The sequence below is a fragment of the Oncorhynchus mykiss genome, chromosome 22, assembly GCF_013265735.2.
Source record: "Oncorhynchus mykiss isolate Arlee chromosome 22, USDA_OmykA_1.1, whole genome shotgun sequence".
In the NCBI taxonomy this organism is placed as follows: domain Eukaryota; kingdom Metazoa; phylum Chordata; class Actinopteri; order Salmoniformes; family Salmonidae; genus Oncorhynchus; species Oncorhynchus mykiss.
In genome coordinates, this window is record NC_048586.1 from 48,824,510 (window position 1) to 48,896,598 (window position 72,089).

General features: G+C 46.2%; 1 protein-coding gene across 1 annotated transcript; it reads left to right on the plus strand.

Moving 5' to 3' along the window:
- The first annotated feature begins 12,272 nt into the window (after positions 1 to 12,272).
- LOC118943597 (aggrecan core protein-like) lies at positions 12,273 to 45,911 on the plus strand. Its single transcript, XM_036959087.1, has 6 exons — positions 12,273 to 12,602; positions 12,693 to 12,812; positions 13,110 to 13,804; positions 31,382 to 31,622; positions 31,764 to 31,857; positions 45,817 to 45,911. The coding sequence occupies exons 1-6, from the start codon at positions 12,273 to 12,275 to the stop codon at positions 45,909 to 45,911; spliced, it is 1,575 nt and encodes a 524-aa protein (XP_036814982.1).
- Positions 45,912 to 72,089: the final 26,178 nt, after the last annotated feature.

Below are 72,089 nucleotides of genomic sequence, written 5' to 3' on the forward strand. Positions count from 1 at the left end.
CCCCACAGTGAAGCATGGTGGTGGCAGCATCATACTGTGGGGATGTTTTTCATCAGCAGGGACTGGGAAACTGGTCAGAATTGAAGGAATGATGGATGGCTCTAAATTCAGGGACATTCTTGAGGGAAACCTGTTTCAGTCTTCTAGAGATTTGAGACTGGGACAGCGGTTCACCTTCAAGCAGGACAATGACTCTAAACATACTGCTAAAGCAACACTTGGGTGGTTTAAAGGGAAAACATTTAAATGTCTTGTCAATCCAATTGAGAATCTGTGGTATGACTTAAAGATCGCTGTACACCAGCGGAACCCATCCAACTTGAAGGAGCTGGAGCAGTTTTGCCTTGAAGAATGGGCACGCCTCCCAGTGGCTAGATGTGCCAAGCTTACAGAGACATAACCCAAGAGACTTGCAGCTGTAATTGTTGCAAAGGGTGGCTCTACAATGTATTGGTTTTGGGGGGGGGGGGGGGGGGGGGGGGGTAGTTATGCACGCTCAAGTTTTCTGTTTTTTGTCTTATTTCTTATTTCAAAGTGGTAGGCATGTTGTGTAAATCAAATGACACGACTCCACAAAAATCTATTTTAATTCCAGGTTGTAAGGCAACAATATTGGATTAATGTGAAAAGGGGGGGGGGGGGGGGGGGGTGAATACTCTCGCAAAGCCTTAGTGCTGGACTCTTTCTCTGTGTCCCATTGCATTTGGCTGTCCTGCTGTTTTTCCATGTGGGTATTTAAAGGGGCTGGTCCCTGTAGAGTGGTGTGGTGCGAAGCGTGCTGTTTCTGAAGCATGGTGGATTCATTACAAGGTGTCTGGAGTGGGATTAGGGCTATAGGGTACTCTCTCTGGTTAATGGGCCTTGGCAAAGGTCTGGTTTGAACCGTCTCTCCGTCTCCAAGGACCTTCTTGATTAAAAAAACACATGAATTAACCTCAGAAAATAGACCCCCCCCCCCCCCCCCCCCCCCCCCCCCCCCCCCCCCCCCTCTCTCTCTCAGGATTTAGTAGTTCCAACTCTAAGACAAAGGATCGGTTCCGAATGGCACTCTATTCACTACACAGTGCACTACTCTTGTTCTTTATATAGTGAATCGAGTGCCATTTTGGACACAGCCATTCAATGAACCAGAAACAGCCCCCTACCCCCCCTTCTCTCAGGAGTAGCCTAGTACCCCAACCCTGAGAGAAAAAACCCTCATCTTTCAGTCATTGAACAAATTTAAATCTCTTTCTAAGACGTGACAAAGTAGCTTTAGCAACTCGACGTTCTTCATCTTAAACCAACTTACACTTTTGATTAAAAACTCAAGTTAAGGTTTTATTATTATTATTTTTTTACCAGGCGATGTTCAGTTAAGACCAAACTCTTTATTTGACGTTGTGGAGATCAAGTCAAATCAAATGTTATTGGTCACATAGATGTGTTTTAACACATGTTATTGCGGCTATAGCTAAATGCTTGTGTTTCTAGCTCCAACAGTGCAGTAGTATCTAACTAAATGCTTGTGTTCCTAGCTCCAACAGTGCAGTAATATCTAACTAAATGCTTGTGTTCCCAGCTCTAACAGTGCAGTAGTATCTAACTAAATGCTTGTGTTCCTAGCTCCAACAGTGCAGTAATATCTAATTAAATGCTTGTGTTTCTAGGTCCAACAGTGCAGTAGTATCTAACTAAATGCTTGTGTTCCTAGCTCCAACAGTGCAGTAGTATCTAACTAAAAAATTGTGTTTCTAGCTCCAACAGTGCAGTAGTATCTAACTAAATGCTTGTGTTCCTAGCTCCAACAGTGCAGTAGTATCTAACTAAATGCTTGTGTTCCTAGCTCCAACAGTGCAGTAGTATCTAACTAAATGCTTGTGTTCCTAGCTCCAACAGTGCAGTAGTATCTAACTAAAAAATTGTGTTTCTAGCTCCAACAGTGCAGTAGTATCTAACTAAATGCTTGTGTTCCTAGCTCCAACAGTGCAGTAGTATCTAACTAAATGCTTGTGTTCCTAGCTCCAATAGTGCAGTAATATCTAACTAAATGCTTGTGTTCCTAGCTCCAACAGTGCAGTAGTATCTAACTAAATGCTTGTGTTCCTAGCTCCAACAGTGCAGTAGTATCTAACTAAAAAATTGTGTTTCTAGCTCCAACAGTGCAGCAGTATCTAACTAAATGCTTGTGTTCCTAGCTCCAACAGTGCATTAGTATCTAACTAAATGCTTGTGTTCCTAGCTCCAACAGTGCAGTAGTATCTAACTAAATGCTTGTGTTCCTAGCTCCAACAGTGCAGTAGTATCTAACTAAAAAATTGTGTTTCTAGCTCCAACAGTGCAGCAGTATCTAACTAAATGCTTGTGTTCCTAGCTCCAACAGTGCATTAGTATCTAACTAAATGCTTGTGTTCCTAGCTCCAACAGTGCAGTAGTATCTAACTAAATGCTTGTGTTCCTAGCTCCAACAGTGCAGTAGTATCTAACTAAATACTTGTGTTCCTAACTCCAACAGTGCAGTAATATCTAACTAAATGCTTGTGTTCCCAGCTCCAACAGTTCAGTAGTATCTAACTAAATGCTTGTGTTTCTAGCTCCAACAGTGCAGTAGTATCTAACTAAATGCTTATGTTCCTAGCTCCAACAGTAATATCTAACTAAATGCTTGTGTTTCTAGCTCCAACAGTGCAGTAATATCTAACTAAATGCTTGTGTTCCTAGCTCCAACAGTGCAGTAGTATCTAACTAAATGCTTTTGTTCCTAGCTCCAACAGTGCAGTAATATCTAACTAAATGCTTGTGTTCGTAGCTCCAACAGTGCAGTAGTATCTAACTAAATGCTTATGTTCCTAGCTCCAACAGTACAGTAATATCTAACTAAATGCTTGTGTTTCTAGCTCCAACAGTGCAGTAGTATCTAACTAAATGCTTGTGTTCCTAGCTCCAACAGTGTAGTAGTATCTAACTAAATGCTTGTGTTTCTAGCTCCAACAGTGCAGTAGTATCTAACTAAATGCTTGTGTTCCTAGCTCCAACAGTGCAGTAGTATCTAACTAAATGCTTGTGTTCCTAGCTCCAACAGTGCAGTAATATCTAACTAAATGCTTGTGTCCCTAGCTCCAACAGTGCAGTAGTATCTAACTAAATGATTGTGTTTCTAGCTCCAACAGTGCAGTAGTATCTAACTAAATGCTTGTGTTCCTAGCTCCAACAGTGCAGTAATATCTAACTAAATGCTTGTGTTCCTAGCTCCAACAGTGCAGTAATATCTAACTAAATGCTTGTGTTCCTAGCTCCAACAGTGCAGTAATATTTAACAATTCACAACAATACACACACACCCTAAATGTAAAAGAACGGAATGGAATTAAGAAATATATAAATATTAGGATGAGCATTGTCAGAGTGGCATAGACTAAAATACAGTAGAACAGAATACAGTATATACATATGAGATGAGCAAATACAGTAGAACAGAATACAGTATATACATATGAGATGAGTAAATACAGTAGAACAGAATACAGTATATACATATGAGATGAGTAAATACAGTAGAACAGAATACAGTATATACATATGAGATGAGTAAATACAGTAGAACAGAATACAGTATATACATATGAGATGAGTAAATACAGTAGAACAGAATACAGTATATACATATGAGATGAGTAAATACAGTAGAACAGAATACAGTATATACATATGAGATGAGTAAATACAGTAGAACAGAATACAGTATATACATATGAGATGAGTAAATACAGTAGAACAGAATACAGTATATACATATGAGATGAGTAAATACAGTAGAACAGAATACAGTATATACATATGAGATGAGTAAATACAGTAGAACAGAATACAGTATATACATATGAGATGGGTAAAGCAGTATGTAAACATTATTAAAGTGACCAGTGTTCCATTATTAAAGTGACCAGTGTTCCATTATTAAAGTGACCAGTGTTCCATTATTAAAGTGACCAGTGTTCCATTATTAAAGTGACCAGTGTTCCATTATTAAAGTGACCAGTGTTCCATTATTAAAGTGACCAGTGTTCCATTATTAAAGTGACCCGTGTTCCATTATTAAAGTGACCAGTGTTCCATTATTAAAGTGGCCAGTGTTCCATTATTAAAGTGACCAGTGTTCCATTATTAAAGTGGCCAGTGTTCCATTATTAAAGTGACCAGTGTTCCATTATTAAAGTGACCAGTTTTCCATTATTAAAGTGGCCAGTGTTCCATTATTAAAGTGACCAGTGTTCCATTATTAAAGTGACCAGTGTTCCATTATTAAAGTGACCAGTGTTCCATTATTAAAGTGACCAGTGTTCCATTATTAAAGTGACCCGTGTTCCATTATTAAAGTGACCAGTGATCCATTATTAAAGTGACCAGTGTTCCATTATTAAAGTGACCAGTGTTCCATTATTAAAGTGACCAGTGTTCCATTATTAAAGTGACCAGTGTTCCATTATTAAAGTGACCAGTGTTCCATTATTAAAGTGACCAGTGTTCCATTATTAAAGTGACCAGTGTTCCATTATTAAAGTGACCAGTGTTCCATTATTAAAGTGACCAGTGTTCCATTATTAAAGTGACCAGTGTTCCATTGTTAAAGTGACCAGTGTTCCATTATTAAAGTGACCAGTGTTCCATTATTAAAGTGACCAGTGGTTCCATTATTAAAGTGACCAGTGTTCCATTATTAAAGTGACCAGTGTTCCATTATTAAAGTGACCAGTGTTCCATTATTAAAGTGACCAGTGTTCCATTATTAAAGTGACCAGTGTTCCATTATTAAAGTGACCAGTGTTCCATTATTAAAGTGACCAGTGTTCCATTGTTAAAGTGACCAGTGTTCCATTATTAAAGTGACCAGTGTTCCATTATTAAAGTGACCAGTGGTTCCATTATTAAAGTGACCAGTGTTCCATTATTAAAGTGACCAGTGGTCCGTTATTAAAGTGACCAGTGTTCCATTATTAAAGTGACCAGTGTTCCATTATTAAAGTGACCAGTGTTCCATTATTAAAGTGACCAGTGTTCCATTATTAAAGTGACCCGTGTTCCATTATTAAAGTGACCAGTGTTCCATTATTAAAGTGACCAGTGTTCCATTATTAAAGTGATTCCATGTCTATGTACATGGGGCTGCAGCATCTAAGGTGCAGGGTTGAGTAACCGGGTGGTAGCTGGCTAGTGATGGCTATTTAACAGTCTGATGGCCTTGAGATTGGAAAAAGAAAACAGCTTCTGTCTCTCTGCCTTGATGATGTCAGTAGGTAATTCAAATGAGCACTTCTCTCTCTCTCTCTCTCTCTCTCGTAACGGCAGGATATGAAGATAGTTGCAGGCCAGGGCATGAATGTTTGGAGAATAACGACCGTATTTTAACGTTATAACACTGGCAGAGCTGGTGAATGGTTAGCTTGAAACGGGCAGAGAGAAGATCTCGTCATATTATTATTCTCCTGGTTCAAGGGATGTGTGTGTCTATCCATTATGTGGTAATCAATATGTGAGGGTTATTGATTAGGATAATTGGATAATTCCATCAATGAGGCTTGGCTCAGCACTGGATTGATTACAATTTCCTGTATCCTTCTTTACCAGCTGTCTCTTCTTCTACAGAACAAAGGTGTCCGCAAAACGGCACTACTATTCCCTAGTGCTCTACTTGTACACTAAAAGTAGTGCACTACTTAGTCAATATAGAGTGCCATTTTAGACATTGCCTAAGATAGAAAGTAGACATTAGTGTGTAAATACCCCTGTGGTTCCGGGAACAGAAGGAAGCAGCGAGTTTCTCGCACAATGTGTTTTATTCCTAACAGCCTTTCTGCTGTGAATACAAGCCCAATTTCACAGCCACATCTCGGGTTGGTGGAGAGAGACACAGAGTGTGGAAATCACAGTTCTCTGGGCCTGTCTGGTGTGACTGAATATGTTTTAATATGAGAGAAATGGGCCTTTTCTCATTTGGGCAAAAGTCCATTCCTCAAAACTCTCTCCTCTGTGACACGGAAAACTGATAAGTGGTCGAGGACATAACAATAAGTTTAGTAGGCTAACTGAAGAATGGTTTCCTCTCCTCGATAGCCACCTTTCATCAACGATAGTCATGTCTATCCTACCTGAGTCCTTCGTGGAAGAGTTTAGAAATCTGCCAAACTCTCTTGGAATCAGCTGTTGTTTTGTCAGAGGAGAGAAGCATGCTACAATATACGACAAAACTAAAAACTTCATTCGTTTTTTTTTTATCACTTTCACCCGTTATTTTTATGACGCACATCGTAAAACATAATTTGCGTCAGTGGAGAAGGAGAGTCTGACTACGTACAAGTGTATTTTCCTCCACGTTCACCCTCTCCTCAATTACCTTTTACCTTTTTCAAAAAAGGAGAGAAGACCCTAGAAGACCTGGCACCCTAGTCCCTATATAGTGCAGTACTTTTGACCAGAGCCCAAATGGAACCCTATTCCCTACATAGTGCACTACTTTTGACCAGAGCTCAATGGGACCCTATTCCCTACATAGTGCACTACTTTTGACCAGAGCCCAAATGGCACCCTATTCCCTACATACTATACTTTGATCAGAGTCTTTAGGGTTATATAATGTAGGGAACAGCCATTTGGGATGCATCTTACCTCTCTCTATACGTGGGTGATTCCTCACAAACTACAGCAAAAGAAGAGCACAACGTTTTAGGGATTTTCTCTAAATGTAAAAAATAAAAAAATATATATTTCCACAAAAGGAGGTCGAAATAACACTCTGAAAATGTGAAAATAATGATAATTCCATTTTTGTGTAAGTGCATTTTGGAGAAAAAAAATTGTTGCATTTTGGCTGTTCTTACATTAATTTCTGAATATTGAAAAAATATAAACAAAATGTTGGAATATACAATTGAAAACTATTTTAGAAATTTTTGCAAATGCATTAAAATCAACGACAGAAATACCTTATTTGCATAAGTATTCAGACCCTTTGCTATGAGACTTGAAATGGATCTCAGGTGCATCCTGTTTCCATTGATTATCCTTGAGATGTTTCTACAACTTGATTGGAGTCCACCTGTGGTAAATTCAATTGATTGGACATGATTTGGAAAGGCACACATCTATCTACATAAGGTCCCACAGTTGACAGTGCATGACAGAGCAAAAACCAAGCCATGAGGTCAAAGGAATTGTCCGTAGAGCTCAGAGACAGGACTGTGTTGAGGCACAGATCTGGGTAAGGGAACCAAAACATTTATGCAGCATTGAAGGTCCCCAAGAACACAGTGGCCTCCATCATTCTGGAAGAAGTTTGGAACCACCAAGACTCTTCCCAGAGCTGGCCGCCCTGCCAAACTGAACAATCAGGGGAGAAGGGCCTTGGTCAGGGAGGTGACCAAGAACCCGATGGTCACTCTGACAGAGTTCCTTTGTAGAGAAGGGAAAACCTTCCAAAAGGACAACCATCTCTGCAGCACTCCACCAATCAGGCCTTTATGGTAGAGTGGCCAGATGGAAGCCAGACCGCTTGGAGTTTGCCAATAGGCACCTAAAGGACTCTCAGACCGTGAGAAACAAGATTCTCTGGTCTGATGAAAAAAGGATTGAACACTTCTGCCTAAATGCCAAGCATCACGTTTTGAGGAAACCTGGCACCATCCCTATGGTGAAGCGTGGTGGTGGCAGCATCATGCTGTGGGGATGTTTTTCAGCGACAGGGACTGGGAGACTAGTCAGGATCGAGGGAAAGATGAACGGAGCAAAGTACAAAGAGATCCTTGCTGAAAACCTTCTCCAGAGCGCTCAGGACCTCAGACTGGGGTGAAGGTTCACCTTGCAACAGGGCAACGACCATAAGCACACAGCCAAGTCAACCAGAAAATACATTTAGACATATGGCTTTATCTATTTTGCGTGTAATTGCTCGTATTTTGCCTAAGGTTTTTCAGAACTTGATCCTTGAATTATCTACCGTTAATTACAGTTTTTCTATTGCTGGAGTTACAGAGACATAGTTGCCTAAAGATAATGTAGAGCTCTACCACGTTGAAAACTATAATCATGTGTACTGGTGTAGACAAGGCCGAAGCGGTGGAGGAATCTCTTTGTTCATCAATGAGAACATAGAATACTCTCAAAGAATTTATATTGAAGATTGTTTTTTTTGGAGAATCTGTGTTTGTGAAAACCAGTGATATCATTGGGTGAATTTACAGACCTCCTAACTACTATAACCGATAATTCAACCTCCGCTTGGCAGACTGCACTTGATATAGTAACCAGGGAGGGAAAGGACTGCTATATTATGGAAGACTTCAATATTAATAGAATCAGCCAATAAGGATCTTACTAAAATATATTTTGGGATATCATGTATTCTCGTTGTTTTTATCCTGCGATTTAAAAAAAAAAAAATCAACTAGAATTACAGAAAACGTAACAACTTTGATTGATAACATGTTTACAAATTATTTTCTGGTATCCTTTGCATGGATATTTCTGATCAACTTCCCATTTTCCTGATGTCATCGACGTCAGCCGGGAAACAGGTTAATGGCATCAAATCAACAAAGTTATAGGATCGTCAACCAGCGTACAATCAGTGATTTGTACATTTATTGGTTTTTTTCTTCACTGTATATAGATTTTTTTCTATTTTGTTATTGACTGTACACTTCTCTATTCCATGTGTAACTCTGTGTTGTTATTTTTTTGTCGAACTGCTTTGCTTTATCTTGGCCAGGTCGCAGTTGTAAATGAGCACTTCCTCTCAACTAGCCTACCTGGTTAAATACAAATACAATTGAAATGAATGTGTTTCTTGGAATGAATCTTTAGAAGAGGATTATACCCAGGTTTTGAATCTGACAATCTTGCTTTTCCAGAAGAAAAAAAAAGACTAAAATAAGACAATCCTGGCATCATTAAATCCCTTTATTTTAAGAACAAATTACACGAATCTTTCAAACCCTATTTCATACAACCACGCAAGATTAAAAACAGATAGAAACAAACTATTGACTTACTAAAACAACCAAAGAAGCATACTATGACTTGTCAAAGCAGAAGAGCAAGATGAGCTGGGGCACTATCAATTAACTCCTCAGTATGGATGAAACCCAAATCCCTCCCCAATTAATTCCTAATCGACGGATCACTTACTTCCTATCCAACAACAATAGCTCACAAGTTGAATCAGTTTTTTTATTCACAGAATCTGGGCCTACTTTAGCAGACAAAATTCCCGTGACTGATGAAAGTCCACTCCCAATTGATGAGTCTGTCTCAATCTAGAAAGTTCAAATTGACCCGTGTCCTATAATGAGGTAAGTGTAATTTTATTATCTCTGAACAACACTGCCTCTGGTCACGACAGATTGGATGCTACACAGGCTAAAATAAGTGGTTGAATTCATTATCATACCTCTTATAATTTGCAAAGTGCATTGTTCCTTATCAGCTGAAAATGGTCTAAATTCTTCCAAATCATAAAAGCTGATGATCCAGCAAACTTTACCAATTACAGACCGATCTCAATTCTAGACGGCTATCTCAACAATTTTAGAGAAGCTTGCATATAACAACAAATGAACAAAATGAAGTCTGTTATACAAACATCAGCTTCAGAAAATCTCACTCTACCTACATGACTGTTACTTATTTAATTGAAGAAATACATACGGCAAATTATCACAAAGATCATACATTGGTTATTTTTTGGGATCTCTCAAAAAGCATTTGATACTGTTGATCATAATATTTTATGACAAAAAAACTTGAAACTATTGGCGTGACTGAACAATCTCTACTTTGGTTCTCCAGCTGTCTAAAGGATAGAATGGAATATGTGACGTTCAAAGGAAAAGACACCCCCCTCCCTCTGGAGATGAAGTATGGTGTCCCGCAGGGATCAATTCTTGGACCACTATTACTACTGATATACATCAGCCCAATGCATCCAAAGTGCTCTCCCAGATATTATTTGCTGATGATACATGTTGATATATATTTTACTCTCACGCAGATTTCATTTACCTTATTAATGTTGTTAATATTGAACTATGTAATATTTCAAAATTGTTTAAAATTAACAAATTGTCACTTTTTTTCAGTTGTATTATTTGGTCCAAAGAAAATAAAATACAATATAGATTATATTGGAGCATTACACGGGCCAGCACACACCGAACAAAAAGCAATCTATCGCCTGCAGAAACACTATGGAATAATTATATCTGCCAGTTGTAGAGACCATTCAGCACCACTTGGAAACTAAGACAATTTATTATTTTCAAGTTGCTCAAATTTTTTATGGCACATTAAATCACTTATTAACCTATTTTTTCCTCAAACTGTTCTACACCCCCAGTAGTCCATCACTGTTCTACAACCCCAGTAGTCCATCACTGTTCTACACCCCCAGTAATCCATCACTGTTCTACACCCCCAGTAGTCCATCACGGTTCTACACCCCCAGTAGTCCATCACTGTTCTACAACCCCAGTAGTCCATCACTGTTCTACACCCCCAGTAGTCCATCACTGTTCTACAACCCCAGTAGTCCATCACTGTTCTACACCCCCAGTAGTCCATCACTGTTCTACACCCCCAGTAGTCCATCACTGTTCTACACCCCCAGTAGTCCATCACTGTTCTACACCCCCAGTAGTCCATCACTGTTCTACAACCCCAGTAGTCCATCACTGTTCTACACCCCCAGTAGTCCATCACTGTTCTACACCTCCAGTATACTAACACTGCTCCAGTTCCTCCCCAGTATTCTATACTGACACTGCTCTAGTTCCTCCCCCAGTATTCTATACTGACACTGCTCTACTTCCTCCCCCAGTATTCTATACTGACACTTCTCCAGTTCCTCCCCAGTATTCTATACTGACACTGCTCTAGTTCCTCTCCCAGTATTCTATACTGACACTGCTCTAGGTCCTCCCCAGTATTCTATACTGACACTGCTCTACTTCCTCCCCCAGTATTCTATACTGACACTGCTATATTTCCTCCCCCAGTATTCTATACTAACACTGCTCTAGTTCCCCCTAGTATTCTATACTGACACTGCTCTAGTTCCACCCAGTATTCTATACTGACACTGCTCTAGTTCCCCCCCAGTATTCTATACTGACACTGCTCTAGTTCCACCCAGTATTCTATTCTGACACTGCTCTAGTTCCCCCCCCAGTATTCTATACTGACACTGCTCTAGTTCCCCCCCAGTATTCTATACTGACACTGCTCTAGTTCCACCCAGTATTCTATTCTGACACTGCTCTAGTTCCCCCCCCAGTATTCTATACTGACACTGCTCTAGTTCCTCCCCACCCAGTATTCTATTCTGATACTGCTCTAGTTCCCCCCCAGTATTCTATACTGACACTGCTCTAGTTCCACCCAGTATTCTATACTGACACTGCTCTAGTTCCACCCAGTATTCCACACCAAGCAGGGTGATTTTCACAGGAACTTAAAAATGAATGTTTAATTAATAGCAGCTGTTGTTTCAATGTGTGCCTAGTTGATTGACGATAACCATACTCATGGGTATGGGTTTGTGTGTGTGTGTGTGTATGTGTGTGTGTGTGTGTGTGTGTGTGTGTGTGTGTGTGTGTGTGTTTTTGAACTCCCTCCATTCCCCATCACATCTACAGGTTCCATGGCTACCATGCCAACTAACACTACCACTCTCAGATGTGCATTATGAATTATGTATGGCATTATGTGTGTGCGTGTGTGTGTGTTTGTGTGTGTGTGTGTGTGTGTGTGTGTGTGTGTGTGTGTGTGTTCATGTTTCTCTATGTGTTAATGTTATAGCTGCAAGGTATCCAACCAGACGAAATGCTCATTACCTGGTCCTCTTTACACCAATTACAAATTTTAGTTGTGAAATATATGTATTTTTTAAATGTATTGCCAATTCTATTCACTTCAGGAATTAATTAAGAATGACTCTATTATGCAAGTGGATCAAACTCGTCTCTGGCCAGGATGTAATGCTCATCAGTTGTTTAGTAACTAGCTCATCAACCCAGACTCTCCAGTCTCATCCAGGTAAATCAGTGTAGTACTACTGTATCCAACAGCCACCATATGGAGTAGTCTGAGGTTCAGGCCAAGCGTCTGTAACAAGTCTTTTGTGAACGTTGTACTGCCTCTGCCCAGAGGTTCGTCCTTTTGTGGCGCAGTCCGTAAGATGCTTGATGTCAGAGCCACTGTTCCCGTTGGAGCACTCCCTCTTTCCCACTACTCTACCATCCTAAATGACTGGTGTCCAGAGTGACAGGGAGCAGGTGACTGGGGAACAGAGTGACAGGGAGCAGGTGACTGGGGAACAGAGTGACAGGGAGCAGGTGACTGGGGAACAGAGTGACAGGGAGCAGGTGACTGGGGAACAGAGTGACAGGGAGCAGGTGACTGGGGAACAGAGTGACCGGGAGCAGGTGACTGGGGAACAGAGTGACAGGGAGCAGGTGACTGGTGTCCAGAGTGACAGGGAGCAGGTGACTGGGGAACAGAGTGGCAGGGAGCAGGTGACTGGGGAACAGAGTGACAGGGAGCAGGTGACTGGTGTCCAGAGTGACAGGGAGCAGGTGACTGGGGAACAGAGTGACCGGGAGCAGGTGACTCGTGTCCAGAGTGACAGAGAGCAGGTGACTGGGGAACAGAGTGGCAGGAAGCAGGTGACTGGTGTCCAGAGTGACAGGGAGCAGGTGACTGGTGTCCAGAGTGACAGGGAGCAGGTGACTGGTGTCCAGAGTGACATGGAGCAGGTGACTGGTGTCCAGAGTGACAGGGAGCATGTGACTGGGGAACAGAGTGACAGGGAGCAGGTGACTGGTGTCCAGAGTGACAGGGAGCAGGTGACTGGTGTCCAGAGTGACAGGAGCAGGTGACTGAGAACAGAGTGGCAGGGAGCAGGTGACTGGTGTCCAGAGTGGCAGGGAGCAGGTGACTGGGGAACAGAGTGGCAGGGAGCAGGTGACTGGTGTCCAGAGTGACTGGGAGCAGGTGACTGGTGTCCAGAGTGAAGAGGAGCAGGTGACTGGTGTCCAGAGTGACAGGGAGCAGGTGACTGAGAACAGAGTGGCAGGGAGCAGGTGACTGGGGAACAGAGTGGCAGGGAGCAGGTGACTGGGGAACAGAGTGACAGGGAGCAGGTGACTGGGGAACAGAGTGGCAGGGAGCAGGTGACTGGTGTCCAGAGTGACAGGGAGCAGGTGACTGGTGTCCAGAGTGACAGGGAGCATGTGACTGGGGAACAGAGTGGCAGGGAGCAGGTGACTGGGGAACAGAGTGACAGGGAGCAGGTGACTGGTGTCCAGAGTGACAGGGAGCAGGTGACTGGTGTCCAGAGTGACAGGGAGCAGGTGACTGGTGTCCAGAGTGACATGGAGCAGGTGACTGGTGTCCAGAGTGACAGGGAGCAGGTGACTGGGGAACAGAGTGGCAGGGAGCAGGTGACTGGGGAACAGAGTGGCAGGGAGCAGGTGACTGGGGAACAGAGTGACAGGGAGCAGGTGACTGGGGAACAGAGTGGCAGGGAGCAGATGACTGGGGAACAGAGTGACAGGGAGCAGGTGACTGGTGTCCAGAGTGACAGGGAGCAGGTGACTGGTGTCCAGAGTGACAGGGAGCAGGTGACTGGGGAACAGAGTGACAGGGAGCAGGTGACTGGTGTCCAGAGTGGCAGGGAGCAGGTGACTGGTGTCCAGAGTGGCAGGGAGCAGGTGACTGGTGTCCAGAGTGGCAGGGAGCAGGTGACTATTGTCCAGAGTGACAAGGTGATTTCTAGGTCAGTAATTCTGTGCAATCTGACTGCAATGTAGTCCAATCTCAAACAAAAACTGGCCAAGCTACTGTCAACAAGCGACTGTCACCAAGCGACTGTCACCAAGCGACTGTCACCTAGCGACTGTAACAAAGCGACTGTAACAAAGCTACTGTCACCAAGCGACTGTCACCAAGCTACTGTCACCAAGCGACTGTAACAAAGCTACTGTCACCAAGCTACTGTCTCCAAGCTACTGTCACCAGATTGATAGTAGGCTGTGATGTACATTGAGGTGATACAGTAAGGGGGGAGGGGATGCAGTGAAGGGAGAGGGGATGTAGTGAGGGGGGAGGGGATGTAGTGAGGGGGAGGGGATGTAGTGAGGGGAGAGGGGATGTAGTGAGGGGAGAGGGGATGTAGTGAGGGGAGAGGGGATGTAGTGAGGGGAGAGGGGGAGGGGAGGGGGAGTGGATGTGATGCAGTGAGGGGGAGGGGATGTAGTGAAGGGAGAGGGGATGTAGTGAAGGGAGAGGGGATGTAGTGAAGGGGGAGGGGATGTAGTGAAGGGAGAGGGGATGTAGTGAGGGGAGAGGGGATGTAGTGAAGGGAGAGGGGATGTAGTGAGGGGGGAGGGGATGTAGTGAGGGGAGAGGGGATGTAGTGAGGGAGGAGGGGATGTAGTGAGGGGGGAGGGAATGTAGTGAGGGGAGAGGGGATGTAGTGAAGGGAGAGGGGATGTAGTGAGGGGAGAGGGGATGTAGTGAAGGGAGAGGGGATGTAGTGAGGGGGGAGATGATGTAGTGAAGGGAGAGGGGATGTAGTGAAGGGAGAGGGGATGTAGTGAAGGGAGAGAGGATGTAGTGAGGGGGGAGGGGATGTAGTGAAGGGATAGGGGATGTAGTGAAGGGAGAGGGGATGTAGTGAGGGGGGAGGGGATGTAGTGAAGGGAGAGGGGATGTAGTGAGGGGAGAGGGGATGTAGTGAAGGGAGAGGGGATGTAGTTAGGGGAGAGGGGATGTAGTGAAGGGAGAGGGGATGTAGTGAGGGGGGGGTGTAGTGAGGGGGGAGGGGATGTAGTGAAGGAAGAGGGGATGTAGTGAGGGGAGAGGGGATGTAGTGAGGGGAGAGGGGATGTAGTGAGGGGGGAGATGTAGTGAGGGGGGAGGGGATGTAGTGAAGGGAGAGGGGATGTAGTGAGGGGGGAGGGGATGTAGTGAAGGGAGAGGGGATGTAGTGAGGGGAGAGGGGATGTAGTGAAGGGAGAGGGGATGTAGTGAGGGGGGAGGGGATGTAGTGAAGGGAGAGGGGATGTAGTGAGGGGAGAGGGGATGTAGTGAGGGGGGGGATGTAGTGAGGGGGGAGGGGATGTAGTGAAGGGAGAGGGGATGTAGTGAGGGGGGAGGGGATGTAGTGAAGGGAGAGGGAATGTAGTGAGGGGAGAGGGGATGTAGTGAGGGGGGAGGGGATGTAGTGAAGGGAGAGGGGATGTAGTGAGGGGAGAGGGGATGTAGTGAGGGGAGAGGGGATGTAGTGAGGGGGGGGGATGTAGTGAGGGGGGAGGGGATGTAGTGAAGGGAGAGGGGATGTAGTGAAGGGAGAGGGGATGTAGTGAGGGGGGAGGGGATGTAGTGAAGGGGGAGGGGATGTAGTGAGGGGAGAATGGGAGGGGAGGGGGATTGGATGTGATGCAGTGAGGGGGAGGGGATGCAGTGAGGGGAAGGGGAGGTGATGCAGTGAGGGGGAGGGGATGTAGTGAAGGGAGAGGGGATGTAGTGAGGGGAGAGGGGATGTAGTGAGGGGAGAGGGGATGTAGTGAGGGGAGAGGGGATGTAGTGAGGGGAGAGGGGATGTAGTGAGGGGGGAGGGGATGTAGTGAGGGGAGAGGGGATGTAGTGAGGGGAGAGGGGATGCAGTGAGGGGGGGGGGGGTGTAGTGAAGGGAGAGGGGATGTAGTGAGGGGAGAGGGGATGTAGTGAGGGGGGAGGGGATGTAGTGAGGGGGAGGGGATGTAGTGAGGGGAGAGGGGATGTAGTGAAGGGAGAGGGGATGTAGTGAGGGGAGAGGGGGAGGGGAGGGGGAGTGGATGTGATGCAGTGAGGGGGAGGGGAGGTGATGCAGTGAGGGGGAGGGGATGTAGTGAAAGGAGAGGGGATGTAGTGATGGGAGAGGGGATGTAGTGAGGGGAGAGGGGATGTAGTGAGGGGAGAAGGGGAGGGGAGGGGGAGTGGATGTGATGCAGTGAGGGGGAGGGGAGGTGATGGAGTGAGGGGGAGGGGATGCAGTGAGGGGGAGGGGAGGTGATGCAGTGAGGGGGAGGGGATGTAGTGAAGGGAGAGGGGATGTAGTGAGGGGAGAGGGGATGTAGTGAAGGGGGAGGGGATGTAGTGAGGGGAGAGGGGGAGGGGAGGGGGAGTGGATGTGATGCAGTGAGGGGGAGGGGATGCAGTGAAGGGAGAGGGGATGTAGTGAAGGGAGAGGGGATGTAGTGAGGGGGGAGGGGATGTAGTGAAGGGATAGGGGATGTAGTGAAGGAAGAGGGGATGTAGTGAGGGGGGAGGGGATGTAGTGAAGGGAGAGGGGATGTAGTGAGGGGAGAGGGGATGTAGTGAAGGGAGAGGGGATGTAGTGAGGGGAGAGGGGATGTAGTGAGGGGAGAGGGGATGTAGTGAGGGGGGGGGGTGTAGTGAGGGGGGAGGGGATGTAGTGAAGGGAGAGGGGATGTAGTGAGGGGAGAGGGGATGTAGTGAGGGGAGAGGGGATGTAGTGAGGGGGGGAGATGTAGTGAGGGGGGAGGGGATGTAGTGAAGGGAGAGGGGATGTAGTGAGGGGGGAGGGGATGTAGTGAAGGGAGAGGGGATGTAGTGAGGGGAGAGGGGATGTAGTGAAGGGAGAGGGGATGTAGTGAGGGGGGAGGGGATGTAGTGAAGGGAGAGGGGATGTAGTGAGGGGAGAGGGGATGTAGTGAGGGGGGGGATGTAGTGAGGGGGGAGGGGATGTAGTGAAGGGAGAGGGGATGTAGTGAGGGGGGAGGGGATGTAGTGAAGGGAGAGGGAATGTAGTGAGGGGAGAGGGGATGTAGTGAGGGGGGAGGGGATGTAGTGAAGGGAGAGGGGATGTAGTGAGGGGAGAGGGGATGTAGTGAGGGGGGGGGTGTAGTGAGGGGGGAGGGGATGTAGTGAAGGGAGAGGGGATGTAGTGAAGGGAGAGGGGATGTAGTGAGGGGGGAGGGGATGTAGTGAAGGGGGAGGGGATGTAGTGAGGGGAGAATGGGAGGGGAGGGGGATTGGATGTGATGCAGTGAGGGGGAGGGGATGCAGTGAGGGGGAGGGGAGGTCATGCAGTGAGGGGGAGGGGATGTAGTGAAGGGAGAGGGGATGTAGTGAGGGGAGAGGGGATGTAGTGAGGGGAGAGGGGATGTAGTGAGGGGAGAGGGGATGTAGTGAGGGGAGAGGGGATGTAGTGAGGGGGGAGGGAATGTAGTGAGGGGAGAGGGGATGTAGTGAGGGGAGAGGGGATGCAGTGAGGGGGGGGATGTAGTGAAGGGAGAGGGGATGTAGTGAGGGGAGAGGGGATGTAGTGAGGGGGGAGGGGATGTAGTGAGGGGGGAGGGGATGTAGTGAGGGGAGAGGGGATGTAGTGAAGGGAGAGGGGATGTAGTGAGGGGAGAGGGGGAGGGGAGGGGGAGTGGATGTGATGCAGTGAGGGGGAGGGGAGGTGATGCAGTGAGGGGGAGGGGATGTAGTGAATGGAGAGGGGATGTAGTGATGGGAGAGGGGATGTAGTGAGGGGAGAGGGGATGTAGTGAGGGGAGAAGGGGAGGGGAGGGGGAGTGGATGTGATGCAGTGAGGGGGAGGGGAGGTGATGGAGTGAGGGGGAGGGGATGCAGTGAGGGGGAGGGGAGGTGATGCAGTGAGGGGGGGGGGGATGTAGTGAAGGGAGAGGGGATGTAGTGAGGGGAGAGGGGATGTAGTGAAGGGGGAGGGGATGTAGTGAGGGGAGAGGGGGAGGGGAGGGGGAGTGGATGTGATGCAGTGAGGGGGAGGGGATGCAGTGGGGGGAGGGGAGGTGGTGCAGTGAGGGGGAGGGGATGCAGTGAAGGGAGAGGGGATGTAGTGAGGGGAGAGGGGGAGGGGAGGGGGAGTGGATGTGATGCAGTGAGGGGGAGGGGATGTAGTGATGGGAGAGGGGAGGTGATGCAGTGAGGGGGAGGGGATGTAGTGAAGGGAGAGGGGATGTAGTGAGGGGAGAGGGGATGTAGTGAAGGGGGAGGGGATGTAGTGAGGGGAGAGGGGGAGGGGAGGGGGAGTGGATGTGATGCAGTGAGGGGGAGGGGATGCAGTGAGGGGGAGGGGAGGTGATGCAGTGAGGGGGAGGGGATGTAGTGAAGGGAGAGGGGATGTAGTGAGGGGAGAGGGGGAGGGGAGGGGGAGTGGATGTGATGCAGTGAGGGGGAGGGGATGCAGTGAGGGGGAGGGGAGGTGATGCAGTGAGGGGGAGGGGAGGTGATGCAGTGAGGGGGAGGGGAGGTGATGGAGTGAGGGGGAGGGGATGCAGTGAGGGGGAGGGGATGTAGTGAAGGGAGAGGGGATGTAGTGAGGGGAGAGGGGATGTAGTGAGGGGAGAGGGGATGTAGTGAGGGGAGAGGGGATGTAGTGAGCGGGGAGGGGATGTAGTGAGGGGAGAGGGGATGTAGTGAGGGGAGAGGGGATGTAGTGAGGGGAGAGGGGGAGGGGAGGGGGAGTGGATGCGATGCAGTGATGGGGAGGGGATGCACTGAGGGGGAGGGGATGTAGTGAAGGGGGAGGGGATGTAGTGAGGGGAGAGGGGGAGTGGAGGGGGAGTGGATGTGATGCAGTGAGGGGGAGGGGATGCAGTGAGGGGGAGGGGAGGTGATGCAGTGAGGGGGAGGGGGAGGTGATGCAGTGAGGGGGAGGGGAGGTGATTTAGTGAAGGGGGAGGGGAGGTGATGCAGTGAGGGTGGGGGAGGTGATGCAGTGAGGGGGGCGTGATGCATTGAAGGGGAGGGGGAGGGGAGGTGATGCAGTGAGGGGGGTGATGCAGTGAAGGGGAGGGGGAGGGGAGGTGATGCAGTGAGGGGGAGGGGAGGTGATGCAGTGAAGGGGAGGAGGAGGGGAGGTGATGCAGTGAGGGGGGGTGATGCAGTGAAGGGGAGGGGGAGGGGAGATGATGCAGTGAGGGGGGGTGATGCAGTGACGGGGAGGAGGAGGGGAAGTGATGCAGTGAGGGGGAGGGGAGGTGATGTAGTGAAGGGGAGGCGGAGGGGAGGTGATGCAGTGAGGGGGAGGGGAGGTGATGCAGTGAGGGGGAGGGGAGGTGATGCAGTGAGGGGGAGGGGAGGGGAGGTGATGCAGTGAGGTCGCGGAGGGGGATGGGAGGTGATGCATTGATGGGGAGGGGGAGGGAGGTTATGCAGTGAGGGGGAGGGGGGAGGTGATGCAGTGAGGGGGAGGGAAGGTGATGCAGTGAGGGGGAGGAGGGGGAGGGGAGGTGATGCAGTGAAGGGGAGGGGGACGGGAGGTGATGCAGTGAAGGGGAGGGGGATGGGAATTGGTAGTTACAGTCTTGTCCCATCGTATGGACTCTGGAGAGGTGAAGGCGAGAGCCGTGCGCCCTCCGAAACACGACCCTGCCAAGCCGCACTGCCTCTTGAAACACCGCTCACTTAACCCGGGAAACCAGCCGCACTAATGTGTCGGAGGAAACACCGTACAACTGGCAACCGAAGTCAGCCTGCATCGGCCCGGCCCGCCACAAGGAGTCACTAGAGTGTGATGGGACAAGGACATCCCAGCCGACCAAAATCTCCCCTAACTCGGACGACGCCGGCTCTCCAGTCTTCTTCTCCACTATATAGGGAATAGGGTTCCTTTTCCGATTGGGCGAACTCGGGCGATGGCCGGCTGCGACACAGCCGGGGATCGAACCCAGGTCTGTAGTGATGGCTCTAGCACTGCGATGCAGTGCCTTACACCACTCGGGAGGCCGTCCACTCGGGAGGCCGTCCATGCAGCATCTTAATGCCAACCATTTGATCTCAATCAGTTTCATGGGAATATACATTTAGATTTGATATGCCACTTTACACAGGCAACCCAATTCTGATATTTTTCCACCTATTGGTCTTTTACACAAGCAAATCAGATCTTTTTCAGAGCTGATCTGATTGGTAAAAAGACAAAGTAAATATATTGGAATTGGGCTGCCTGTGTAAATGTACCCTTCGTTATGTACAGTGATGTTTTGAATGATGTGGTGACGCACGCTGTTCAGTTGTGACCGGATGAAAGAAAAATGTGGCCATTCGCAGAGGAGTGGAGAGGAGTGGAGAGGAGAGGAGTGGAGAGGAGAGGAGTGGAGAGGAGTAGAGAGGAGTGGAGAGGAGTAGAGAGGAGAGGGAGACTAGTAAAGAGGTAGAGGAGTGGATAGGAGAGGAAGAGGAGTGGAGAGGACTGGAGAGGAGAGGAAGAGGAGTGGAGAGGTAGAGGAGTGGAGAGCAAGAGGAGTGGAGAGGACTGGAGAGGAGAGGAGAGAAAGAGGAGTGGAGAGGTGGAGAGGAAGAGGAGTGGAGAGGATGAGGAGTAGAGAGGAAGAGGAGTAGAGAGGAGAGGAAGACTAGTGAAGAGGTAGAGGCGTGGATAGGAGTGGAAGAGGAGAGGACTGGAGAGGAGAGGAGAGGAAGAGGAGTGGAGAGGTAGAGGAGGGGATGAGAGGAGAATAGTAGTGCACTATATAGGGAATAGGGCTCTGGTCTAAAGTAGTGCACTATATAGGGAATAGGGCTCTGGTCTAAAGTAGTGCACTATATAGGGAATAGGGCTCTGGTCAACAGTAGTGCACTATATAGGGAATAGGGCCCTGGTCTAAAGTAGTGCACTATATAGGGAATAGGGCTCTGGTCTAAAGTAGTGCACTATATAGGGAATAGGGCTCTGGTCTAAAGTAGTGCACTATATAGGGAATAGGGCCCTGGTTTAAAGTAGTGCCCTATATAGGGAATAGGGCCCTGGTCTAAAGTAGTGCACTATATAGGGAATAGGGCCCTGATCTAAAGTAGTGAACTATATAGGGAATAGGGCTCTGGTCTAAAGTAGTGCACTATATAGGGAATAGGGCTCTGGTCTAAAGTAGTGCACTATATAGGGAATAGGGAGCCATTTGGGACACTGTCATGTGTCCTATCGTCTGTCCGTCTGTGTGTCTGTCCTGTCCTGTCCTATGAGTCCTGGTCTACAGTAGTGCACTATGTAGGGAATAGGGTGCCATTTGGGACGCAAGCCTGTCTCCCTGAAGAATAGATACCTGTCTCAGCCTGTAGCCAATTACCCATCCCACTCAGGGGCCCTTCACATCTCTGACCCAGGGACATGGGCTGATATCATCCCAAATGGCCCCCTATTCCTTATATAGCGGCCCATCGGATATCCCACGGTGCTCCGGTTGAAGTTGTGCACTATGTAGGGAATAGGGTCACATTCAGGACGTAGTTGTGGAACATGGAGAGGTCCTGTCTTCTGTTAACACTGTGGCAAGTTCAAGTGGACGTCATATAATCTCGATACCATGGAAACCGTATGTAGCCATGCAATTCCACCAAGATGAAAGATGCAGTCGAATACCACAGAATATTGCAGTATCAAATTGCTGTTCCGAGTTCTATTGCTGTTCTGAGTTCTATTGCTGTTCTGAGTTCTATTATTGTTCTGAGTTCTATTATTGTTCTGAGTTCTATTATTGTTCTGAGTTCTATTATTGTTCTGAGTTCTATTATTGTTCTGAGTTCTATTATTGTTCTGAGTTCTATTATTGTTCTGAGTTCTATTATTGTTCTGAGTTCTATTGCTGTTCTGAGTTCTATTATTGTTCTGAGTTCTATTATTGTTCTGAGTTCTATTATTGTTCTGAGTTCTATTATTGTTCTGAGTTCTATTGCTGTTCTGAGTTCTACTAAATAAACTAAAGTAAAATAATAATAATAATAATAATTATTACAATAAAAAAACAATAACAAAACAGCAGTGTTTAAATAAAAGTTTTATTTAAACACTGCTGTTTATTAACTATGCATAGTCAAATTACCCCTACCGACATGTAGAAATTACCTCAACTACCTCGACTAACCTGTACCCCCGCACATTGACTCGGTACCGGTACCCCCTGTATATAGCCTCCACATTGACTCTGTACCGTAACACCCTGTATATAGCCTCCACATTGACTCTGTACCGGTACCCCCTGTATATAGCCTCCACAATGACTCTGTACCGGTACCCCCTGTATATAGCCTCCACATTGACTCTGTACCGGTACCCCCTGTATATAGCCTCCACATTGACTCTGTACCGGTACCCCCTGTATATAGCCTCCACATTGACTCTGTACCGGCACCCCCTGTATATAGCCTCCACATTGACTCTGTACCGGTACCCCCTGTATATAGCCTCCACATTGACTCTGTACCGGTACCCCCTGTATATAGCCTCCACATTGACTCTGTACCGGTACCCCCTGTATATAGCCTCCACATTGACTCTGTACCGGTACCCCCTGTATATAGCCTCCACATTGACTCTGTACCGGCACCCCCTGTATATAGCCTCCACATTGACTCTGTACCGGTACCCCCTGTATATAGCCTCCACATTGACTCTGTACCGGTACCCCCTGTATATAGCCTCCACATTGACTCTGTACCGGTACCCCCTGTATATAGCCTTGTTATTGTTAGTTGATTTAGTAAATATTTTCTTAACTCTTATTTTTCTTAAATCTGCTTTGTTGGTTAAAAGCTTGTAAGTAAGCATTTCACTGTAAAGTCTACACCTGTTGTATTTGGTGCATGTGACAAATACATTGATTTGATTTGTCCACAGCCGCAGCATTGGAGAGGCCTGGATAGCCATTCACTTCCATTAAAATGAAACATCCAGTTGAGTTTCACAGAATATTGCAATATCAGATTATTCTAAATGAGAGACTATTCTTAATGAGAGATTATTCTAGATTAGAGATTATTCATAATGGGAGACTATTCTTAATGAGAGATTATTCTAGATTAGAGATTATTCTTAATGAGAGATTATTCTAGATTAGAGATTATTCTTTATGAGAGATTATTCTAGATTAGAGATGATTCTAAATGAGAGATGATTCTAGATTAGAGATTATTCTAAATGAGAGATTATTCTAGATTAGAGATGATTCTAAATGAGAGATTATTCTACATTAGAGATGATTCTAGATTAAAGATGATTCTAAATGAGAGATTATTCTAGATTAGAGATAATTCTAAATGAGAGATTATTCTAGATTAGAGATGATTCTAAATGAGAGATTATTCTAGATTAGAGATGATTCTAAATGAGAGATTATTCTAGATTAGAGATGATTCTAAATGAGAGATGATTCTAGATTAGAGATGATTCCAAATGAGAGATGATTCTAGATTAGAGATGATTCTAAATGAGAGATGATTCTAGATTAGAGATGATTCTAAATGAGAGATTATTCTAGATTAGAGATGATTCTAAATGAGAGATGATTCTAGATTAGAGATGATTCTAAATGAGAGATGATTCTAGATTAGAGATGATTCTAAATGAGAGATTATTCTAGATTAGAGATGATTCTAAATGAGAGATGATTCTAGATTAGAGATGATTCTAAATGAGAGATTATTCTAGATTAGAGATGATTCTAAATGAGAGATTATTCTAGATTAGAGATGATTCTAAATGAGAGATTATTCTAGTAAAAGATAGAGTAGAACATGTTATTTAAATATGATCAGAATATTATTATATTATTTTTCCTTAGCCTCTGTATTCGGGAGCTCGGAGTCTGGTTCGCGAGACTCATACAATATCAAATGGTAATGCCAGGCTAAAGCGACAGGTAGCCTAGTGGTTAGAGCGTTGGGCCAGTTACCGAAAGGTTAGTGGTTCGAATACCTGAGCCGATAAAGTGAAAAATCTGCCAAAGTGCCCTTGAGCAAGGCACTTGACCCACATTTACTCCAGGAACGCTGTACTACTATGGCTGACCCTGTAAAACAACACCTATCATACTACTATGACTGACCCTGTAAAACAACACCTATCATACTACTATGACTGACCCTGTAAAACAACACCTATCATACTACTATGGCTGACCCTGTAAAACAACACCTATCATACTACTATGACTGACCCTGTAAAACAACACCTATCATACTACTATGACTGACCCTGTAAAACAACACCTATCATACTACTATGACTGACCCTGTAAAACAACACCTATCATACTACTATGACTGACCCTGTAAAACAACACCTATCATACTACTATGACTGACCCTGTAAAACAACACCTATCATACTACTATGACTGACCCTGTACAACAACACCTATCATACTAGTATGACTGACCCTGTAAAATAACACCTATCTGTATGTGACAATAAAAACACACCTGTTTTGTTTCCGTGGTAGAAGTGTTTTGTTTGAAGGATGATAGTCAGAAGTGTTGTGTTACGTAATAATATCTATTTGTTCTGCTGTGCTATTGCAGGTATGTCTGTTTTTGCCACACCCATAGCATTTGGAAGAGCCCTTCAAACCAGAGCTGAGCTAAGCTGCAGAAGCTCTCCTCGCCTCTCCCATTAGATTAGATTAAAGCTCATCTGAAACGGCTGCAACTTTCCGCCCTCTAAAACTCACTCTAGTTTTAGCAGCTTAGCAACTCAGCTAATTTCCAACTTAACACTCTGTTACTCCCCTCTCCCTCATCCTCTTTCCTTCTCTGAACTCTGTTCCTCCTCTCCTCTCCTCTCCTCTTCACCTTGCCTCTCCCTCATCCTCTTTCCTTCCCTGAACTCTGTTCCTCCTCTCCTCTCCTCTCCTCTCCTCTCCTCTTCACCTTGCCCCTTCCTTTTCCTCTTTCCTTCCCTGAACTCTCCTCTCCTCTCCTCTCCTCTCCTCTCCTCTCCTCTCCTCTCCTCTCCTCTCCTCTCCTCTCCTCTCCTCTCCTCTCCTCTCCTCTCCTCTCCTCTCCTCTCCTCTCTTCACCTTGCCCCTTCCTCTTCCCTCCTCTCCTCTCCTCTCCTCTCCTCTCCTCTCCTCTCCTCTCCTCTCCTCTCCTCTCCTCTCCTCTTCACCTTGCCCCTTCCTCCTCTCCTTCCCTGAACTCTGTTCCTCCTTTCCTCTCCTCCTTGCCTTGTCTCCGCTTCCCTGCCTGAGCTCTGCTAGGACAGAGAGAGACAGAGAGAGACAGAGAGAAAGCGGAAGCGGGAGAGTGAGGGTGGCGGTTGGCAGTTGGCAAATAAAACACAAATTACTGCTAGAATTGCCAGGGGCTTGCATCCCAAATGACACCCTATTCTCTATGTAGTGGATTACTTTTGAACATGGGGATTCTAGTCCAAAGTTGTACACTATACTGTATAGGGAATAGGGTGCTATGTGGGACAAACACTGGGAGTGAGACGTCTCAATTCTTACCTCCCCAAGATGCTACAGGGAGAGAGGAGTGAGGGGGGGGAGAGAGGAGGGAGGGAAGAGGAGGGAGGGAAGAGGAGGGAGAGAGGAGGGAGAGGAGGGAGAGAGGAGGGAGGGGGGAGGGAGAGAGGAGGGAGGGAAGAGGAGGGAGGGAAGAGGAGGGAGAGAGGAGGGAGAGGAGGGAGAGAGGAGGGAGGGGGGAGAGGAGGGAGAGAGGAGGGAGGGAAGAGGAGGGAGAGGAGGGAGAGAGGAGGGGGGGAGGGAGAGAGGAGGGAGGGGCAGGGGGAGAGGAGGGAAAGAGGAGGGAGGGGGGGAGGGAGAGAGGAGGGAGGGGCAGGGGGAGAGGAGGGAGAGAGGAGGGAGGGAAGAGGAGGGAGAGAGGAGGGAGGGGGGGAAGAGGAGGGAGAGAGGAGGGAGAGAAGGGAGAGAGGAGGGAGGGGGGATATGAGGGGGGGAGAGGAGGGAGGGAAGAGGAGGGAGAGAGAGAGGAGGGAGGGGGGAGAGGAGGGAGAGAGGAGGGAGGGGGGGAAGAGGAGGGAGAGAGGAGGGAGAGGAGGGAGAGAGGAGGGAGGGGGGAAGATGAGGGAGAGAGGGGGAGGGGGCATGTGTGAGTAACTTTTTAAAAAGCAGATGGGAGAACAAATAAATGAGAAATGAAAGGTGGAGGGAGGGGGGGAGGGAGAGAGGAGGGAGGGAAGAGGAGGGAGGGAAGAGGAGGGAGAGAGGAGGGAGAGGAGGGAGAGAGGAGGGAGGGGGGAGAGGAGGGAGAGAGGAGGGAGGGAAGAGGAGGGAGGGAAGAGGAGGGAGAGAGGAGGGAGAGGAGGGAGAGAGGAGGGAGGGAAGAGGAGGGAGAGGAGGGAGAGAGGAGAGAGGGAGGAGGGAGAGAGGAGGGAGAGGAGGGAGAGAGGAGGGGGGAGGGAGAGAGGAGGGAGGGGGGAGAGGAGGGAGAGAGGAGGGAGGGAAGAGGAGGGAGAGGAGGGAGAGAGGGGGGGGGGAGAGGAGGGAGGGGCAGGGGGAGAGGAGGGAAAGAGGAGGGAGGGGGGAGGGAGAGAGGATGGAGGGGAGAGGAGGGAGGGAAGAGGAGGGAGAGAGGAGGGAGGGAAGAGGAGGGAGAGAGGAGGGAGAGGAGGGTGAGAGGAGGGGGGGAGAGGAGGGAGAGAGGAGGGAGAGGAGGGTGAGAGGAGGGGGGGAGAGGAGGGAGAGAGGAGGGAGGGAAGAGGAGGGAGGGAAGATGAGGGAGAGAGGAGGGAGAGGAGGGAGAGAGGAGGGAGGGGGGAGATGAGGGGGGGAGAGGAGGGAGGGAAGAGGAGGGAGAGAGGAGGGAGGGGGGGAGAGGAGGGAGAGAGGAGGGAGGGAAGAGGAGGGAGAGAGGAGGCAGGGGGGGAAGAGGAGGGAGAGAGGAGGGAGAGGAGGGAGAGAAGAGGGAGGGGGGGAAGAGGAGGGAGAGAGGAGTGGGGGGGGCATGTGTGAGTAACTTTTTAAAAAGCAGATGGGAGAACAAATAAATGAGAAATGAAAGGTCAGCTCTGGGCCACCCACTTCTCTCAAAAGAACGAAAGGGAAGAAATTCCTTCTTCAAAGGAAGCAACTAAAAATAAAAAAATAACTTCAATCAGATCTCTCTCTCGACCTGAGTGGAGATGAGATTATGTGAGGAAAAAAAAAATAAATAAACACTGAAGGAAGCCATGAGTCTTATCTTAGTGTCAGTTACTAACTTTTTTTTTTTTTTGTTTGCTTTGGATTCTGTCTCAAACGGTGTCCCATTTCCTATGTAGTGCACGATAGGGCTCTGCTCAAAACTAGAGCACTATATAGGGAATAGCGTGCCATTCGAGACTCACCCTCATGTATTTTAAAACACAGAGCATGGGCATCCTTAACTTCAAAAGGAGCTGGACTCTGACCAAGACAGAAGACTCTCCTCCTCAGCCCTAATCCCTGCTGACACCCCGAGCGTCACAAACGGAAACCTATTCCCTACATAGTGCACTACTTTTGACCAAGGCCTTTAACGCTCTGGCTAAAAGGTAGTGCACTATGTACGCAATAGTGTGCTATTTGTGACACAACCTCTATCTGCGTTTGATGTGATGTGAACAGGGGGTAGGAGTGGTGCTGTACGACCCTAAATCTCGATTAGTCACAGTGATCTCTATTAGAGAGACATCCTCAGATGTCCAACCTGAGACATGCTCAGATACTAGGGTCAGAACCAGGGATCAGACATGATTGACAGCATCCAATGAGTTTCCAAATTTGAATGCACAAGTACAAGTAAAATATATATTTTTCAAAGGTTCAGAGCGGAGGGAACAGAACAATAGAACTGAGGGGTTTGATATGTGAAGATAAAAAGCATGATTAAACACACGAAGCAAATGTATATATATATATATATATATATATATATATTTTATTTATTTGACCTTTATTTAACTAGGCAAGCCAGTTAAGAACAAATTCTTACCTCCAATGATGGCCAAACCCTCCCCAAACCCGGACAACGCTGTGCCAATTGTGCGCCGCCCTATGGGGACTCCCAATCACGGTCGGTTGTGATACAGCCTGGATTCAAACCAGGGTCTGTGATGCCTCCAGCACAACATACACCTGAACATACTGTAACATAAAGGACATAAGATCTCTGGTGAAACAATTATTTATTTTATTTTTATTTATTTATTTTTTTTATTTTTTATTATTTTATTTATTATTATAAAACATTTATTTCAAATAAAATATCATTGGTTACGAACTGTTGAAATCAGAAGTTTACATACACCTTAGCAAAATACATTTAAACTCAGTTTTTCACAATTCCTGACATTTAATCAGAGTAAAAATTCCCTGTCTTAGGTCAGTTAGGATCACCACTTTATTTTAAGAATGTGAAATGTCAGAATAATTGTAGAGAGAATGATTTATTTCAGCTTTTATTTCTTTCATCACATTCCCAGTGGGTCAGAAGTTTACATACACTCAATTAGTATTTGGTAGCAATGCCTTTGGGTCAAATGTTTCAGGTAGCCTTCCACAAGCTTCTTACAATAAGTTGGGTGAATTGAGGTTTGTGATGGCCACTCCAATACCTTGACTTTGTTGTGCAGAAGACATTTTGCCACAACTATGCTTGGGGTCATTGTTCATTTGGAAGACCAATTTATGACCAAACTTTAACTGATGTCTTGAGATGTTGCTTCAATATATCCATACAAATTTACTTACTCATGATGCCATCTATTTTGTGAAGTGCACCAGTCCCTCCTGCAGCAAAGCACCCCATAACATGATGCTGCCACCTCTGTGCTTCACGGTTGGGATGGTATTCTTCGGCTTGCAAGCCTCCCCCTTTTTCCTCCAAACGTAACAATGGTCATTATGGCCAAACAGTTATGTTTTTTTTATTTATACCTTTATTTAACTAGGCAAGTCAGTTAAGAACAAATTCTTATTTTCAATGACGGCCTAGGAACAGTGGGTTAACTGCCTGTTCAGGGGTAGAACGACAGATTTGTACCTTGTCAGCTCGGCGATTTGAACTTGCAACCTTCCGGTTACTAGTCCAACGCTCTAACCACTAGGCTACGCTGCCTCCCCAAACCAGAGGTCATTTCTCCAAAAAGTACGATCTTTGTCCCCATGTGTAGTTGCAAATTGTAGCCCGGCTTTTGTATGGCACTTTCGGAGCAGTGGCTTTGTCCTTGCTGTGCGGCCTTTCAGGTTATGTCGATATAGGACTTGTTTTACTGCGGATATAGATACTTTTGTACCTGTTTCCTCCAGCATCTTCACAAGGTCCTTTGCTGTTGTTCTGGGATTTATTTGTGCTTTTCGCACCAAAGTACGTTCATCTCTAGGAGGCAGAATGCGTCTCCTTCCTGAGCGGTATGACGGCTGTGTGGTCCCATGATGTTTATACTTGCGTACTATTGTTTGCTCAGATGAACGTGGTACCTTTAGGCGTTTGGAAATTGCTCCCAAGGATGAACCAGATTTGTGAAGGTCTACCATTTTTTTCTGAGGTCTTGGCTGATTTCTTTTGATTTTCCCATGATGTCAAGCGAAGAGGCACTGAGTTTGAAGGTAGGCCTTGAAATACATCCACAGGTACACCTCCAATTGACTCAAATGATGTCAATTAGCCTGTCAGAAGCTTCTAAAGCCACGACATAATTTTCTGGAATTTTTCAAGCTTTTTAGTCACAGTCAACTTAGTGTATGTAAACCTCTGATCCACTGTAATTGTGATACAGTGAATTATAAGGGAAATAATCTGTCTGTAAACAATTGTTGGAAAAATGACTTGTGTCATGCACAAAGTAGATGTCCTAACCGACTTGCCAAAACTATAGTTTGTTAACAATACATTTGTGGAGTGGTTGAAAAACGAGTTTTAATGACTCCAGCCTAAGTGTATGTAAACCTCCAACTTCAACTGTACACATAGCGAAATGCTAGATATTACTGCACTGTCGAAGCTAGAAACACAAGCATTTTGCTACAACCGCGGTAACATCTGTGGATGTACGCTGAGAGTCGGGAAGCAAGTGAGTGACATTTAATAAATAAACACAACAAGAAACACAAAACAGCGCACCAACATGACACAGAAAAAATGAGGAAGAAAACCCCAAAGGGAGGGACATAAAAAGGGCAGGTAATCAAGGAGCTGATGGAGTCCAGGTGAGTCTGACGACGCGCAGGTGCGCGTAACGACGGTAACGAGCAGCCTGGTGACCTAGAGGCCAGAGAGGTAGCCGATCTGATAAATATGTGTAAGCGATACGATTTGAATTAAATGTAATTTACAGTTGTTCAACATAGATCTTATGTCTTCTATCAGGATCGTGTTAATCAAACAATCATATGCTTTCTGCTATAAAAGACGATACGCTACTCTGACTCAAAGCAGTCTGGTCCTCTCTCTGGTGCTGTGAAGTATTCTACCTCTGTAGGCTATAGTGTTAAATGGGATGTATCCCAATGGCACCCTATTCCCTATATTGGGCCCTGGTGAAAAGTAGTGCACTACAGGATGAATAGAGTGTCAAATGGGACACAGCCGAAGTCTTTCCAGAATGGAAAGGTCAGAACGTGAGCAGTTGCTAAAGTTTCACCTAGTCAGAGAAAAAGAGAGTGACCTGAATGACAAGTCAAATTGATTATTTTTTTTCTACCCCCCAACTTAGAAAGTCCTGTGACCCTTTTGACCGGGGCCAGCTGAAAATCATATTTAAGAGCGCTGTTCTACGAGTTTCAATACCTTCCTTCATCCATTACAGGTTACCAAGTTATCTCAACCCTCTCAGAAAAGTTGGCAGTGTTTGGGCTTTGTGTGGCATTTTGTATATAAGTGTAAAAAAAAACATTTTTTTCTTCTACTGTTAGATGTGTCCTGACAAGCCCTATGTCTGCATACTGAGAAGCCTTGTCTCTTTACAATCCATGCTCTTGAGAAGGCGTCTGTAAAGGCACCCTATCCCCTATATAGTGCACTACTTTTGACAAGGGAATAGGGTGTCATTTGAGACGCCTTCTCAAGAGCATGGATTGTAAGGACACAAGGCTTCTCAGTATTCAGACATTTGAATGGGGAAACAGACTGGTGAAAATCTGCGGATACTGAGAGATACATGTCAACTTCTTTCACACTGGACCCACTCAAACAACTCCATGGGAAGACGCCATTTCCAGCTCGACAACAAGCTCGGAGCACTACCCTCCGCAACTGGATCCTGGACTTCCTATACAGGCAGAAAACTGTGGCTGTGAGGATTGGCAACAACACCTCCTTCACAGTGACTCTTAACACAGGGGCTCCTCAGGGGTGTGTCCTCAGTCCTCTGCTGTACTCCCTGTTCACCCACGACTGCTTGGCTTTGCACGGCATCAACTCCATCATCAAGTTTGCTGACGACACCACAAGGCCTGATAATTAACCATATGACCAGTCAGCCTATAGGAAGGAGGTAAGTGAACTGGCATTGTGGTGCCAGGACAACAACCTTTCCCTCTACGTCAGCAAAACAAACAAAGGAGTTGATTGTTGGCTTCAAGAAGCAGAGGAGGTAACATGCCCTGATCCACAACAACAGAACTGCAGTAGCGGCAGTCAGCAGTTTTAGGTTCCTCAGCGTCCACATCACCGAGGACTTGGCATGGACCAACAACACAACCACTCTCGTCAAGAGGGCACAACAGCGTTTCCACTTCCTAAAGTGGCTGAAGAAATGTGTCATGCCACCCCAGGACCTATACAAGAACTACCGCTGTACCATCGAGCGTGTCCTGACCAGTTGCATCATGGTCCACGACCGCAAGGCCCTCCAGCGGGTGGTGAAGACGGACCGGTACATCACTGGGACCGTGGCCCTCCAGCGGGTGGTGAAGACGGCCCAGTACATCACTGGGACCGTGGCCCTCCAGTGGGTGGTGGAGACGGCCCAGTACATCACTGGGACCGTGGCCCTCCAGCAGGTGGTGAAGACGGCCCAGCACATCAAGTACTGCAGCATCATCAAGGACCCCACACCTCCAGCTGTTCACTCCTTTACCATAGAGCAGACAGTGTGTTAGCATGAGGTCTGATACCAACAGGTTCAGAGACAGTTTCTATCTTCAAACCATCAGACTGTATCAGAGCATGAGGTCTGATACCAACAGGTTCAGAGACAGTTTCTATCTTTAAACCATCAGACTGTATCAGAGAATGAGGTCTGATACCAACAGGTTCAGAGACAGTTTCTATCTATCTATTTACTCACACACACACACATACACACACACACACACACACACACACACACACACACACACACACACACACACACACACACACACACACACACACACACACACACACACACACACACACACACACACACACACACACACACACACACACACACACACGCACACACACACACCTGTTTACTTTCTGTTCTGTGCTTGAAACTAAATAATACATATGTTTGGTAGTATCATTTACTCCTTTTTCTTATTCAATGTAATTTATTCTAAAACAGATTTCAAAATATATTCCTTTATTAGGCTGTTACTTAACATCCCCAAAATACACAGAAAATAAAATGAATAAATATGGAATTCAGAGGCAAGAGCATCCTACTCCTTTTTCTTGGACATATAAATAATCTCGGAATAGATACCATCCTCAGTGGAGAGGAGGAGACAGAAAAGAGAGAGAACAGCAAGATTAATTTATGCTTTTAATGATTGTTACTGCTAGAAATAGTTATTATTTTTTATCTTAGTCTCTGGGCACTAACTCCTCTGACTATAGAGAATCCCTCTCAGTCTTAGATACATTGTGCGGGTCACTAGTTAGTTGCTATGAGAGAGAGAGAGAGAGAGAGAAAGAGAGAGAGAGAGAGAGAGAGAGAGAGAGAGAGAGAGAGAGAGAGAGAGAGAGAGGGGGAGATAATGGGGTGAGAGAAAGAGACAGAGACAGAGAGAGACAGAGAGACATTACACAGATCCACAAAGAATTTGAAAACAAATCCAATTTTGATAAACTCCCATATCTACTGGGTGAAATTCCACAGTGTGCCATCACAGCAGCAAGACTTGTGACCTGTTGCCACGAGAAAAGGGCAACAAGTGAAGAACAAACACCATTGTAAATACAACCCATATTTATGTTGATTTATTTTCCGTTGTGTACTTTAACCATTTGTACATCGTTACAACACTCTATATACATAATATGACATTTGTAATGTCTTTATTTAATTTTTATTGTTTATTCCACTTTTGAATATTATCTACCTCACTTGCTTTGGCAATGTTAACACGTTTCCCATGTCAATAAAGCCTCTTGAATTGAATTGAATTGAATTGAGAGAGAGATAGAGAGAGAGAGAGAACTTTCCTACATAAGAAAATGAAATATTTCATGAATCTAAATCTACCTGAGACCGATGACTGTAGATGCAAGATATATTTTACATGTACTATGTATACGGTTGATTTAAAGACTTGTGTATTTCCTGCAACTTTAACATTGTGATAAATGTCACTGTTGGGTCCCAGAGTTCACATCAATTCATCAACCCATCTCTGAACCTAATTGCAGTTCAGTAAAAGTTGAGTTATGAAACACGTATCTAGGTTACTATAGCTACCGTACATGACTACCTCTGCAGAACGCACATAACATTCCTACGTGTGCTGGTTTAATATGAAGAGACAATATGAGAGAATATATGAGAGAGAGAGAGAGAGAGAGAGAGAGAGAGAGAGAGAGAGAGAGAGAGAGAATATATGAGAGAGAGAGAGAGAAGGAGAGAGAGAGAGAGAGAGACACACACACGAGAGAGAGAGATGATTTTATTGGGTGTTGAGATAGTGGTCTGAGCTGAGCCAAGGAAGAAAGGTGTGGGTGGGATGTGATCCAGGGCAGGTCCAGGCCTCAATCTACACTACACGGCCTAAATATAACGCATCTAGCAAGGCGAATCTAGCAAGGCGAACCTAGCAAGGCGAATCTAGCGAGGTGAACCTAACGAGGCGAACCTAGCGAGGCGAACCTAGCGAGGCGAATCTAGCGAGGCGAATCTAGCGAGGCGAATCTAGCGAGGCGAACCTGGCGAGGCGAACCTGGCGAGGCGAACCTGGCGAGGCGAACCTGGCGAGGCGAACCTGGCGAGGCGAACCTAGCGAGGCGAACCTAGCGAGGCGAACCTAGCGAGGCGAATCTAGCGAGGCGAACCTAGCGAGGCGAATCTAGCGAGGCGAACCTAGCGAGGCGAATCTAGCGAGGCGAACCTAGCGAGGCGAATCTAGCGAGGCGAATCTAGCGAGGAGAATCTAGCGAGGCGAATACGAGGAGGAGTTGCCCATAACTAAAAGCGGCATTATGGCTGCGTGGCCACAGAGCATCTACACGTTTTAAAACATAGTTTTGATACAATACAAATAAGACCAAGGTTGTAGACTTACTATAAAATAGTACCGTTATTTTTTAATGATAAACCTGTGAAAATAGACTCTGTATATTTGTTGTCAAAACATTTCCGATGGTTTTAATTATAATAATATCTTACCTACTGTTTATCGCTATCATACCAACTTCTATACCTATATCTGGGAAGGTCTGTATAGATGTGACGGGAGGGGCTTGTCTGTATAGATGTGATGGGAGGGGCTTGTCTGTATAGATGTGATGGGAGGGGCTTGTCTGTATAGATGTGATGGGAGGGGCTTGTCTGTATAGATGTGATGGAAGGGGCTTGTCTGTATAGATGTGATGGGAAGGGCTTGTCTATATAGATGTGATGGGAGGGGCTTGTCTGTATAGATGTGATGGGAGGGGCTTGTCTGTATAGATGTGATGGGAGGGGCTTGTCTGTATAGATGTGATGGGAGGGGCTTGTCTGTATAGATGTGATGGGAAGGGATTGTCTATATAGATGTGATGGGAGGGGCTTGTCTGTATAGATGTGATGGAAGGGGCTTGTCTGTATAGATGTGATGGGAAGGGCTTGTCTATATAGATGTGATGGGAGGGGCTTGTCTGTATAGATGTGATGGGAGGGGCATGTCTGTATAGATGTGATGGGAGGGGCTTGTCTGTATAGATGTGATGGGAAGGGCTTGTCTATATAGATGTGATGGGAGGGGCTTGTCTGTATAGATGTGATGGGAGGGGCTTGTCTGTATAGATGTGATGGGAAGGGCTTGTCTATATAGATGTGATGGGAGGGGCTTGTCTGTATAGATGTGATGGGAAGGGCTTGTCTATATAGATGTGATGGGAGGGGCTTGTCTGTATAGATGTGATGGGAAGGGCTTGTCTATATAGATGTGATGGGAGGGGCTTGTCTGTATAGATGTGATGGGAGGGGCTTGTCTGTATAGATGTGACAAGAGGGGCTTGTCTGTATAGATGTGATGGGAGGGGCTTGTCTGTATAGATGTGATGGGAGGGGCTTGTCTATATAGATGTGACGGGAGGGGCTTGTCTGTATAGATGTGATGGGAGGGTCTTGTCTTTATAGATGTGACGGGAGGGGCTTGTCTGTATAGATGTGATGGAAGGGGCGTGTCTATATATATGTGACAGGAGGGGCTTGTCTGTACTGATGTGATGGGAAGGGCTTGTCTGTATAGATGTGACGGGAGGGGCTTGTCTGTATAGATGTGACGGGAAGGGCTTGTCTGTATAGATGTGATGGGATGGGCTTGTCTGTATAGATGGGACGGGAGGGGCTTGTCTGTATAGATGTGATGGGAAGGGCTTGTCTGTATAGATGTGATGGGAGGGGCTTGTCTGTATAGATGTGATGGGAGGGGCTTGTCTGTATAGATGTGATGGGAAGGGCTTGTCTATATAGATGTGATGGGAGGTGCATGTCTGTATAGATGTGATGGGAGGGGCTTGTCTGTATAGATGTGATGGGAGGGGCTTGTCTATATAGATGTGATGGGAGGGGCTTGTCTGTATAGATGTGATGGGAGGGGCTTGTTTATTTTTTTATTTTACCTTTATTTTACTAGGCAAGTCAGTTAAGAACAAATTCTTATTTTCAATGACGGCCTAGGAACAGTGGGTTAACTGCCTGTTCAGGGGCAGAACGACAGATTTGTACCTTGTCAGCTCGGGGGTTTGAACTTGCAACCTTCCAGTTACTAGTCCAACGCTCTAACCACTAGGCTACCCTGCCGCCCTGTGATGGGAAGGGCTTGTCTGTATAGATGTGATGGGAGGGGCTTGTCTGTATAGATGTGATGGGAGGGGCTTGTCTATATAGATGTGATGGGAGGGGCTTGTCTGTATAGATGTGATGGGAGGGGCTTGTCTGTATAGATGTGACGGGAAGGGCTTGTCTGTATAGATGTGATGGGATGGGCTTGTCTGTATAGATGGGACGGGAGGGGCTTGTCTGTATAGATGTGATGGGAAGGGCTTGTCTGTATAGATGTGACAAGAGGGGCTTGTCTGTATAGATGTGACGGGAGGGGCTTGTCTATATAGATGTGATGGGAGGGGCTTGTCTGTATAGATGTGATGGGAAGGGCTTGTCTGTATAGATGTGATGGGAGGGGCTTGTCTGTATAGATGTGACAAGAGGGGCTTGTCTGTATAGATGTGATGGGAGGGGCTTGTCTGTATAGATGTGATGGGAGGGGCTTGTCTATATAGATGTGACGGGAGGGGCTTGTCTGTATTGATGTGATGGGAGGGTCTTGTCTTTATAGATGTGACGGGAGGGGCTTGTCTGTATAGATGTGATGGAAGGGGCGTGTCTATATATATGTGACAGGAGGGGCTTGTCTGTACTGATGTGATGGGAAGGGCTTGTCTGTATAGATGTGACGGGAGGGGCTTGTCTGTATAGATGTGATGGGAAGGGCTTGTCTGTATAGATGTGATTGGAAGGGCTTGTCTGTATAGATGTGATGGGAGGGGCTTGTCTGTATAGATGTGATGGGAAGGGCTTGTCTGTATAGATGGGAAGTGTTTTGTGCGACAACCCAGAGGTCAACCTGTGGGTCAGGAGAGTCAGGGATTTGCAATTAGCACATTTACATACCATAATGGGCCGTCTTTGGTCTATGGGATGTCATTACAACTGGGATATCTTCATTTCACTACGGGTGAATGAGATAGTGACCTCTGCGCGAGAGTAGAGATCTGAGTGATACCTCTTAATTTCAGAGGCCTGTGTGTGCGTTCATGCCCCCCCTCCCTCCCCCCAGAGAGAGAGAGAGAATAAATTGCTTCATGCATTATTTAAAACGCCTTATATTTTCTGTAGAAGAGTAGAAAGCAGGAGTCAGCGTTCCAACTATCAACTTCCTTGTCGGCTCTCTTCTGGTCTTACTTTCCATGGGATGAACCAGCTATTCATGTTTGTTGTTCAACCAAATATATAGGCTGAGCTATTCTATTTATAGAGCACTACTCTGACCCTATGGACTCTGGTCAAAAGTAAAGTAGTGCACTATGGGGGGAGGGAGGGGGGGTGGGGGGTGGGCATTTGAGACACAAGGCAAATGTGTGGATGGAATACAGGATGGGATATCTGTTATTTATACTGGTGTACTTTTCTACTTTTTAGGTCAGTTGCAGAAACACACGAGTCACAAGAGGCTGCGTCCCATTGGTAAACTATTCCCCTATAGTGCAGTACTTTTTGACCACAATCTATGGGGTATAGGTAGCTATTGTCTTTCATTGTTCTTCACAGTTTCAGTAACAACAACAACAACAACAACAACAACAACGAGACTATCTGTTACATCCTTGGACATATTAAAAAGGTACTATCCAATATAAGAGACTATTAAAGCAAAGAGTAATACTTGTTAAGTCTATTAAACACACACACACACACACACACACGCACGCGCACGCACGCACACACACACACACACACACACACTCACTCACACACACACTTCATTTAAAAATAGGTCCCTCTGAAAATAGATCAATTACTTCCTCTTTCTTTCTCTACCCGCTAGAAGACAGAGACGGGGGGGGGGAAAGCTGCCTGTCTCGTTATGTGACACAGCGCTAATTGAACTATTAGTTAGAAAGGTGAGACGTCAGCAGATTCTCTGTCACTTCTGTCTACTGTAACTGCTTCATTAACACCTGTTGGTGTCTCTCTCACACACACACACACACACAAACACACACACACACACACACACACACACACACACACACACACACACACACACACACACACACACACACACACACACACACACACACACACAGGGTGTCTATTCCTGTACCAGGAGACAAAATGTAATTAAATATGAAAGTATAATCACACGTACAATCTACTTTCAGTTGTGAAACTGAAGGGAGTACAGAAAGAGAAAAAAGAGTGTGAGATGAACAGATAAAGCTGGTACGTCTCCTCCCCTCCGGGCGTTCGACGTCGCAGGTAAACTAACCACCGGTCCTGGGATTCATCATTTCACACACCTGCACGTCATCATGAGACTCACCTGGCTTCCATCATCTTCCTGAGTACCTCCCTTGTATCTGTCTCTCCCCTTTGGTTCTTTCCTCAGTCAGTATTTGTTCTTGTGTTTTATGCGTAGACGCCAACGTTGTTCTCGTTTCATTTTTTTTTTTTTTTTTTTTACGTTTCCATTTACTTCTTGAACTCTCAGCGTCTCCGTTAAGGGGGAAGAAAAACAAATCAAAGATTGCCATATTTACAGGATACAGCGATCAAATAAAATGCTTATAAAACATAAACATAAAGATTTTGTAGATTGTTTCTTCGGTGGAAATCTAGCTGTCACTAGAGAGGAGGAACGTTATATGTGTATTTAGCTAAGCAGCATGGAAGCAGGATGGCCTCAATTTGCTACGTGGAAATATGGATGAGGTCTGTGCTGTAACCTATCTATATGTAACATATCTATAGGAATGTAATCTATCTATATGTAACATATCTATAGGAATGTAATCTATCTGTATGTAACATATCTATAGGAATGTAATCTATCTGTATGTAACATATCTATAGGAATGTAATCTATCTGTATGTAACATATCTATAGGAATGTAATCTATCTATATGTAACATATCTATAGGAATGTAATCTATCTGTATGTAACATATCTATAGGAATGTAATCTATCTGTATGTAACATATCTATAGGAATGTAATCTATCTATATGTAACACATCTATAGGAATGTCCCCTCAGCACTGCAGGCAGCCTGTATGCTCTGGTTATTCAATTAGAGTGCTTCCCAAAATGGCACCCTATTCCCTATACAGTGCACCACCTTGGACCTTGGCCCAAAAGGTTAAAAGGCTGCCGTTTGGGACGGAGATATTTCTGGAATCTTCCTGTGAAGATTTTTCAATGTTATAACATTGTTATCTTAGTCTAAATCTTCCAAAAGTATTTTTTTCTGCTCTTCTCTCTTTTATTTCCCCTGACCTTTTCCTTTGCTCACATCACCGCGCGGTGATGATTATTTCAGAACGGCGCCTTCATCGAAGGCTGCAATTGTTATTTTTTTAAATAAATGAATCTATTCCACAGTCAAAAGGGTAAAAGTAGAGGCATTTTTGAATCAACTCAAACATGATTCCCTCTCTTTTTTTTTTTACACACAATCAAATCACACTCGGGATAGAATAGAGGAAGTTATTGGTGGTTACTACTTTTTTTTGTGTGACAATTACAATATTGGCATTTCAATAGGGTGCTTTCTAAACCTATGTAACCGATGTGAAATAGCTAGCGGTGGTTAGTGGTGGTCGCGCTAATAGCGTTTCGATTGGTGACGTCACTCGCTCTGAGACCTTGAAGTAGTTGTTCCCCTTTGCTCTGCAAATGGTCGTGGCGTTTTGTGGAGCGATGGGTAACGGAGGGTCCCTGGTTCGCGCCCGGGTATGGGCGAGGGGACGGACTAAAGTTATACCGTTACACCTACTCTGTGGGATGCTGTATCTTCGACTGCAAGACATTGTGGTGGAGATGCTTTAGTCTACTCTCAACAGGGCCTTTCCTGTTCTTCTGAACGTGTGAGCAATCCACACAATGAATTCTCCCCGGGCTGGGCTGGGCTGTGGGCTGGGCTGAGCTGTGGGCTGGGCTGTGGGCTGGGCTGGGCTGTGGGCTGGGCTGTGGGCTGGGCTGTGGGCTGGGCTGGGCTGTGGGCTGGGCTGGGCTGTGGGCTGGGCTGTGGGCTGGGCTGTGGGCTGGGCTGGGCTGGGCTGTGGGCTGGACTGTGGGCTGGGCTGTGGGCTGGCTAATGCAAAAAACGTAGAATTAGCGAGCTGCAGGAAAAAGACAAGGACACTGACAAGAGGTACATTAGTTTAAAAAAAAATTAAAAAATTGAATATTTATTTTAGCATTTTCCAATTAAGAACATTCAAAACAAAAGTGAAAAGATATTAGACAACGATAGGACAAAGTGACAGTAACAGACGAGCGTAACAAAAAAAATAAAATAATAATTATTATATATACAAACATACAATAAGAAAAAAATAATAACGAGACATTGGATCACCCACACGGTGTAGAAACACGGAAGTGTGAGTGGAAAAACCTGCTCGCTGTGGATGTTGTTTTAAAGCCAAACACAGCAAAACGGACCGTGCTTTCTAAAGGTGATGAATCCTTCAAAACAACCATAGACATATTAGAGTTATGAGACCTGTGAACACAATGGAATTAAAACGGAATTACAATAACGATTGTGGCGTTATACAATAAATAGCCCAATAGCCTACTGCATATTACACACGGCAGGAAAACAGGTACATAATCGGTCTAGCCTCCAAAATGAAACACATTCTAGTAATGGCCTTTTGAGTGTGGATTGTATTATTATGAATGGACTGGTTACCTTATGCTATCCTCCATACTTTCTATCCATGAGTCTGGGAGTCAACAAATAGGACATGCTGTTGGTTCACTGATCGTGTAGGGCGGTTTACAGAGTTCGGGGAAGGGAAAGGAGGACTGTAACATGGATATGTTGCTGTGTGGGGACCCTAACCCTGTAAACTAGCACTGTACAATTGATATGTTGCTGTGTGGGGACCCTAACCCTGTAAACTAGCACTGTACAATTGATATGTTGCTGTGTGGGGACCCTAACCCTGTAAACTAGCACTGTAACATGGATATGTTGCTGTGTGGGGACCCTAACCCTGTAAACTAGCACTGTACAATTTATATTTTGTTGTGTGGGGACCCTAACCCTGTAAACTAGCACTGTACAATTGATATTTTGCTGTGTGGGGACCCTAACCCTGTAAACTAGCGCTGTACAATTTATATTTTGCTGTGTGGGGACCCTAACCCTGTAAACTAGCACTGTAAAATTTATATTTTGCTGTGTGGGGACCCTAACCCTGTAAACTAGCGCTGTACAATTTATATTTTGCTGTGTGGGGACCCTAACCCTGTAAACTAGCACAGTAAAATATTGTAACGGTTTTCTATAGGTGAAGGAGAGTCAGACCAAAATGCGGCGTGGCTATTGCGATCCATGTTTAATGAAACAAAGTAAACACGAATCAAATACAAAACAATAAACGTAACACGAAAACCGAAACAGCCTAATACTGGTGCAAAGTAACAGACAGGAACAAGGACAATCACCCACAAACACACAGTGAAACCCAGGCTACCTAAATATGGTTCCCAATCAGAGACAATGACTAACACCTGCCTCTGATTGAGAACCATATCAGGCCAGACATAGAAATAGACAAACAAGACATCCAACATAGAATGCCCACCCAGCTCACGTCCTGACCAACACTAAAGCAAGGAAAACACACACGAACGATGGTCAGAACGTGACAGTACCCCCCCCCCCCCCCAAGGTGCGGACTCCGAACGCACAACCTAAACCTATAGGGGAGGGTGTGGGTGGGCATCTGTCCGCGGTGGCGGCTCTGGCGCTGGACGTGGACCCCACTCCATAATAGTCTTAGTCCACCTCCTTAGCATCGACCCTCGCCGCCGACCTTGGCCTAGTAGTCCTCACCAAGGGCCCCACTGGATTGAGGGGCAGCTCGGGACTGAGGTAGCTCAGGACTGAGGGGTAGCTCGGGACTGAGGGGTAGCTCGGGACTGAGGGGAAGCTCGGGACTGAGGGGAAGCTCGGGACTGAGGGGAAGCTCGGGACTGAGGGGTAGCTTGGAACTGAGAGGAAGCTCGGCACTGAGAGGAAGCTCAGCACTGAGAGGAAGCTCAGCACTGAGAGGAAGCTCAGCACTGAGAGGAAGCCCAGGCAGGTAGTTGGCTCTGGCAGATCCCGGCTGGCTGGCAGTTCTGGCAGATCCTGGCTGACTGGCAGTTCTGGCAGATCCCAGCTGACTGGCGGATCCTGGCTGACTGGCGGATCTGGAAGATCCTGGCTGACTGGCGACTCTGGCTGCTCCATGCTGACTGGCGACTCTGGCTGCTGCATGCTGACTGGCGGCTCTGGCTGCTCCATGCTGATTGGCGGCTCTGGCTGCTCCATGCTGATTGGCGGCTCTGGCTGCTCCATGCTGATTGGCGGCTCTGGCTGCTCCATGCTGATTGGCGGCTCTGGCTGCTCCATGCTGACTGGCGGCTCTGGCTGCTCCATACGGACTGGCAGCTCTGGCGGCTCCTTGCAGACTGGCAGCTCTGGCGGCTCCTTGCAGACTGGCAGCTCTGGCGGCTCCTTGCAGACTGGCAGCTCTGGCGGCATCCTGCAGACTGGCAGATCTGGCAGCTCCTTGCAGACTGGCAGCTCCTTGCAGACTGGCAGCTCATTGCAGACTGGCAGCTCCTTGCAGACTGGCAGCTCCTTGCAGACTGGCAGTTCTATGCAGACTGGCAGTTCTGAACAGGCGGGAGACTCCGGCAGCGCTGTAGAGGCGGAAGGCTCTGGCAGCGCTAAACAGGCGGGAGACTCCGACAGCGCTGGAGAGGAGGAAGGCTCCGACTGCGCTGAACAGGCGGGAGACTCCGGCAGCGCTGTAGAGGAGGAAGGCTCTGGCAGCGCTAGATAGGCGTGAGACTCCGGCAGCGCTGGAGAGGAGGAAGGCTCTGGCAGCGCTGGACAGGCGAGGCGCACTGTAGGCCTGATGCGTGGTGCTAGCACTGGTGGTACTGGGCCGAGAACACGCACAGGAAGCCTGGTGTGCGGGGAGCTGCCACCGGAGGGCTGATGCGTGGAGGTGGTACTGGATAGACCGGACCGTGCAGGCGCACTGGAGCTCTTGAGCACCAAGCCTGCCCAACCTTACCTGGTTGAATGCTCCCGGTCGCCCTGCCAGTGCGGCAAGGTGGAATAGCCCGCACTGGGCTATGCAGGCGAACCAGAGACACCGAGCGCAAGGCTGGTGCCATGTAAGCCGGCCCAAGGAGACGCACTGGAGACCAGATGCGTAGAGCCGGCTTCATGGCACTTGGCTCGATGCTCACGCTAGCCCGGCCGATACGCGGAGCTGGAATGTACCGCCCGGTAAGCACAGGGAGTTTGCGCAGGTCTCCTACCTGGCGTAGCCATACTCCCTGTGAGCCCCCCCCCCCAATACATTTTTGGGGCTGACTCCCGGGCTTCCTTGCCAACCTTGTTCCCTCGTATCGCCGGCTCCTCTCTCCGGCTGCCTCTGCTCTCCTAAGTGCCTCCACCTGTTCCCATCTCTTCCAGCCAGTATCTCCTCCCAAGTGTAACAACCCATGCCGTCCAAAACGTTCTCCCATGTCCATTCCTCTTTACGCTGCTCCTGCTGCCTTTCACCACGCCGCTTGGCCCTGTTGTGGTGGGTGATTCTGTAACGGTTTTCTATAGGTGAAGGAGAGTCAGACCAAAATGCGGCGTTGCTATTGCGATCCATGTTTAATGAAACAAAGTAAACACGAATCAAATTAAAAACAATAAACGTAACACGAAAACCGAAACAGCCTAATACTGGTGCAAAGTAACACAGACGGGAACAAGGACAATCACCCACAAACACACAGTGAAACCCAGGCTACCTAAATATGGTTCCCAATCAGAGACAATGACTAACACCTGCCTCTGATTGAGAACCATATCAGGCCAGACATAGAAATAGACAAACAAGACATCCAACATAGAATGCCCACTCAGATCACACCCTGACCAACACTAAAACAAGGAAAACACACACGAACGATGGTCAGAACGTGACAAATATATATTTTGCTGTGTGGACACCTTCAAATCAAATCAAATCAAATCAAATTTTATTTGTCACATACACATGGTTAGCAGATGTTAATGCGAGTGTAGCGAAATGCTTGTGCTTCTAGTTCCGACAATGCAGTAATAACCAACGAGTAATCTAACTAACAATTCCAAAACTACTGTCTTATACACAGTGTAAGGGGATAAAGAATATGTACATAAAGATATATGAATGAGTGATGGTACAGAGCAGCATAGGCAGATACAGTAGATGGTATCGAGTACAGTATATACATGTGAGATGAGTATGTAAACAAAGTGGCATAGTTAAAGTGGCTAGTGATACATGTATTACATAAGGATACAGTAGATGATATAGAGTACAGTATATACGTAGACATATGAGATGAATAATGTAGGGTATGTAAACATTATATTAGGTAGCATTGTTTAAAGTGGCTAGTGATATATTTTACATCAATTCCCATCAATTCCCATTATTAAAGTGGCTGGAGTTGAGTCAGTGTGTTGGCAGCAGCCACTCAATGTTAGTGGTGGCTGTTTAACAGTCTAATGGCCTTGAGATAGAAGCTGCTTTTCAGTCTCTCGGTCCCAGCTTTGATGCACCTGTACTGACCTCGCCTTCTGGATGATAGCGGGGTGAACAGGCAGTGGCTCGGGTGGTTGTTGTCCTTGATGATCTTTATGGCCTTCCTGTGACATCGGGTGGTGTAGGTGTCCTGGAGGGCAGGTAGTTTGCCCCCGGTGATGCGTTGTGCAGACCTCACTACCCTCTGGAGAGCCTTACGGTTGTGGGCGGAGCAGTTGCCGTATCAGGCGGTGATACAGCCCGCCAGGATGCTCTCGATTGTGCATCTGTAGAAGTTTGTGAGTGCTTTCGGTGACAAGCCAAATTTCTTCAGCCTCCTGAGGTTGAAGAGGCGCTGCTGTGCCTTCTTCACGATGCTGTCTGTGTGAGTGGACCAATTCAGTTTGTCTGTGATGTGTATGCCGAGGAACTTAAAACTTACTACCCTCTCCACTACTGTTCCATCGATGTGGATAGGGGGGTGTTCCCTCTGCTGTTTCCTGAAGTCCACAATCATCTCCTTAGTTTTGTTGACGTTGAGTGTGAGGTTATTTTCCTGACACCACACTCCGAGGGCCCTCACCTTCTCCATGTAGGCCGTCTCGTCGTTGTTGGTAATCAAGCCTACCTACCACTGTTGTGTCGTCCGCAAACTTGATGATTGAGTTGGAGGCTTTGCGTGGCCACGCAGTCGTGGGTGAACAGGGAGTACAGGAGAGGGCTCAGAACGCACCCTTGTGGGGCCCCAGTGTTGAGGATCAGCGGGGTGGAGATGTTGTTGCCTACCCTCACCACCTGGGGGCGGCCCGTCAGGAAGTCCAATACCCAGTTGCACAGGGCGGGGTCGAGACCCAGGGTCTCGAGCTTGATGACGAGCTTGGAGGGTACTATGATGTTGAATGCTGAGCTGTAGTCGATGAACAGCATTCTCACATAGGTATTCCTCTTGTCCAGATGGGTTAGGGCAGTGTGCAGTGTGGTTGAGAGTGCATCGTCTGTGGACCTATTTGGGCGGTAAGCAAATTGGAGTGGGTCTAGGGTGTCAGGTAGGGTGGAGGTGATATGGTCCTTGACTAGTCTCTCAAAGCACTTCATGATGACGGAAGTGAGTGCTACGGGGCGGTAGTCGTTTAGCTCAGTTACCTTAGCTTTCTTCTCCACCTTAACCCTGTTAATAAGCGGAGGGAGGGGATGCATCCCAAATGGCCACCTTCTACCTATTTAGTACACACATTTGGACAAGGGCCCTCTCTACTACTGATCAGTGCCCCCTGCTGTACTCCCAGCGGTGCCCCCTGCTGTGTCCCCTGCTGTGCCCCCTGCTGTGTCCCCTGCTGTGCCCCCTGCTGTGTCCCCTGCTGTGGCTCTGCTGTCCTCCTAGCCTGGACATGTTCAGCAGACACATTGATTTGTTTCCTCCTCTCTCCTCCTCTTCTCCACTATCCTCCTCCTCCTCTCTCCCACTCTACTCATCTTCTCCCCCTCTTCTCTCTCCCACTCTTCTCCTCTTCTCCCAATTTTCTCCTCTCCTCCCACTCTTCTCCTCTCCTCCTCTTCTCCCATCTCCTCCCCTCTCCCACCTCTCCCCCTATTCTCTCCTCTTGCAAAACAGCGGGGAGGTGTTCAGAGCACACTATGAACACAGAGGACACAGATGTACAGGAAACAGCAGAGATAAGACCTCCACCTTATGGGCTAGAGAGTAGTAACAAGTAACCAGCAGAGATAAGAACTCCACGATATGGGCTAGAGTGGAGTAACCAGTAGAGATTAGACCTCCACCTTATGGGCTAGAGTGGAGTAACCAGTAAGCAGTCGAGATAAGACCTCCACCTTATGGACTACAGTGGTGTAACCAGTAGAGATTAGACCTCCACCATATGGGCTAGAGTGGAGTAACCAGTAGAGATAAGAACTTCACCTTATGGGCTAGAGTGGAGTAACCAGTAAGCAGTAGAGATAAGACCTCCACCATATGGGCTAGAGTGGAGTAACCAGTAAGCAGTAGAGATAAGACCTCCACCATATGGGCTAGAGTGGAGTAACCAGTAACCAGCCGAGATAAGACCTCCACCATATGGGCTAGAGTGGAGTAACCAGTAAGCAGTAGAGATAAGACCTCCACCTTATGGGCTACAGTGGTGTAACCAGTAGAGATTAGACCTCCACCTTATGGGCTAGAGTGGAGTAACCAGTAAGCAGTAGAGATAAGACCTCCACCATATGGGCTAGAGTGGAGTAACCAGTAACCAGCCGAGATAAGACCTCCACCATATGGGCTAGAGTGGAGTAACCAGTTACCAGCCGAGATAAGACCTCCACCATATGGGCTAGAGTGGAGTAACCAGCAGAGATAAGACCTCCACCATCTGGGCTAGAGTGGAGTAACCAGTAAGCAGTAGAGATAAGACCTCCACCATATGGGCTAGAGTGGAGTAACCAGTAACCAGCCGAGATAAGACCTCCACCATATGGGCTAGAGTGGAGTAACCAGTAAGCAGTAGAGATAAGACCTCCACCATATGGGCTAGAGTGGAGTAACCAGTAGAGATAAGACTTCCACCTTATGGGGTAGAGTGGAGTAACCAGTTACCAGCCGAGATAAGACCTCCACCATATGGGCTAGAGTGGAGTAACCAGTAAGCAGTAGAGATAAGACCTCTGCCATATGGGCTAGAGTGGAGTAACCAGCAGAGATTAGACCTCCACCATCTGGGCTAGAGTGGAGTAACCAGCAGAGATAAGACCTCCACCACATGGGCTAGAGTGGAGTAATCAGCAGAGATAAGACCTCCACCATATGGGCTAGAGTGGAGTAACCAGTAAGCAGTAGAGATAAGACCTCCACCATATGGGCTAGAGTGGAGTAACCAGTAAGCAGTAGAGATAAGACCTCCACCATATGGGCTAGAGTGGAGTAACCAGTAACCAGCCGAGATAAGACCTCCACCATATGGGCTAGAGTGGAGTAACCAGTTACCAGCCGAGATAAGACCTCCACCATATGGGCTAGAGTGGAGTAACCAGTAAGCAGTAGAGATAAGACCTCCGCCATATGGGCTAGAGTGGAGTAACCAGCAGAGATAAGACCTCCACCATCTGGGCTAGAGTGGAGTAACCAGCAGAGATAAGACATCCACCATATGGGCTAGAGTGGAGTAACCAGTAACCAGCCGAGATAAGACCTCCACCATATGGGCTAGAGTGGAGTAACCAGTAAGCAGTAACCAGCAGAGATAAGACCTCCACGATATGGGCTAGAGTGGAGTAACCAGTAGAGATAAGACCTCCGCCATATGGGCTAGAGTGGAGTAACCAGTAAGCAGTAGAGATAAGACCTCCACCATATGGGCTAGAGTGGAGTAACCAGTAAGCAGTAGAGATAAGACCTCCACCATATGGGCTAGAGTGGAGTAACCAGTAGAGATAAGACCTCCGCCATATGGGCTAGAGTGGAGTAACCAAGAAGCAGTAGAGATAAGACCTCCACCATATGGGCTAGAGGTGAGTAACCAGTAACCAGCCGAGATAAGACCTCCACCATATGGGCTAGAGTGGAGTAACCAGTCAGCAGTAAGCATAAGAGATCCGCCATATGGGCTAGAGTGGAGTTACCAGTAGAGATAAGACCTCAACCTTATAGGGTAGAGTGGAGTAACCAGTAACCAGTAACCAGCAGAGATAAGACCTCCACGATATGGGCTAGAGTGGAGTAACCAGTAAGCAGTAGAGATAAGACCTCCAACATATGGGCTAGAGTGGAGTAACCAGCAGAGATAAGACCTCCACCATATGGGCTAGAGTGGAGTAACCAGTAAGCAGTAGAGATAAGACCTCCACCATCTGGGCTAGAGTGGAGTAACCAGCAGAGATAAGACCTCCACCATATGGGCTAGAGTGGAGTAACCAGTAAGCAGTAGAGATAAGACCTCCACCATATGGGCTAGAGTGGAGTAACCAGTAACCAGCCGAGATAAGACCTCCACCATCTGGGCTAGAGTGGAGTAACCAGCAGAGATAAGACCTCCACCATATGGGCTAGAGTGGAGTAACCAGTATGCAGTAGAGATAAGACCTCCACCATATGGGCTAGAGTGGAGTAACCAGTAAGCAGTAGAGATAAGACCTCCACCATATGGGCTAGAGTGGAGTAACCAGTAAGCAGTAGAGATAAGACCTACACCATATGGGCTAGAGTGGAGTAACCAGTAAGCAGTAGAGATAAGACCTCCACCATATGGGCTAGAGTGGAGTAACCAGTAAGCAGTAGAGATAAGACCTCCACCATATGGGCTAGAGTGGAGTAACCAGTAGAGATAAGACCTCCGCCATATGGGCTAGAGTGGAGTAACCAGCAGAGATAAGACCTCCACCATTTGGGCTAGAGTGGAGTAACCAGCAGAGATAAGACCTCCACCATATGGGCTAGAGTGGAGTAACCAGTAAGCAGTAGAGATAAGACCTCCACCATATGGGCTAGAGTGGAGTAACCAGTAAGCAGTAGAGATAAGACCTCCACCATATGGGCTAGAGGTGAGTAACCAGTAACCAGCCGAGATAAGACCTCCACCATATGGGCTAGAGTGGAGTAACCAGTAAGCAGTAAGCATAAGAGATCCGCCATATGGGCTAGAGTGGAGTTACCAGTAGAGATAAGACCTCAACCTTATAGGGTAGAGTGGAGTAACCAGTAACCAGTAACCAGCAGAGATAAGACCTCCACGATATGGGCTAGAGTGGAGTAACCAGTAAGCAGTAGAGATAAGACCTCCACCATATGGGCTAGAGTGGAGTAACCAGCAGAGATAAGACCTCCACCATATGGGCTAGAGTGGAGTAACCAGTAAGCAGTAGAGATAAGACCTCCACCATCTGGGCTAGAGTGGAGTAACCAGCAGAGATAAGACCTCCACCATATGGGCTAGAGTGGAGTAACCAGTAAGCAGTAGAGATAAGACCTCCACCATATGGGCTAGAGTGGAGTAACCAGTAACCAGCCGAGATAAGACCTCCACCATCTGGGCTAGAGTGGAGTAACCAGCAGAGATAAGACCTCCACCATATGGGCTAGAGTGGAGTAACCAGTATGCAGTAGAGATAAGACCTCCACCATATGGGCTAGAGTGGAGTAACCAGTAAGCAGTAGAGATAAGACCTCCACCATATGGGCTAGAGTGGAGTAACCAGTAACCAGCCGAGATAAGACCTCCACCATATGGGCTAGAGTGGAGTAACCAGTAAGCAGTAGAGATAAGACCTCCACCATATGGGCTAGAGTGGAGTAACCAGTAAGCAGTAGAGATAAGACTTCCGCCATATGGGCTAGAGTGGAGTAACCAGCAGAGATAAGACCTCCACCATCTGGGCTAGAGTGGAGTAACCAGCAGAGATAAGACCTCCACCATCTGGGCTAGAGTGGAGTAACCAGCAGAGATAAGACCTCCACCATATGGGCTAGAGTGGAGTAACCAGTAAGCAGTAGAGATAAGACCTCCTCCATATGGGCTAGAGTGGAGTAACCAGTAAGCAGTAGAGATAAGACCTCCACAATATGGGCTAGAGTGGAGTAACCAGTAACCAGCCGAGATAAGACCTCCACCATATGGGCTAGAGTGGAGTAACCAGTAAGCAGTAGAGATAAGACCTCCACCATATGGGCTAGAGTGGAGTAACCAGCAGAGATAAGACCTCCACCATATGGGCTAGAGTGGAGTAACCAGCAGAGATAAGACCACCATATGGGCTAGAGTGGAGTAACCAGTAAGCAGTAGAGATAAGACCTCCACCATATGGGCTAGAGTGGAGTAACCAGTAAGCAGTCGAGATAAGACCTCCACCATCTGGGCTAGAGTGGAGTAACCAGTAACCAGCCGAGATAAGACCTCCACCATATGGGCTAGAGTGGAGTAACCAGCAGAGATAAGACCTCCACCATATGGGCTAGAGTGGAGTAACCAGTATGCAGTAGAGATAAGACCTCCACCATATGGGCTAGAGTGGAGTAACCAGTAACCAGCCGAGATAAGACCTCCACCATATGGGCTAGAGTGGAATAACCAGTAAGCAGTAGAGATAAGACCTCCACCATATGGGCAAGAGTGGAGTAACCAGTGAGCAGCAGAGATAAGACCTCCACCATATGGGCTAGAGTGGAGTAACCAGTAAGCAGTAGAGATAAGACCTCCACCATATGGGCTAGAGTGGAGTAACCAGCAGAGATAAGACCTCCACCATATGGGCTAGAGTGGAATAACCAGTAAGCAGTAGAGATAAGACCTCCACCATATGGGCAAGAGTGGAGTAACCAGTGAGCAGCAGAGATAAGACCTCCACCATATGGGCTAGAGTGGAGTAACCAGTAAGCAGTAGAGATAAGACCTCCACCATATGGGCTAGAGTGGAGTAACCAGCAGAGATAAGACCTCCACCATATGGGCTAGAGTGGAATAACCAGTAAGCAGTAGAGATAAGACCTCCACCATATGGGCAAGAGTGGAGTAACCAGTGAGCAGCAGAGATAAGACCTCCACCATATGGGCTAGAGTGGAGTAACCAGTAAGCAGTAGAGATAAGACCTCCACCATATGGGCTAGAGTGGAGTAACCAGCAGAGATAAGACCTCCACCATATGGGCTAGAGTGGAATAACCAGTAAGCAGTAGAGATAAGACCTCCACCATATGGGCAAGAGTGGAGTAACCAGTGAGCAGCAGAGATAAGACCTCCACCATAGAGTAGAGTGGGCAAGAGTGGAGTAGCGGGGAAAAATTCAATGTAAGTGGTTCACTTGGAGGTGAAGTCCCGGAACACAGAACCACATCTTGAATACTCCTTGTGGTTCACTTGGAGGTGAAGTCCCGGAACACAGAACCACATCTTGAATACTCCTTGTGGTTCACTTGGAGGTGAAGTCCCGGAACACAGAACCACATCTTGAATACTCCTTGGTGGTTTGATGCAGTTGTTAGATGAACGAGGAACTTCTCATTTTACATGACATCTTATACATACAATGTATCGTTTACATACTTTACTTTTTTTTTTTAAGAATGATAATGAAATCGAGAAGAGTTAATCATATATTTTTAATAGATCAATTGTGCGGACATAATTAAAAAAATATATTTTGTTTAGAATATATTTTCACATCCCAGACTCATATTATTATTATATTATTATAATAATATATATATATATATATATATTATTATTATTATTATATATTATATATATTAGGCTAAGTTCTCAAGAGGTAAATAATGATTGAATACACTTTTTTTTTTTTTTACCTTATTAAACTTTTTCTAAGTTCCACTTATTCATAATTATTCACAATAAAACATTTATAAATTTGTATTTTAATGCAGTTGTAATTTCAACAAAGCAAGAACAAGTAAGAAATTGCATTCATGCAGAAATTGCATTCTCTTCAGGGCCTCATTATTTCAGATGTAATTCAATGACCCAGAAAATAACTGTAGTCTATAAATCAACACGCATCTGATCTGCATACACTTGGCTTTTTAATGCATCTAGATAACTGCACACACTTTGATTTTTTTAATTACTAGCTAGGCACTTTTTAAAAAAAAACTTTCACATGTTACATTGATCCAATTTAGACCATTTGTTATGGACTATTGTTCCAATAAAAAAGTAGGCCTGTATTTAAGATTTTGGCAAACAAAATAAAATGTTATAGATGATTCTGAACCAGAGAAAGATTGCTGGGCAGAGGAATCCCATTTTGAACATTCAATTGAGTTGACCGATTTCCTTCATGTCAATTCACTGCTTCATGCATGCACTTTATACATTCAATCGCTTAGTAACTAACAATCCAAGCCAATCTCTTATATTTTGGTGACCAGTGTAAATGACTTACACAGTAGTCTAAACTACTGGTACATTATTGGTACTAAGAAAGTGACGGCAGGCTGAGTGGCCCTAGTAAGTTCTGAACTGATCAGCAACAGAGGAATTTTGAGTTTAAGATAGATAACAGAGTCTGATCTGTGATAACTTTCTATTTGCAACCCCAGTGCATAATATTATCGGTTATTGTGGTGCCTCGGTGGGATTTCGAACGGGAAAACAGAATAGTAACCAGACAGAAGTAGGAGGAATTTGCTGCAAGGAAAACGTGTGGAAATAAGTTAGCTATTACCCATTAGCTTTAAATTACAACACATCACGTATGATACAGGTTATGGTACCAATTGGTGGTTTCCTCACTTGTAAATTAGTTTGAGCTTGCTGGCACGCAAGCATCTTACTATACAGTATTACTCGGGCTCATGGATACAAGCCAATGAAGATAAAACCCCCCAACAGTTTGCATATCTGCTAGCCTCTCCAGCAGTATCTACAGTACCTGGAGGAAATATAATCCGCAGAAATCTTAAGAGAATGTGTAATAACTGGCTGAGTTATTACTTGACACGGACGGACGTACAGGTATCGACAGCATCAATATTTAAATCCATGGCAAACAAACTCCAAACACGGCTTTGATTATTGATGCACAACGCTAACATGAAAACAACTCTAGGAAAGAGACTTCCTCCTCCTCCCTCCTCCTCCTCACTCCTCCTCCTCCCTCCTCCTCCTCACTCCTCCTCCTCACTCCTCCTCCTCCTCCTCCTCCTCCTCCTCCTCCTCCCTCCTCCTCCTCCTCCTCCTCCTCCTCCTCCTCCTCCTCCCCCCTTCTCCTCCTCCCCCTCCTCCTCCTCCTCCTCCTCCTCCTCCCCCCTTCTCCTCCTCCCTCCTCCTCCTCACTCCTCCTCCTCACTCCTCCTCCTCCTCCTCCTCCTCCTCCTCCTCCTCCTCCTCCTCCTCCTCCTCCCCCCTTCTCCTCCTCCCCCCTCCTCCCCCTCCCCCCCCCCCCCTCCTCCTCCTCCCCCTCCTCCTCCTCCTCCCCCTCCCCCTCCCCCCCTCCTCCTCCTCCTCCTCCTCCTCAACATTATCGAAGGCCCTAATTGGGATGAAGGACCGTCTTCATCATGAAAGTGACATTCGAAAGTGACATTCCTTTCAAAACTATTATTGTTGTAATAATGCTTTGTGGTTATTACGCCTATGTCAAGATGAGTTTAAAAAATGTTTTTATACCAGATAATTGGAGAACTATGATGAGGATTCAGATTAAATCAGAAAAAATCACTGATGTTGAAATCACACTACAGTCTGTCTCTAATTTCCTCTTCACTTTATCATGGTACTGATGTCATCAATGCCATGTGGAACTATAATCTTCCCGGGGACTTTTGTAGTTTCCTAGTGCCTTATTACAGTATAGGATATTATTATAGCATACTCTAGTGTTTCAGTGTTCCTCTTTTTACAAAGTAGATATTATATTCCATTTTTATTCTCAAGGTCTTGGGAAATTAAGCAATACCAGGGAGGTCTAAGTTGCAGTAATTGCATGATGAAAAATTCAAGCCTCGGACTTGATATTCTGCGCTTTGACAGGGCCACAGATGTGACTTGTTCCATTACTCTTCAGTGATGAATGCAAATTACACTATGATTCCAATGTGATTCGTCTGGTCTCTGGAGCGGTGAACCCCTGGCCCTCATCGGAGATGTCCTTCAGTCAGTGCTCCAGATCATATTGGCTCCATTATTAAAAGAGCACAGACAGTCAGACAGACACCAGTCAGTCAGACAATAGTCAGACAGTCTGACAGACAACCAGTCTGACAGTCCGACAGGCACCAGTCAGACAGACACCAGTCAGACAGACACCAGTCAGTCAGACACCAGTCAGACAGACACCAGTCAGACAGACACCAGTCCGATAGACACCAGTCCGATAGACACCAGTCAGACAGACAGACACAGATGCACCCCTCTCTCGCTTTCTCTTTCTCTCCCTCAATTTTTCTCTCTCAAACTCGCTTTCTCTCCCTCACCCCCTCTCCCTCACCCCCTCCCCCTCGCTTCTCTCCCTCTCTCTAATCCTCTCATCCCTGTGTGGACATCATCTGGCTCTCCTTGACTTATTTATAAAGCATCCTTCATCCTTAATAAATGGTAACAGTCTCATCGTGTTGTCCTGCAGGGCTGGCTGAGATGGGATTTTTAGATTGGCTTTGCAATACTGTGTGTTATTGCACTCGCTGCTAAACTGGCTGGCGATTTGACTGATTTGAGATGCGTCTGTGGTTCTCATGCCCAGTGCTGCTGAGACAGTAATATACTTGGCAATAGAAAGGCCATTCTCCCCACCATCCATCTCAAATCTCACAGAATAACATAAACCTAGCCTAACCCAGTCTAGTGGTCTAACCCAGTCTAGTGGCCTAACCCAGTCTAGTGGTCTTACCCAGTCTAGTGGCCTAACCCAGTCTAGTGGTCTAACCCAGTCTAGTGGTCTAACCCAGTCCCAGACTACTGCACACGGTAGGATCTAAAGGACATGTTGCCAATGAGAACTGGGAAAATCTCGACTTCCGACTTAAGTGCGTTCAAGACAACTAGGAACTGGGAACTGGGAACTGAGAACTGGGAAAATCTCGACTTCCGACTTAAGTGCGTTCAAGACAACTAGGAACTGGGAACTGGGAACTGAGAACTGGGAAAATCTTGACTTCCGACTTAAGTGTGTTGAAGACAACTAGGAACTGGGAACTGGAAAAATCTCGACTTCCTACTTAAGTGCATTCACGACAACTGGGAACTGGGAACTAGGAACTGGGAACTGGGTACTAGGAACTAGGAACTGGGAACTTGGAAAGAAATTTAAAATCATTTTGAGCGATCGTCCAACTCTGGCCTCTTTCTAGAGCTCCGACTTTCCGAGCTGAAGATCACTGACGTCATGATTTGACATCGTATTTTTCCAAGATCCCAGTTGTCTTGAAAGAATCATAAAACTCGTGGTATCCTTCTTCAGCTCATATCTGTGTGAAGCTGGATTCAGTGATCTCATTTACATTGAAATCAAATATCCATCCAGGCTGGATGTGACAGCAGAGATGAGGTCAGACTCATTGATTGTCATAGTCCCACATTAACATGACTTGAGAAGATCAGTAATAATCCTAGAATTGTTTTCAATTGACTGCCATACTCCCCCCAAATAAAAACGTTTTTTCACATGGTTGGTGTTGCGAAAAGTTTCAGATATCAACATGGGTTGTGGGCCCCCTGGTTTAGGTGGAGGGAGATTGGGGAACCCCTGGTTTCGGTGGAGGGAGATTGGGGAATCCATGGTTTAGTTGGAGGGAGATTGGGGAACCCCTGGTTTAGGTGGAGGGAGATTGGGGAACCCCTGGTTTAGGTGGAGGGAGATTGGGGAACCCCTGGTTTAGGTGGAGGGAGACTGGGGAACCCTTGGTTTAGGTGGAGGGAAATTGAGGAACCCCTGGTTTAGGTGGAGGGAGATTGGGGAACCCCTGGTTTAGTTGGAGGGAGATTGGGGAACCCCTGGTTTAGGTGGAGGGAGATTGGGGAACCCCTGGTTTAGGTGGAGGGAGACTGGGGAACCCCTGGTTTACGTGGAGGGAGACTGGGGAACCCCTGGTTTAGGTGGAGGGAGACTGGGGAACCCCTGGTTTAGGTGGAGGGAGACTTGGGAACCCCTGGTTTAGGTGGAGGGAGACTTGGGAACCCCTGGTTTATGTGGAGGGAGACTTGGGAACCCCTGGTTTACGTGGAGGGAGACTGGGGAACCCCTGGTTTACGTGGAGGGAGACTTGGGAACCCCTGGTTTAGGTGGAGGGAGACTTGGGAACCCCTGGTTTATGTGGAGGGAGACTTGGGAACCCTTGGTTTACGTGGAGGGAGACTGGGGAACCCCTGGTTTAGGTGGAAGGAGACTTGGGAACCCCTGGTTTAGGTGGAGGGAGACTTGGGAACCCCTGGTTTAGGTGGAGGGAGACTTGGGAACCCCTGGTTTAGGTGGAGGGAGACTTGGGAACCCCTGATTTATGTGGAGGGAGACTTGGGAACCCCTGGTTTATGTGGAGGGAGACTTGGGAACCCCTGGTTTAGGTGGAGGGAGACTTGGGAACCCCTGGTTTAGGTGGAGGGAGACTTGGGAACCCCTGGTTTAGGTGGAGGGAGACTTGGGAACCCCTGGTTTAGGTGGAGGGCGACTTGGGAACCCCTGGTTTACGTGGAGGGAGACTTGGGAACCCCTGGTTTACGTGGAGGGAGACTTGGGAACCCCTGGTTTACGTGGAGGGAGACTTGGGAACCCCTGGTTTAGGTGGAGGGAGACTTGGGAACCCCTGGTTTAGGTGGAGGGAGACTTGGGAACCCCTGGTTTATGTGCTAGTTGTAATGTAAGCGGTCCCTGAGATGGTTAGCAGAGACTGACTGTTAGTTATGAGCTGGTAGTTGTAATATAAGTGATTCACAAAGGAAGAAGCTAGTACTAGGCCAATAGCTTGTTGCTGGTCCCTTAAAATACACCTTGGAACTCTTTGGCTTTGCCGGTAGTCCACGGTTCACAATATGCGTTTTCTATTACACACAGGGAAAACACCAGCTGAGGCTGATTTCACGTTAAGGTAACAGGACTTCTCTGTGGCACTTGAAACACCTTCATGAATACTTCAAACAAAGCGTGTGATAAATTGGGCGTGCCAACATTATTTATATCGCCTGTGAATGTATATAGGCCGAGTTCCTTTGAACATGAGACGAAGCCCTCTCATCCCTACATCTTTAATGCTTTAAACTTCTATTCTGTAAATACTACCAGTCCTTTGTAAGGAAAACACCACGCTGCTTAACAAGGCAGAGTAACATGAGATTTAGTGCAACTAAATATAATAATCTAATAATAATAATAATGATAATAATGTGTTGCAGTAACAACTGAAAGGCAGAGTCGTTAGCGGAGAGAGTGAGACTTCAATGGCTGTGGGTGAGATGTGGTAACTAAAAGGAGAGAGAGACTCGGCTACTCTGTGCTGTGATAACTACTCTGTGTTGTGTAAACTACTCTGTGTTGGGTAAACTACTCTGTGTTGGGTAAACTACTCTGTGTTGTGTAAACTACTCTGTGTTGTGTAAACTACTCTGTGTTGGGTAAACTACTCTGTGTTGTGTAAACTACTCTGTGTTGTGTAAACTACTCTGTGCTGTGTAAACTACTCTGTGCTGTGATAACTACTCTGTATTGGGTAACCTACTCTGTGCTTTGTAAACTACTATGTGTTGTGTAAACTACTCTGTGCTGTGTAAACTACTCTGTGCTGTGCAAACTACTCTGTGCTGTGTAAACTACTCTGTGTTGTGTAAACTACTCTGTGTTGGGTAAACTACTCTGTGTTGTGTAAACTACTCTGTGTTGTGTAAACTACTCTGTGTTGTGTAAACTACTCTGTGTTGTGTAAACTACTCTGTGCTGTGATAACAACTCTGTGTTGTGTAACCTACTCTGTGTTGGGTAAACTACTCTGTGTTGTGTAAACTACTCTGTGTTGTGTAAACTACTCTGTGCTGTGTAAACTACTCTGTGCTGTGATAACTACTCTGTGTTGGGTAACCTACTCTGTGCTGTGTAAACTACTCTGTGTTGTGTAAACTACTCTGTGCTGTGTAAACTACTCTGTGCTGTGTAAACTACTCTGTGTTGTGTAAACTACTCTGTGCTGTGTAAACTACTCTGTGCTGTGCAAACTACTCTGTGCTGTGTAAACTACTCTGTGCTGTGTAAACTACTCTGTGCTGTGTAAACTACTCTGTGCTGTGTAAACTACTCTGTGTTGGGTAACCTACTCTGTGATGTGTTATCTACTCTCTTCTGAGACTATGAAGGCAGGCAGGCAGTCGCTACTTTCAGCAGTTTTGAGAGATTTACAGCAAAGCAAGAGTTTTCTGAATGTCCTCAAACAACTAGTGATGAGCAGGCAGCATGGCCTAGGCCAGTGTAGTCGTGGCCAAAAGTTTTGAGAATGACACAAATATACATTTTCAAAGTCTGCTGCCTCAGTTTGTATGATGGCAATTTGCATATACTCCAGAATGTCATGAAGAGTGATCAGATGAATTGCAATTAATTGCAAAGTCTCTCTTTGCCATGCAAACGAACTGAATCCTCAAAAAACATTTCCACTGCATTTCAGCCATGCCACAAAAGGACCAGCTGACATCCTGTCAGTGATTCTCTCATTAACACAGGTGTGAGTGTTGGCGAGGACAAGGCTGGAGATCCCTCTGTCATGCTGATTGAGTTTGAATAACAGACTGGACGCTTCAAAAGGAGGGTGGTGCTTGGAATCATTGTTCTTATTCTGTAAACCATGGTTACCTGCAAGGAAAGACGTGCCATAATCATTGCTTTGCACATAAAGGGCTTCACAGGCAAGGATATTGCTGCCAGTAAGATTGCAGCTAAATCAATCATTTATCGGATCGTCAAGAACTTCAAGGAGAGCTGTTCATTTGTTGTGAAGAAGGCTTCAGGGCGCCCAAGAAAGTCCAGCAAGTGCCAAGACCGTCTCCTAAAGTTGATTAAGCTGCGGGATCGGGGCACCACCAGTACAGAGCTTGCTCAGGAATGGCAGCAGGCAGGTTTGAGTGCATCTGCACGCACAGTGAGGTGAAGACTTTTGGAGGATGGCCTGGTGTCAAGAAGGGCAGCAAAGAAGCCACCTCTCTCCATGAAAAACATCAGGGACAGACTGATATTCTGCAGAAGGTACAGGGATTGGACTGCTGAGGACTGGGGTAAAGTCATTTTCTCTGATGAATCCCCTTTCCGATTGTTTGGGGCATCCGGAAAAAAGCTTGTCCGGAGAAGACAAGGTGATTGCCACCATCCGTCCTGTGTCATGCCAACAGTAAAGCACCCTGAGACCATTCATGTGTGGGGTTGCATCTCAGCCAAGGGAGTGGGCTCACTCACAATTTTGCCTAAGAACACAGCCATGAATAAAGAATGGTACCAACACACCCTCTGAGAGCAACTTCTCCCAACCATCCAGGAACAGTTTGGTGACGAACAATGCCTTTTCCAGCATGATTGAGCACCTTGCCAGTATGATGTAGCAGTGCATTATAACAGCATGATGTAGCATTGCAATAGACCAGTATGATGTAGTAGAGCATTAGACCAGTATGATGTAGCATTGAAATAGACCAGTATGATGTAGTAGAGCATTAGACCAGTATGATGTAGCATTGCATTAGAACAGTATGATGTAGCAGTGCATTAGACCAGTATGATGTAGCAGTGCATTAGACCAGTATGATGTAGCAGTGCATTAGACCAGTATGATGTAGCAGTGCATTAGACCAGTATGATGTAGCAGTGCATTAGACCAGTATGATGTAGTAGATCACTAGACCAGTATGATGTAGTAGATCATTAGACCAGTATGATGTAGCAGTGCATTAGACCAGTATGATGTAGTAGATCACTAGACCAGTATGATGTAGTAGATCACTAGACCAGTATGATGTAGTAGATCATTAGACCAGTATGATGTAGCAGTGCATTAGACCAGTATGATGTAGTAGATCATTAGACCAGTATGATGTAGCAGTGCATTAGACCAGTATGATGTAGCAGTGCATTATAACAGTATGATGTAGCAGTGCATTAGACCTGTATGATGTAGTAGATCATTAGACCAGTATGATGTAGTAGACCATTAGACCAGTATGATGTAGTAGAGCTTGTGGCCTGCAGCAGTGCATCCTCTGAATTATCAGTGGAGCCTGAAGCAGGGGAGAGAGGAAGGGAGGGGAGGAGGTGGTCGGAAGGCTGGAGTCACTCAGGAAGTTATCAGACTGCTGAAAAGGGCCACTTAATTACTAAGACAAATGGAGTGAGGGAGGGAGGGAGGGAGGGTGCTGCCTTGCTATTATTTCATTAGGGCCAGGAATTCCTGAGTACTGAGCTGGGCAGAGCTGGATGCTGTTAGAATGAGCTGATGGCATCTATAACCATGGCCTAGCGCCAGAAAAACAACAATTAGAGGTGAGGCAGGGCACCACATTAGTGGTAGTCTAGTCATCGTCTAGTAGTAGTCTAGTGGTACTCTAGTAGCAGTCTAGTGGTAGTCTAGTAGTTGTCTAGTGGTACTCTAGTAGTAGTCTAGTGGTAGTCTAGTAGTAGTCTAGGAGTAGTCTAGTGGAGAAAGCATCGGATTACATCTTCAAACGAAGGGCAACCGTGGTATGGCTTCCTGACAGGGAGACTCGTCCGTGATTCATGTTGCTGTATACAGGTAAGAGAGTCTAGCGTCAGCTGGCTACATTTTCAGATATTACACATTTGACAGAAAGTGATTTAATTTCAAGCTAAAGTGTACCGTTAGCTAGCTAGCTAACATTAGCTGGCTGGCTCCCTAGCTGACGTTATTTGTTTCCCAGAGCCGTTTCTTGTTAGAGGCTAATGTTAGGACCTGGTTGGTTAGTTCCTAGCACTGTGGCATTGTTGGCAGTTTGTTCATTGTTGTTTAACTAGCTAACAATAGCTGGCTGACTCTTTAGCTAACGTTACGTGATGTGTGTACAACACTCATTGAATATGGCCAGTGTCAGTAAACGTCTGCAACAAAGTGTGATGAAATTGTTGCCATCAGAGCTGGTTAGGCTGTTTTCATGTTATCCAGAGGTTAACAAATCATCGGTCAGAGCGTCAAGTGTGCGCTCCGAGAGCAAAATGAGATGGGCGGGGCTAAACCTTAAGAGGGTGTGAACGATGCTGAATGGGTGGGGCTAAAGCTCAAGAGGGTGTGAACGATGCTGAATGGACGGGGGCTAAGTGAGTTTACAAGTTTATCAACTTTCAAAGCAGAATAAGTTTCCCATTGTTCCTCAACTACAGTGATCTGCCATGTTGTAGCTCTGAGTCTCTACTTTTATCCAGTGTAAAAAACACAATTTCACATTATGCTACATAAGACCGAATCCAGGTGTTGAGTCATACATTAACCAAAAAAAATAAATGACACAACAAATACAATGTACAGGGATACTGGAGTGATGGAGGTAGATATGTATAGGAGACAGGGATACTGGAGTGATGGAGGTAGATATGTATAGGGGGAAGGAGACAGGGATACTAGAGTGATGGAGGTAGATATGTATAGGGGGAAGGAGACAGGGATACTGGAGTGATGGAGGTAGATATGTTTAGGGGGAAGGAGACAGGGATACTGGAGTGATGGAGGTAGATATGTATAGGGGGAAGGAGACAGGGATACTGGAGTGATGGAGGTAGATATGTATAGGGGGAAGGAGAAAGGGATACTGTAGTGATGGAGGTAGATTTGTATAGGGGGTAAGGTGACTACATACAGGGTCAGTACCATATTAACAATGTACAGGGATACTGGAGTGATGGAGGTAGATATGAATAGGGGGAAGGAGACAGGGATACTGGAGTGATGGAGGTAGATATGTATAGGAGACAGGGATACTGGAGTGATGGAGGTAGATATGAATAGGGGGAAGGAGACAGGGATACTGGAGTGATGGAGGTAGATATGTTTAGGGGGAAGGAGACAGGGATACTGGAGTGATGGAGGTAGATATGTATAGGGGGAAGGTGACTATATACAGGGTCAGTTCCAGTACCATTTTAACAATGTGCAGGGATACTGGAGTGGTGACCAGGCTTCAGGATATATGATAAACAGAGTAGCAGCAGCGTATATGAGGATTGTGTGAGTGTGAGTGAGTGTGTGAAGAGTCAGTATAAATGTACAGTTGAAGTCGGAAGTTTACATACACCTTAGCCAAATATATTTAAACTCAGTTTTTCACAATTCCTGACATTTAATCCTAGTAATAATTCTCTGTTTTAGGTCAGTTAGGATCACCACTTTATTTTAAGAATGTGAAATGTCAGAATAATAGTAGAGAGAACGATTTATTTCAGCTTTTATTTCTTTCATCACATTCCCAGTGGGTCAGAAGTTTACATACACTCAATTAGTATTTGGTAGCATTGCCTTTGAATTGTATAACTTGGGTCAAACGTTTCGGGTAGCATTCCACAAGCTTCCCACAATAAGTTGTGTGAATTTTGGCCCATTCTTACTGACAGAGCTGGTGTAACTGAGTCAGGTTTGTAGGCCTCCTTGCTCACTCACGCTTTTTCAGTTCTGCCCAAACATTTTCTATAGGATTGAGGTCAGGGCTTTGTGATGGCCACTCCAATACCTTGACTTTGTTGTTCTTAAGCCATTTTGCCACAACTTTGGAAGTATGCTTGGGGTCATTGTCCATTTGGAAGACCCATTTGCGACCAAGCTTTAACTTCCTGACTGATGTCTTGAGATGTTGCATATTATGTGTGTGTGTGTGAGCAAATGATGAAGTGAGTGTTTGTGTGTGTTTGAGTTTTTTCCATTCAAGTCATTGATGGCATAACGGGTGGACTGTCGGCCATTGCGAGTGTACCCGTAGGAGAAAAGCAGGAAGTAAAAGAAGGAAGTGTACCCATCAATATGTGCTGGATTGATTCAACTCAACTGACATTACAAACAAATGTATTCCATTGCATGTGCCACATCAGTTAACATCACTTGAATGAACATGCTACATTACCATGGAAATGATTGCATCACAATACCAGGCAGCCATTGCGAGTGTACCCATGAGTTTTCCAGTCAAATTGCCAGGGTTAGAGGTTCCAAGTCAATCCTATTCATTATATTTTAATGTGTGCTGCTGCTGTCTTGTGATGGGTGTTGCCAAGGCAACCGAAGACTCGTTTGCTACAACAACCCTGCTTATTTCAGCAAGGAGCAACAAAGTTTCATGTTGTTAGGAGTCCACGTTACCACAGAAATGGATTCACCCGCGAATGCACGACTGTCCCATTTTCAGTCAGCTGTTCGTTCAAATAAAAAGTATTACATTTTAATGACTGTCTTCATCCATACCAATCAATTATACGGTAATTTTGCCAGCCCTAGACACTAGGTTATGTTAGCACGCTATGTATCAATCAGGGTTTCTGTTAGCCGGTAATTGTGCCAGCCCTAGACACTAGGTTATGTTAGCACGCTATCTATCAATCAGGGTTTCTGCTAGCATGCTATGTATCAATCAGGGTTTCTGTTAGCATGCTATGTATCGATCAGGGTTTCTGTTAGCCGGTAATTGTGCCAGCCCTAGACACTAGGTTATGTTAGCACGCTATGTATCAATCAGGGTTTCTGCTAGCATGCTATGTATCAATCAGGGTTTCTGTTAGCATGCTATGTATCAATCAGTGTTTCTGTTAGCATGCTATGTATCAATCAGTGTTTCTGTTAGCATGCTATGTATCAATCAGGGTTTCTGTTAGCATGCTATGTATCAATCTGTATCAACCAAACTGCTACAGACCTATATCTATCCTACCATGCCTTTCTAAGGTCTTCGAAAGCCAAGTCAACAAACAGATTACCGACCATTTTGAATCTCACCATACCTTCTCTGCTATGCAATCCGGTTTCAGAGCTGGTCATGGGTGCACCTCAGCCACGCTCAAGGTCCTAAACGATATCTTAACCGCCATCGATAAGAAACATTACTGTGCAGCCGTATTCATTGATCTGGCCAAGGCTTTCGACTCTGTCAATCACCACATCCTCATCGGCAGACTCAACAGCCTTGGTTTCTCAAATGATTGCCTCGCCTGGTTCACCAACTACTTCTCTGATAGAGTTCAGTGTGTCAAATCGGAGGGTCTGTTGTCCGGACCTCTGGCAGTCTCTATGGGGGTGCCACAGGGTTCAATTCTTGGACCGACTCTCTTCTCTGTATACATCAATGAGGTCGCTCTTGCTGCTGGTGAGTCTCTGATCCACCTCTACGCAGACGACACCATTCTGTATACTTCCGGCCCTTCTTTGGACACTGTGTTAACAACCCTCCAGGCAAGCTTCAATGCCATACAACTCTCCTTCCGTGGCCTCCAATTGCTCTTAAATACAAGTAAAACTAAATGCATGCTCTTCAACCGATCGCTACCTGCACCTACCCGCCTGTCCAACATCACTACTCTGGACGGCTCTGACTTAGAATACGTGGACAACTACAAATACTTAGGTGTCTGGTTAGACTGTAAACTCTCCTTCCAGACCCATATCAAACATCTCCAATCCAAAGTTAAATCTAGAATTGGCTTCCTATTTCGCAACAAAGCATCCTTCAGTCATGCTGCCAAACATACCCTTGTAAAACTGACCATCCTACCAATCCTCGACTTTGGCGATGTAATTTACAAAATAGCCTCCAATACCCTACTCAACAAATTGGATGCAGTCTATCACAGTGCAATCCGTTTTGTCACCAAAGCCCCATATACTACCCACCATTGCGACCTGTACGCTCTCGTTGGCTGGCCCTCGCTTCATACTCGTCGCCAAACCCACTGGCTCCATGTCATCTACAAGACCCTGCTAGGTAAAGTCCCCCCTTATCTCAGCTCGCTGGTCACCATAGCATCTCCCACCTGTAGCACACGCTCCAGCAGATATATCTCTCTAGTCACCCCCAAAACCAATTCTTTCTTTGGCCGCCTCTCTTTCCAGTTCTCTGCTGCCAATGACTGGAACGAACTACAAAAATCTCTGAAACTGGAAACACTTATCTCCCTCACTAGCTTTAAGCACCAACTGTCAGAGCAGCTCACAGATTACTGCACCTGTACATAGCCCACCTATAATTTAGCCCTATCAACTACCTCTTTCCCAACTGTATTTAATTTATTTATTTATTTTGCTCCTTTGCACCCCATTATTTTTATTTCTACTTTGCACATTCTTCCATTGCAAAACTACCATTCCAGTGTTTTACTTGCTATATTGTATTTACCTTGCCACCAAGGCCTTTTTTTCCTTTACCTCCCTTCTCACCTCATTTGCTCACATTGTATATAGACTTGTTTATACTGTATTATTGACTGTATGTTTGTTTTACTCCATGTGTAACTCTGTGTTGTTGTATCTGTCGAACTGCTTTGCTTTATCTTGGCCAGGTCGCAATTGTAAATGAGAACTTGTTCTCAACTTGCCTACCTGGTTAAATAAAGGTGTTCTCAACTTGCCTACCTGGTTAAATAAAGGTGTTCTCAACTGGCCTACCTGGTTAAATAAAGGTGTTCTCAACTGGCCTACCTGGTTAAATAAAGGTGTTCTCAACTGGCCTACCTGGTTAAATAAAGGTGTTCTCAACTTGCCTACCTGGTTAAATAAAGGTGTTCTCAACTTGCCTACCTGGTTAAATAAAGGTGTTCTCAACTGGCCTACCTGGTTAAATAAAGGTGTTCTCAACTGGCCTACCTGGTTAAATAAAGGTGTTCTCAACTGGCCTACCTGGTTAAATAAAGGTGTTCTCAACTGGCCTACCTGGTTAAATAAAGGTGTTCTCAACTTGCCTACCTGGTTAAATAAAGGTGTTCTCAACTGGCCTACCTGGTTAAATAAAGGTGTTCTCAACTGGCCTACCTGGTTAAATAAAGGTGTTCTCAACTAGCCTACCTGGTTAAATAAAGGTGTTCTCAACTAGCCTACCTGGTTAAATAAAGGTGTTCTCAACTGGCCTACCTGGTTAAATAAAGGTGAAATAATAATAAATAAATAAATAATCAGGGTTTCTGTTAGCATGCTATGTATCAATCATGGTTTCTGTTAGCATGCTATGTATCAATCAGGGTTTCTGTTAGCATGCTATGTATCAATCAGGGTTTCTGTTAGCATGCTATGTATCAATCAGGGTTTCTGTTAGCATGCTATGTATCAATCATGGTTTCTGTTAGCATGCTATGTATCAATCAGGGTTTTTGTTAGCATGCTATGTATCAATCAGGGTTTCTGTTAGCATGCTATGTATCAATCATGGTTTCTGTTAGCATGCTATGTATCAATCATGGTTTCTGTTAGCATGCTATGTATCAATCAGGGTTTCTGTTAGCATGCTATGTATCAATCAGGGTTTCTGTTAGCATGCTATGTATCAATCAGGGTTTCTGTTAGCATGCTATGTATCAATCAGGGTTTCTGTTAGCATGCTATGTATCAATCAGGGTTTCTGTTAGCATGCTATGTATCAATCATGGTTTCTGTTAGCACGCTATGTATCAATCAGGGTTTCTGTTAGCATGCTATGTATCAATCATGGTTTCTGTTAGCACGCTATGTATCAATCATGGTTTCTGTTAGCCGGTAATTGCCGGCTTTTGGCCAATATTTTTTTTAAATTTAAAGCCGATAAATCAAATTGTTGACAGCCAAATTGAACAGGAGAAAAAAAACAATCTCATTGCTAAGTAACGTGTTTTATTCATTGATGGAAATACATTTGACATAAATTTGTGGAATTGAATTGGTGCGTGGTGTATTTACATCAGTTGTCGTGTATCTTATTTAACACCGTCACACAGCAGCTTATTCTGAGCTGAATATCACCTCAGCATTAGAGCTGCTGCAGCTCCTCAGCTCGTTGCTACTGGAGAGAAACAAGCTTTTTGAAGCTCCGTTGTTGCCCGACAATTAAAAAAAAAACTGCAATCGTGTTTTATTAAAAACAGTTAAAAAAAAAAAATAGCTACCTTTTTTTATTTCTTAACTGGTTTAATTAAAGCCACACATCCCATTTGCAATTCAAGTGCATTCACTTTGCAATGTGAGCTGAAGGCAGTATATGCATTTTGAAAATGTACACTTAATTGTTTGAATCCTGAATGTTTTATTTAATATTATGAGGCATGTCTTACCTTTCTTCAAAGTAGCCGTGGCAATGGAAATGGAAATAAAAGTACTGAAAACGAATTGGCTCCCTAATTAAAACAAAGACGGAGAACGGGCTCACGAGTGGCGCAGTGGTCTAAGGCACTTCGTCTCAGTGCAAGAGGCATCACTGCGGTCCCTAGTTCAAATCTAGGCTGCATCACATCTGGCTGTGATTGGGAAGTTCCATTGGGTGGTGCACATTTGACCCAGAGTCGTCCGGTTTTAGTCGGTGTCGGCCGTCATAAGAATTTGTTCTTAACTGACTTGCCTAGTTGTATAAATGAAAAATAAGCTATTTTGACTCCCTGTGAGCGTTGGCTCAGGAAGTCCAACAGCCACAAAACCAGCCCCCCCATCTAAGAAGAAGTCCCGAATGAGTCTCAGTGCCAGATTGTAAGGCTGGATTGTGTTGAAGGCAGAAGAAAAGTCAACAAACAGAACCCTGACATGGGATTTGGCTCTAGATGTCTGCAGACCATGTTGAGGAGGGTAAGAATGACATCATCAACTCCTCTGCTGGGCTGATAGGCAAACTGAAATGGGTCGAGAAGCTTCTGGGTGACGCTGAGAATATGACTTTTCAAAGGTTTCTCAAGGCTTCATTACTACGGATGTCAAGGCGACAGGGTGGTAGTCATTCAGCACAGAGGGATTAGATGCTTTAGGAATTGGTATAATTATAGATTTTTTCCCACAATACTGGCGTGTTCTGCTGGTCGATTGAGGATTGGAAAATGTCTGTAAAAACACCAGCCAGTTGTTCAGCACAGTGCTTTAACACATGTCCACTTATTTAGTCTGGGCTTTTGTATGTGTTACTTCACCTGAACAACTTTAAAACATCAGACTGTTGAACAACAACTCTCTCAAACATCAGACTGTTGAACAACAACTCTCTCCAACATCAGACTGGTGAACAACAACTCTCTCCAACATCAGACTGTTGGACAACAACTCTCTCCAACATCAGACTGTTGAACAACAACTCTCTCCAACATCAGACTGGTGAACAACACCTCTCTCAAACATCAGACTGCTGAACAACAACTCTCTCCAACATCAGACTGCTGAACAACAACTCTCTCTAACATCAGACTGTTGGACAACAACTCTCTCAAACATCAGACTGTTGGACAACAACTCTCTCCAACATCAGACTGCTGAACAACAACTCTCTCTAACATCAGACTTTTGGACAACAACTCTCTCAAACATCAGACTGTTGGACAACAACTCTCTCCAACATCAGACTGTTGAACAACAACTCTCTCAAACATCAGACTGTTGGACAACAACTCTCTCCAACAGCAGACTGTTGAACAACAACTCTCTCCAACATCAGACTGTTGGACAACAACTCTCTCAAACATCAGACTGTTGGACAACAACTCTCTCAAACATCAGACTGTTGGACAGCAACTCTCTCAAACATCAGACTGGTGAACAACAACTCTTTCCAACATCAGACTGCTGAACAACAACTCTCTCAAACATCAGACTGTTGGACCTCAACTCTCTCAAACATCAGACTGTTGAACAACAACTCTCTCCAACATCAGACTGTTGAATAACAACTCTCTCCAACATCAGACTGCTGAACAACAACTCTCTCCAACATCAGACTGTTGAACAACAACTCTATCCAACATCAGACTGTTGGACAACAACTCTCTCCAACATCAGACTGGTGAACAACAACTCTCTCCAACATCAGACTGGTGAACAACAACTCTCTCCAACATCAGACTGTTGAACAACAACTCTATCCAACATCAGACTGTTGGACAACAACTCTCTCCAACATCAGACTGGTGAACAACAACTCTCTCCAACATCAGACTGGTGAACAACAACTCTCTCCAACATCAGACTGCTGAACAACAACTCTCTCCAACATCAGACTGTTGAACAACAACTCTATCCAACATCAGACTGCTGAACAACAACTCTCTCATACATTTGTAATGATGCTTCCATTTGTTTTACCTCCGACACAATGTTGTCTGATTCAAATCTTGAGAACAAAACCTTCTGTTCATTAGCCATGTTCTGGCCCTCATATCCCCCAAGGTCAGCACTTGTTTTTCCCTGCATATATGGGGGGCACTAGACATGGATTTAATGCCTTGCCGGGCCACCCTTGCTTGCCGGATCTGTCTTTTGATCTCACGTTGTACGTCTCTTAAAGCCTGTCCATCACCCTCAGCATAAACTGATCTCACGTTGTACATGTCTTAACGCCTGTCCATCACCCTCAGCATAAACTGATCTCACGTTGTACATCTCTTAAAGCCTGTCTATCACCCCCAGCATAAAGGGATCTCACGCTGTACCTACCTTCAGACACATGAAATGGTTCAACAAGGGAACACTTTGCCTTCCCGTTGCTAGGGATCTGTATCAAGAGCAGCTACGCAGCATAGTATAGACTATAGGTCTACAATGTAGTGTAGTATAGACTATGGGTCCAACAACGCAGCATAGTATAGACTATAGGCCTACACTGCAGCGTAGCATAGACTATAGGCCTACAACGCAGCGTAGCATAGACTATAGGCCTACAATGTAGCGTAGCATAGACTATAGGCCTACAACGCAGCGTAGCATAGACTATAGGTCTACACTGCAGCATAGCATAGACTATAGGCCTACAATGTAGTGTAGCATAGACTATAGGCCTACAACGTAGTGTAGCATAGACTATAGGCCTACAACGTAGCGTAGCATAGACTATAGGTCTACAACATAGCGTAGCATAGACTATAGGTATACAGCGTAGTGTAGCATAGACTATAGGTATACAGCGTAGCGTAGCATAGACTATAGGTATACAACGTAGCGTAGCATAGACTATAGGTATACAGCGTAGCGTAGCATAGACTATAGGTCTACAACGTAGCGTAGCATAGACTATAGGTATACAGCGTAGCGTAGCATAGACTATAGGTATACAACGTAGCGTAGCATAGACTATAGGTATACAGCGTAGCGTAGCATAGACTATAGGTCTACAACGTAGCGTAGCATAGACTATAGGTATACAGCGTAGTGTAGCATAGACTATAGGTATACAGCGTAGCGTAGCATAGACTATAGGTATACAGCGTAGTGTAGCATAGACTATAGGTATACAACGTAGCGTAGCATAGACTATAGGTATACAGCGTAGCGTAGCATAGACTATAGGTCTACAGCGTAGCGTAGCATAGACTATAGGTCTACAGCGTAGCGTAGCATAGACTATGTTCTAGTGTTGTTTTTATTTGTGTGTTCATTTTTGGACTGTTCCGGTACTGATGCTACGACGTTCCTGTGATGACATTGCTATTGGCTATTCCGATCCTGAGGTCAAAGGATTGAGTGTAGGACTGTCTAGAGATTGTGATGCCGCACCGGTCAGACCCGAGGCTTGCTGGAGGTCTGAATAGCAGGTCGTAATTGGCCCTGTGTGTTGAGTCGTTTCCTGATGAGCCTATTCCAGCTCTGATTACCATCACAGGGAGGCAGGGAACAGGGAGGCAGGGAACAAGGAGACAGGGAACAGGGAGGCAGGGAACAAGGAGGCAGGGAACAAGGAGGCAGGGAGGTAGGGAACAGGGAGACAGGGAGACAGGGAGGCAGGGAGACAGGGAACAGGGAGACAGGGAGACAGGGAGACAGGGAGGAAGGGAGACAGGGAGACAGGGAGACAGGGAGGAAGGGAGACAGGGAGACAGGGAGGCAGGGAGACAGGGAGACATGGAGGCAGGGAGACAAGGAGACAGGGAGGCTGGGAGACAGGGAGGCAGGGAGACAGGGAGACAGGGAACATGGAGGCAGGGAAGCAGGGAGCATAGCAGAGCTGAGAGTAGCAGAGGAGAGCAACGTGCTGCCTGAGACAATCAATCCCTCTCTCTCTCGCTCTCTCTCTCACCCCTCCCTCCCTCCCTCCCTCATTTGGGTCCTGATTACACTGCAACATACACCCCCCCCCCCCTCCCCCCCTCCCTCCCGCCCTCATTTGGGTCCTGATTACACTGCAACATACACACCCTCCCCCCACCCTCCCCTTGTCATAGCACTGCCCTCTGCACTGAAAAATATTAATTTCATTTACTCGCCAACATGAGGAAAAGTACCTCATTTCACATTGGTTATGTCACTATAATAGAAAAACGGCTGAAAATATGAGCTGATTAAATTCATTCAGGAAACAAAATGGAGGTTTTAATATCAGACTGGAAATCACATCAATGAATAGGATTGTTTTGCAGAGAGAGATGGAGGGAGACGGTGTGCCTGTTATTACGTTACTATCATCATTATCGTCATTACCTTTTTATGAGTCCTGTAATGCTAGGCTAGGTGACGGACCCGTGGTGTCCTCATCACCAGACCTGCTGTTTATTATTAGGACCTGACACCACACACATCCTTTTATATTCACATCATTTCATTACTGTGGTGTCGTCTGCCCTGCAAGTCCGGATGGACTGGTTCCAACCAGCCAGACAGCCAGCCAGCCATAGCTAGCCACAGCCAGCCAGCCATAGCTAGCCACAGCCAGCCAGCCAGCCAGCCAGCCATAGCTAGCCACAGCCAGCCAGCCATAGCTAGCCACAGCCAGCCAGACAGCCAGCTAGCCATAGCTAGCCACAGCCAGCCAGCCAGCCAGCCAGCCAGCCATAGCTAGCCACAGCCAGCCAGCCATAGCTAGCCACAGCCAGCCAGCCATAGCTAGCCACAGCCAGCCAGCCAAAGCTAGCCACAGCCAGCCAGCCATACCTAACCATAGCCAGCCAGCTAGCAACAGCCAGCCAGCCATAGCTAGCCACAGCCAGCCAGCCATAGCCAGCCAGCCAGCCATAGCCAGCCAGCCAGCAA

Bases quoted from the DNA above. Each gene is read 5' to 3' on its own strand.
- LOC118943597 (XM_036959087.1), top strand. From the start codon at position 12,273: ATGACTGGTGTCCAGAGTGACAGGGAGCAGGTGACTGGGGAACAGAGT. The intron at 13,805-31,381 runs GTCAGTAATTCT...CCACAACAACAG, and splicing joins AGTGACAAGGTGATTTCTAG to AACTGCAGTAGCGGCAGTCA. The intron at 31,623-31,763 runs GTGAAGACGGAC...GCCCTCCAGCAG, and splicing joins GCAAGGCCCTCCAGCGGGTG to GTGGTGAAGACGGCCCAGCA.